At 40.1% G+C, this 72,089-nt stretch overlaps 3 protein-coding genes and 1 long non-coding RNA gene across 4 annotated transcripts; 1 reads left to right on the forward strand and 3 right to left on the reverse strand.

The window, feature by feature from the left end:
- Positions 1-10,193: 10,193 nt before the first annotated feature.
- Positions 10,194-12,725, reverse strand: LOC144986736 (uncharacterized). The gene is made up of 5 exons (XR_013650592.1): positions 12,548-12,725; positions 11,926-11,983; positions 11,722-11,783; positions 10,829-10,924; positions 10,194-10,335 (listed from the first exon to the last, which is right to left on the reverse strand). It is a non-coding gene; the product is annotated as an uncharacterized LOC144986736 (long non-coding RNA).
- A 9,950-nt stretch (positions 12,726-22,675) lies between these two features.
- LOC144986792 (uncharacterized) lies at positions 22,676-28,692 on the forward strand. Its single transcript, XM_078934926.1, has 4 exons — positions 22,676-22,785; positions 22,864-23,168; positions 27,080-27,248; positions 28,171-28,692. Exons 1-4 carry the CDS (start codon positions 22,731-22,733, stop codon positions 28,638-28,640), a joined length of 999 nt encoding a protein of 332 aa, XP_078791052.1. The 5' UTR covers positions 22,676-22,730; the 3' UTR covers positions 28,641-28,692.
- Positions 28,693-38,574: 9,882 nt separating this feature from the next.
- LOC101172022 (uncharacterized) lies at positions 38,575-46,924 on the reverse strand. Its single transcript, XM_011486318.4, has 4 exons — positions 46,532-46,924; positions 43,897-44,235; positions 43,469-43,795; positions 38,575-42,058 (listed from the first exon to the last, which is right to left on the reverse strand). Exons 1-4 carry the CDS (start codon positions 46,554-46,556, stop codon positions 40,542-40,544), a joined length of 2,208 nt encoding a protein of 735 aa, XP_011484620.1. The 5' UTR covers positions 46,557-46,924; the 3' UTR covers positions 38,575-40,541.
- Positions 46,925-49,666: 2,742 nt separating this feature from the next.
- LOC105356165 (uncharacterized) lies at positions 49,667-56,516 on the reverse strand. The gene is made up of 3 exons (XM_011486317.3): positions 56,244-56,516; positions 55,452-55,643; positions 49,667-51,042 (listed from the first exon to the last, which is right to left on the reverse strand). Exons 1-3 carry the CDS (start codon positions 56,476-56,478, stop codon positions 50,273-50,275), a joined length of 1,197 nt encoding a protein of 398 aa, XP_011484619.1. The 5' UTR covers positions 56,479-56,516; the 3' UTR covers positions 49,667-50,272.
- Positions 56,517-72,089: the final 15,573 nt, after the last annotated feature.

The following is a 72,089-nucleotide window of genomic DNA, read 5'->3' on the forward strand; positions in this document are numbered from 1 at the left end:
CGCAATGCTAGCACTTTTGGCCAAATCAGCATAGCTAGCATAGTTAGCATAATTAGCAAAAGCCGTTTTGACTAGCCTTTATCAAAAGTGGGCAGTGAGGGAGGCGGTGGTGCGTAGAGTTGGGCGTGGAAGGCGGGTTGCGTCTGCGGGCCATACAACGCCGCTTGCGGCTTTAATTATTATTCTTCTTGCACACTAACGGCGTCTTTGAGCTTAATTTTGACCCCCGCCACATACCCGAAAACTCACCAAAATTGGCACACATCTGGGATAAATTGAAAATGAATTTTCGACAAAGAGAACGTCACCCCCCCGAAGTCGATGACATCACAGCGAGCGTTCCCGTAAAAAAAATGAATGGGCCGAAAATCGCTTATGGGGCCAAAAAAAAATATTTTGAAATACAGTTACGAAACCAAAACACGCGTGTTGGATATATCCCAGAGAAGTTATGAAATCATTATGGGATGGCCACACGACCTACGGCTTGGCGGCCATTTTGTGGCGAACACAGAGAAATGGCGATTTTCGTGTTTTTTGACAATATGGGAAAACGACACTTTTGTTTAAGCGATTTTCACAAAATTGCACACACATGCCAAGACCATGATTCTACAATAACCAAAGAAGTTTTGTTGACCTTTGACCTTGGGAAGGGGCGGCCATCTTGAATTTTCATAAAAAAGCACCTTTAGTAACGGATACAAACGAAAACTCGTCCTAGGGATTTTTATCGATCTTTTTGAAACTTCTCGGGCATCAATGGCAAGCTACTGTGGACAAAATGTTGGAATTAGAAGTTGTAGAATTTGAAACGCGTGCGCGTGGCGAATTCGCAACCGTCGCCATTTTAGCTAGCTCGCACATATTTTATCGGAATAGCCTGAAACTGAAATATGCGATACCCTGGCCCACACTGAACAAAACGATGTCACATACGACAAAATCGATAAAGGAATGTGGCCGTGGTAAACAAAAAACCGTCGCAAAAAAAAGTGCTGACTCGGCAAAAAAATTTTTTTTCGGATTTTATTTTTAAGAATCGGCTATCGAAACCCAGATAACTTTGTCGGGTATATCCAAAGAAAGTTTTGAAATCATTACGTGATGGCGACACGACCTACGGTTTGGCGGCCATTTTGTGCCAAAATCTGCCATTTTGCGTTTTTCGCGTTTTTACACGATATGGAAAAATGAACTTTTTTTCGAGCGATTTTCACGAAATTTTACTCGCATGTCCCTAGCATAAGTCTTCAATCACCTCTGGAGTTTCGTCGACCTTTGACCTCGGGAAAAGGCGGCCATCTTGAATTTTCTATAAAAAACACCTTAACCACCTGATTCAAACGTAAACTTGTCGTTGGAATTTTCTTCGATCGTCTCAAAACTTTTTGGGCATCAATGGCAAGCTACTGTGTAAAAAATGTTGGAATTAGAAGTTGTAGATTTTGAACGGCGTGCGCGTGGCAAGCTAGCAAAGTGGCGCACTGTTATAACTCCCATGCATTTCAATACAATACAGTGAAAATTGAATGCATGCATTAATGCCTGAAACTGAATACATTGAAAAACACTGGATATGGACATATAAGGAATGTGGGCGTGGTTAGCATAAACCACTGTTGCTAAGGACAACAAAAAGTTTACTTTTACCGATTTGTCCGAAACTGACGTCAATCTGTTCGTCATCCCGAGGGGACCAAAACATAAAATGGTTGCTATGGAGATAAAATCAACAGAAAAGCCGCCATTTTGGAAAAAGTGGGTTTTTTATCAACTTATGACACATAGCTCTCACCAATGGAGGAATGTGTTTTTCTGAGTCAATTGATGATGCTGATCACAATGCTAGCACTTTCAGCCACATTAGCATAGCTAGCATAGTTAGCATAATTAGCATTTTAGATAATGTGTTTTTCTCAGTCAGTTGATGATGCTGATTGCTATGGTAGCACTTTTAGCCACATTAGCATAGCTAGCATAGTTAGCATAATTAGCATTTTAGGTAATGTGTTTTTCTGAGTCAGTTGATGATGCTCATCGCAATGCTAGCACTTTTAGCCACTTTAGCATAGTTAGCATTGTTAGCATAATTAGCAAATCCAGCTTTGCCTAGCTTTTAATTTGCGGGCTGTAAGGGCAGCGGTGGTGCGTAGAGTTGGGCGTGGAAGGCGGGTTGCGTCTGCGGGCCATACAACGCCGCTTGCGGCTTTAATTATTATTATTCCGCTTTCTTATCGCGCCTTTGAGCTCAAATTTGACCCCCGCCACATACCCGAAAACTCACCAAAATTGGAACACACCTGGGAAAAATTGAAAATGAATTTTCGGCAAAGAGAACGTCACCCCCCCCACGACGATGACATCACGGCGAGCGTTCCCGTAAAAAAAATGAATGGGCCGAAAATCGCTTATGGGGCCAAAAAAAAATATTTTGAAATACAGTTACAAAACCAAAACACGCGTGTTGGAGATATCCCAAAGAAGTTATAAAATCATTATGGGATGGCCACACGACCTACGGCTTGGCGGCCATTTTGTGGCGAACTCAGAGAAATGGCGATTTTCGTGTTTTTTCACAACATGGGAAAACGACACTTTTGTTCAAGCGATTTTCACGAAATCGGACACACATGCCACGACCTTGATTCTACAATAACCAAAGAAGTTTCGTTGACCTTTGACCGTGGGAAGGGGCGGCCATCTTGAATTTTCATAAAAAAGCACATTTAGTAACGGATACAAACGAAAACTCGTCCTAGGGATTTTTATCGATCTTTTTGAAACTTCTCGGGCATCAATGGCAAGCTACTGTGGACAAAATGTTGGAATTAGAAGTTGTAGAATTTGAAACGCGTGCGCGTGGCTAATTCGCAACCGTCGCCATTTTAGCTAGCTCGCACATATTTTATCGGAATAGCCTGAAACTGAAATATGCGATACCCTGGCCCACACTGAACAAAACGATGTCACATAAGACAAAATCGATAAAGGAATGTGGCCGTGGTAAACAAAAAACGATCGCAAAAAAAAGTGCTGACTCGGCAAAAACAAAAAAATTCGGATTTTATTTTTAAGAATCGGCTAACGAAACCCAGATAACTTTGTCGGGTATATCCAAAGAAAGTTTTGAAATAATTACGTGATGGCGACACGATCTACGGTTTGGCGGCCATTTTGTGCCAAAATCGGCCATTTTGCGTTTTTCGCGATTTTACACAATATGGAAAAATGAACTTTTTTTCGAGCGATTTTCACAAAATTTGACGCGCATGTCCGTAGCATAAGTCTACAATTACCTCTGGAGTTTCGTCGACCTTTGACCTCGGGAAAAAGCGGCCATCTTGAATTTTCTATAAAAAACACCTTTGCCACTGGATTCAAACGTAAACTTGTCTATGGAATTTTTATCGATCGTCTCGAAACTTTTTGGGCATCAATGGCAAGCTACTGTGGAAAAAATGTTGGAATTAGAAGTTGTAGATTTTGAACGGCGTGCGCGTGGCAAGCTAGCAAAGTGGCGCACTGTTATAACTCCCATGCATTTCAATACAATACAGTGAAAATTGAATGCATGCATTCATGCCTGAAACTGAATACATTGAAAAACACTGGTTCTGGACATATAAGGAATGTGGGCGTGGTTAGCATAAAACCACTGTTGCTAAGGACGACAAAAAGTTTACTTTTACCGATTTGTCCGAAACTGACGTCAATCTGTTCGTCTTCTCAAGGGGAACATAACATAAAATGGTTGCTATGGAGATAAAATAAACAAAAAAGCCGCCATTTTGGAAAAAGTGGGTTTTTTTATCAACTTATGGCATATAGCTCTTACCAATGGAGGAATGTGTTTTTCTGAGTCAGTTGATGATGCCGATCGCTATGCTAGCACTTTTAGCCACATTAGCATAGCTAGCATAGTTAGCATAATTAGCATTTTAGGCAATGTGTTTTTCTGAGTCAGTTGATGATGCTGATCGCAATGCTAGCACTTTTAGCCACATTAGCATAGCTAGCATAGTTAGCATAATTAGCATTTTTAGTAATGTGTTTTTCTGAGTCAGTTGATGATGCTGATCGCAATGCTAGCACTTTTAGCAACATTAGCATAGCTAGCATAGTTAGCATAATTAGCATTTTAGATAATGTGTTTTTCTGAGTCAGTTAATGATGCTGATCACAATGCTAGCACTTTTAGCCACATTAGCATAGCTAGCATAGTTACCATAATTAGCATTTTAGGTAATGTGTTTTTCTGAGTCAGTTGATGATGCTGATCGCTATGCTAGCACTTTTAGCCACATTAGCATAGCTAGCATAGTTAGCATAATTAGCATATGCAGTTTTGACTAGCCTTCATCAAAAGTGGGGGCTGAGGGCGGTGAGGGCGGTGAGGGCGGTGGTGCGTAGAGTTGGGCGTGGAAGTCGGGTTGCGTCTGCGGGCCATACAACGCCGCTTGCGGCTTTAATTATTCTTCTTCTTTCTTTCTTCCACTTTGAGCCAAAATTTGACCCCCACCACATACCCGAAAACTCACCAAAATTGGCACACACCTAGGATAAATTGAAAATGAATTTTCGGCAAAGAAAACGTCACCCCCCCCACGATGATGACATCACGGCGAGCAATCCCGTCAAAAAAATGAATGGGCCGAAAATCGCTTATGGGGCCAAAAAAAAATATTTCAAAATACAGTTACGAAACCAAAACAGGCGTGTTGGAGATATCCCAAAGAAGTTATGAAATTATTATGGGATGGCCACACGACCTGCGGCTTGGCGGCCATTTTGTGGCGAACTCAGAGAAATGGCGATTTTCGTGTTTTTTGACAATATGGGAAAATGACACTTTTGTTTAAGCGATTGTCACGAAATTGCACACACATGCCAAGACCCTGATTCTACAACTACCAAAGAAGTTTCGTTGACCTTTGACCTTGGGAAGGGGCAGCCATGTTGAATTTTCTTAAAAAAGCACCTTTAGTAACGTATACAAACGAAAACTCGTCCTAGGGATTTTTATCGATCTTTTTGAAACTTCTCGGGCATCAATGGCAAGCTACTGTGGACAAAATGTTGGAATTAGAAGTTGTAGAATTTGAAACGCGTGCGCGTGGCGAATTCGCAACCGTCGCCATTTTAGCTAGCTCGCACATATTTTATCGGAATAGCCTGAAACTGAAATATGCGATACCCTGGCCCACACTGAACAAAACAATGTCACATACGACAAAATCGATAAAGGAATGTGGCCGTGGTAAACAAAAAACCGTCGCAAAAAAAAGTGCTGACTCGGCAAAAAAAAATTTTTTCTGATTTTATTTTTAAGAATCGGCTAACGAAACCCAGATAACTTTGTCGGGTATATCCAAAGAAAGTTTTGGAATCATTACATGATGGCGACACGACCTACGGTTTGGCGGCCATTTTGTGCCAAAATCTGCCAATTTGCGTTTTTCGCGTTTTTACACGATATGGAAAAATGAACTTTTTTTCGAGCGATTTTCACGAAATTTGACGCGCATGTCCCTAGCGTAAGTCTACAATCACCTCTGGAGTTTCGTCGACCTTTGACCTCGGGAAAAGGCGGCCATCTTGAATTTTCTATAAAAAACACCTTAACCACCAGATTCAAACGTAAACTTGCCGTTGGAATTTTCTTCGATCGTCTCAAAACTTTTTGGGCATCAATGGCAAGCTACTGTGTAAAAAATGTTGGAATTAGAAGTTGTAGATTTTGAACGGCGTGCGCGTGGCAAGCTAGCAAAGTGGCGCACTGTTATAACTCCCATGCATTTCAATACAATACAGTGAAAATTGAATGCATGCATTAATGCCTGAAACTGAATACATTGAAAAACACTGGATATGGACATATAAGGAATGTGGGCGTGGTTAGCATAAAACCACTGTTGCTAAGGACAACAAAAAGTTTACTTTTACCGATTTGTCCGAAACTGACGTCAATCTGTTCGTCATCCCGAGGGGACCAAAACATAAAATGGTTGCTATGGAGATAAAATCAACAGAAAAGCCGCCATTTTGGAAAAAGTGGGTTTTTTATCAACTTATGACACATAGCTCTCACCAATGGAGGAATGTGTTTTTCTGAGTCAGTTGATGATGCAGATCGCTATGCTAGCACTTTTAGCTATGTTAGCATAACTAGCATAGTTAGCATAATTAGCATTTTAGCTAATGTGTTTTTCTGAGTCAATTGATGATAATGATTGCTATGCTAGCACTTTTAGCCACATTAGCATAGCTAGCATAGTTAGCATAATTAGCATTTTAGGTAATGTATTTTCTGAGTCAATTGATGATGCTGATCACAATGCTAGCACTTTCAGCCACATTAGCATAGCTAGCATAGTTAGCATAATTAGCATTTTAGATAATGTGTTTTTCTCAGTCAGTTGATGATGCTGATTGCTATGCTAGCACTTTTAGCCACATTAGCATAGCTAGCATAGTTAGCATAATTAGCATTTTAGGTAATGTGTTTTTCTGAGTCAGTTGATGATGCTGATCGCAATGCTAGCACTTTTAGCCACTTTAGCATAGTTAGCATTGTTAGCATAATTAGCAAATCCAGCCTTGACTAGCTTTTAATTTGCGGGCTGTGAGGGCAGCGGTGGTGCGTAGAGTTGGGCGTGGAAGGCGGGTTGCGTCTGCGGGCCATACAACGCCGCTTGCGGCTTTAATTTTTTTTGTGTCTTGTTTTTCCTCCTACAGAAGCCGTATTAAAACAAAAAATACATTTCTCTCCCCCATCTTTTTACATTTTCAAACATTTTTGAAACTGCTCCAGGGAGCCACTAGGGCAGCGCTAAAGAGCTGCATGCGGCTCCTGAGCCCCGGGTTGCCGACCCCCGGTTTAGCCCATTTAACGTCAATCTAAAGCTGGCTTCAGCAGTGTGTCTGCGTTTTGCCCATATAAATAAACAACTGAACTTTCGCAAAGTCGGCTGTACACGTTGTGGAACCTTACACTCTTGTCTGATCTGGAATTTGTAGTGCAGGTGGTACTACAGTGACCCCAAAGACGTCTGAAGGAAGTTACTGTATGTAATGTATGATCATAGCAGGATATTGCGCAGAAGTTGATTTATACCAGACAACACATAGAGTAGTTGTGGTTATTGTGTTGTAACAGAGCAAAAAAATGCCCCTTCCACACAGTAATACACTTGACAAAATAATACAAAAGCATTTATACGCAAGGTGAAAATAAAGCATTAGCTAGTGCAATATGTGTTTATACTGCATAAGTTTGCATAATAAGATTTACTCACGGGTCTGGCCTCTTCATCACTTTTGATTGTAGAAATTGTAGAAATTTAGAGAGAAAGTGCTTTTATTTTTTGTGAGAAATTAACATTATACTACATTTAAAAGCTCAAAAAAGTTTCTTTGCATTACATAGGCCTTTAAACCTCTTATCACTGAAACTTATATAAAACACAAATTTAAAACCACCAGACTTTATTGTGCTAAAGAAGCCACAAAAGAGGGATGAAAGAGTCACAGGACGCCAATCCATTCTGGAATCTTGCCTACTGGTAAATACAGCTTCTATATTCCACCAGAGGGAGACATAGTGAAGTGGGCGCGGCTCTTCTTCTATGAGGGGCCGTATAAGACATTATTTATTCTGAACCATTCACATTCATACATTCTTGCTCTCACAGTCATATATACTCTCTTTCGCATACATATATTCTCTTACGCATCCATATATTCTCTCTCTCACATTCATACATTCTTGCTCTCACAGTCATATATACTCTCTTTCGCATACATATATTCTCTTACGCATCCATATATTCTCTCTCTCACATTCATACATTCTTGGTCTCACAGTCATATATACTCTCTTTCGCATGCATATATTCTCACTTGCACATCCATATATTCTCTCTCTCGCATGCATATATATTACTTTACACATACATACATTCTCACTCTCATTGTCACTCTTAAAAAAGAATGTATGTATGTGAAAGACAAGTATATATGAACGTGTGAGGAAGAGTTTATATGTGAGTGTGAGAGAGGAGTATGCATGAAACGGAAGTGACTTTGCATGAAAAGGAAGGCAGATGATTTCTCGTGCTCTGATTGGACGAGAGGCCGCCACCTCCCATTTTGAACAGACGCTAACACGAACCAATAAGAAGGCCATCGGAACCTTAAGAAATATTTTATCTTCACCTCAAGTGGTCACAAATCTGTCTGCATCTCTAGAGACACAAAGGAATGTCTCAAATACCAATAATGGTAATAGAAGTGCCACCGAAACAGAAAATCCGTATCCACCTTATTCCTAGCCCCCATGAGCCTTTGCGTGAATTATGGGCGACACTTCCTGTAGACGCTGGAACACGCATTTACATTAAAACAAATTCCTCTTGTTTTCGATCCATAACTACATATAAATGTGGGAAAACCAGCTGTCATTTCTTAAAAAAGGCAACGGTGAGGTGGAGATGAAATATTTGTTAAGGTTCCGATGGCTGCAGGACCCCCGTGGCTACTTCTTGCCGGTTCGTTTTTTTTTAAAAATAAACTTTATTAACAATATCTTGCACATACAAAATACCAAACACAAAACTCCACTGTGTGCAAAATACAATCTTCACGTTCGCCATGAGAATGAACAAAAAAACATAATGATAACCATGTAAAACAGGTTATGCAAAAAGAAAACAAAAATAATAAGGCAAAGGAATCTGTTAAAGTTTCAGGAGAGACCATGTTTCAACTGTTCTGACAGCTTTTTTGTTAGTGGAAGATTTAATACTGTTCACATACAAAACCATTTCTTTCTGAAAAACATAAAACACGGTTTTTTTGTTGGCATATTTACACTTGTGTATAAAGTATTTAGCCATAATTATAAGTAAATTAACTACATATATTTTTTCTGCATTAAGTCTTTCTTGTGTAAAATATCCAAAAATAATATGCTCGTAAAATAATCTATAATCTTCACATAGATGAGTTCTTATAAAATGTATCACATCTTTCCAAAATAGTTGAGTGAAAGAGCAAAACCAAAAAAGATGAGGCACAGTTTCTGGTGAGGAATGACAGAATGAACAGTTTATGTCCAGATCTTTTTTAAACTTAGTAAAGAAATGTTTCACTGGATAAAATTTGTGAAGAATTTTGAAAGAAATTTCTCTGATTTTATTGGTGATGAAATACTTTTGTGGCAGGGTCCAAACCTTTTCCCACTGAATTCTACATCCAAAGCTGTTCCAGTATGAGATAACATACGGTTTTGTGGCAATCTCATTTTGAAACAGAGAACGGATACTTTGATTATTCCTGCTAGCTGAAAAACATACCTTTCCACACCACAAGTCTGTTAATTTGGGATTTCTTGCTTGTTCATGTTAGCGTCTGCACTGTAATCCCTAGCGAGTTGACTGAATTTAAAAATTATTTTGTAACAGATTACGCAACAGTTAAGTTATATTATTAAAACTTTTAAGTTAACATTTATTAAAATTCATATTGTCAGTTGGCTTACATTTGTATTATTTCATATAAAAAATATTAAGATTCCTCAACTTATGAAAGAGAGATTATTTACTTAAAGTTTTTAATATTTTCCAACTAAAAAACGCTTTAACTAACTATATTTTTATATTACTCAACTCATAAAATATGTAAAATTCACTCAAATGCTTTATAAATTCTTTAACTCATTAAATGTGTAGCATTGAAAATATTTAAAATTCTTCAGCTTAAAATGTATTCTAAACAGAGATATTGATACTGCCCCACTACATTTTAAAGGCTAACATTGATAAAAACCAACAAACGTGAAGGCCACACAACAATGATTGCTTAATACACTTTTTTTAATTGCTCTTTCAAAAAAAAGCACAAATATCAAGAGGATGAAGAAACAATAAGTGCAATAAAACTGCATTATAAGAGTGCCACACAACATATTGACAAAAAGAGTTGGTTTTGTATTTTACGGCAGAAAAAGCAAATGATCACAACAAAACACATTAGTTACATAACACTTAAACCAACAAATAGTCCATTCTGGAAGACTCACTCAACGAAACATTCTTCAGCGTCAATAAATGTCCTTTCAGTGGTTTGCTGTCCTCAAGGCTCAAGACAGCATTCTGAATAAATATGAAGGCAACTTCAAGTTTTTTGGGGTGCTGTAGGTCCAGAGCATAGATGTCCCCGAAGAGTTAGAAGAGATTAGTCAGCCAGATGTGTGGGACCACTGACGGCAGCATCAGGAGCATCACCACGACAACTGAGAAGATACCCACAGAAGTGTCTGTGAGGTCTGGTATTCTGGAAAATACAAAACAAAAAACACAGATGAGTTCAGACCCTCAAAGATATTCATCACACTAATGTCCAAAACTGACATTCCTGCCACCTGTCAATAGGAATCTTTTCATGCTAACATTCTGTTAGCTTTTAATCAACTGGCTATGATGTTTTAAGGACCAACTCCAATTAAAATTGTGTTTTTAAAAAGTTCTTTAGCATTTTTCTGAAGGAGGACATTTATAAAATAATTTAAGACTAAACCTTCATTTTTCTTTATTCAAATAATGATGGATCAGGAGCAGAAAAGGTAAACGAAAAGGTTCCCACTCCTTCCAATCAGGAGTCCCTGATGTTCGCCTTTCATCTTCCGTCTCATTTTTAAAACCATTTAAAAATATCACTCAGTTTACAAACTACAAACTATTGCCCTATTTATTATGTCACTCAATAAAATCTCAATCAATATTAAAGGATTAGTGAAAACCATTGACAGGGAGTCGTTTGCACTTACTGTACAGGTCTTGAAGAAGTTGGAGGCATCTTCATGCAGATAAACAGGAAGTGCAAGGAGGACCATGGCCCGTCTCATGTTCACGTCACGCTGGTCCTAAAAGAATAAAAAGAAATATCCATTACCATTGAAGCAAATGCAGAGCAAACACTTCCAATATTTACTTAAGGAACTTTAAGAAATAATAAAATGATACCTTTTCTAGATGTCTATTTCTAGTAAGAGGACAATACAGTGTTTATGTCATGATCCACTTCAGGTCAAAGACCCAAAGTCATTTTTAAGGCAAGTTACACCTTGGCTTCTTACAGCTGTTATCCGTTTTTGAATTATGCACATTAGAAATTCACCTGGAGGTCATAAATCTTAACCAAGCTGGCCAGTTCCTGTCTGTTTTGGTGGACTTAGTCTCAGAAAAGGGCAGCTTTAAGTTACACAAACATGTAAAAACTGCACAATTTCCTCTGACTGCATCTACTCTACATAAATCCGTTTAAGATCTTGACAGATGAGTTTTCATGGTTTCAAATGATGGAATGGTGCTAATGCAACATCATTTTATTATTGTAATATACTGTCATAAAGACATGACAATATTCCAAAGTGTCTCCACATACATGGCAGTGGAAACACTTTGGAATATTGGCTATGTAGTACTGCAGTATTATATGTAGTACTGCATAGTGCCAAAGTAACAGAACACAACTTGCACCTCCATTCCATTGTGCCACCTTCAGCCTGCAATCTAAATATGTTTAGTTAAATTGTAAATAATTTCAGCTCTATTTAGACCTTTGGCTAGTTAAAATGTGCATAAATGTTTCCATGCTGCCGTATAAATCTAATAATGGTAATAGTTCAGGATGAATATATTAAATAAGTATAAAACTCACCCACTGACACCTCTTTTCTGGTGAAATGGTGACTTTCTGGTGAACTTTCTGAAGTTCAGTATCTGAAAAAGTCCAAAAGAGATTTTTCAATGTTAAAAAATGTTTCAATTATATTCTGATCAAAAAACATTTATTGCACTACACAACCTATTGCATTTTTTGTTTTTTTAAAATAGCTCTAGACAAATAACTGGGACAAGTTACCTGGCTGGCCTTGGCGTCTACCTGGAGGTGAAACACTGAACACTCTGTAGTTCGGTACCTGAACACAACACGAGCACGTTGATTAATTTATTTTTACAAAAACTTTTTTTATAACGGAGATCAGTGATTTATAAAAGCTTAAAGCTGCATTCAAAACCAAATGCTTCCATGTAGCAACCAGGCTTAAAACTGTTGGCGGTAGCTCCTCCCACACAACCGTTAGAGGCTTTGAGTGACATTTTTGGACAAATGTCCAGCAGCAAACTTTAGCCACAGACAGAGGCCTCCAACGCGAATTTCACACGCGGATCATGTTTAGTGTGATTGCAGCATAACAGATCATTTCTACCTCTGAAAAAAAAAAAACCTCATCACTGTCGTAACTTACGGGCAGAAATGCATTTTGGTAGAGACGTTACTAAAATTTTAAAGTTAACTGGATCTACCTTTGGGTTTGGCTCGCCATACGTCTGCTATGACAAACTAATCATGTATACATTTCCACATTAATCTCTAAAACAATCATAACACACATATGTTTAAACAACAGTAAACCACATTTACGGTAGTATAAGAGCATTTTTAAAGCATTCATTCAAAATAAACCATGAACGATACTTACCAAATTAAATCAGGGCTGAAGACAAGACGGCACCATCAGCGATGAGGCGGATGAAAAAAAAACCGAGGTTGGGGCGTCTTGAAGCGGGACGAAATCGCAACGCTTTGCAGAATAATAAAATGCTCGACTTTCAATTTCAAACGTCGCATACTCGCATTCGGCAAATCCAACATGGCCACCTGAGCTAACGTAGAGAAAACGAAAGACCCTCCCACCAGTACGTGATGACGTCATGACGCTACTTCAGGGATCTCAAAATTTTTGAGTGCTAGATACAAATAAGCTTTAAATTATTTAGCACTGTTAAGTTAAATTTGAAAAAATCTTGATAGAGCTTAATACTTTATAGTTGAATCAACTACAAAATGACATTTAAGTTGTGTAACCTTAATAGTTATGAGTCAGTACAAGTGATAGGGTTTAGAGTGTGTTCAAAATGGGAGGTGGCGGCCTCTCGTCCAATCAGAGCACGAGAAATCATCTGCCTTCCGTTTCATTCAAAGTGCCTTCCTTTTCATTCAAAGTGCCTTCCTTTTCATGCAAAGTCACTTCCGTTTCATGCATACTCCTCTCTCACACACACATATAAACTCTTCCTCACACGTTCATATATACTTGTCTTTCACATACATACATTCTTTTTTAAGAGTGACAATGAGAGTGAGAATGTATGTATGTGTAAAGTAATATATATGCATGCGAGAGAGAGAATATATGGATGTGCAAGTGAGAATATATGAATGCGTAAGAGAATATATATGCATGCGAGAGAGAGAATATATGGATGTGCAAGTGAGAATATATGTATGCGAAAGAGAGTATATATGACTGTGAGAGCAAGAATGTATGAATGTGAGAGAGAGAATATATGGATGCGTAAGAGAATATATGTATGCGAAAGAGAGTATATATGACTGTGAGAGCAAGAATGTATGAATGTGAATGGTTCAGAATAAATAATGTCTTATACGGCCCCTCATATTCTTCAGCTCTGTGTTTAACATTCAGTCACATTAAGTTAGCACATTTTTTGTAGTACTGATGTGCTTCTTTCAGCTGTTTTTGTAATCCTCATCTCCGTCCTTGGACTTTAAGAGTTAGTTAAGAGGCAACATAAAAGAAAATCTATACCCAACTAAACCAGGTTAGTCAAATTATGACTAAAGAACAACAACTTTGATTGGTTTCCCGTTGTCAATTTAATCCCTCCAAAGGATAAAGCTTAAACCTGAAAAAAATTTGTTCAAAATAGTACAGTCATATGATCTCTATTTATAATAAAACACCTCAAGTTTATTTAATAATTCTGAGAACAAAGTAGACACAAACATAAAATGCCTCAGTGATTCACAGACGTACAGCACAGATGGGAACCGTGGCTACGACAGGGACAAGTGTGGCTCTCAGCAGCTCGCACAACGATCTTCAAGTGACTTAAAAGTTGATCTTTACCAAAAAAAAAAGAGAGCTGACCATGGCCCGCAATGAAAAACCAAGCAACAGGTGACTACGATAACCTTGAAAAACTACTCAATGACATCCACGTTGGATCCTTTCATTGAGCTTGTGAAAGAGTTCAGAAGACTCCGAGCTCAAAACAAGCAACATCATAATCGGGTCGACATTCTGGAGAAAAGACAGATCAATCTGATTGGAAAAATCAATTCATCGATCAATCCTTACACCCCTAATATCAAGGTGTCCCAAGAAGTCCACATACTTCTCCTTCTTGACAATAATCTGTGATTTTGCCTCTTTATCTTCTTTTAGTTTCAGGAATTTTAAAACTTTTTTAAAATGTTAAAGCTTAAAGGAAGCCTTTTAGTCCTTAATTATTTATGACTTCACATTTTGATTGAAAGTTAAATTCAGAGGATTATTTGAAATTAGATTTTACATCCCTAATTTTTGAAATCAATCAAAACAAAACATAAAATAATTTACTCTAATTGAACTTTATTAGCAACCACTAAAGAACCTAAGTGAGCTCACATTCACCATTACTACAGATCTGCTGCCTTCCTCACCTTCTGTCTCAGTGCTTCAGTGCTTTATGTCAAATCTCAACACTAAAAAAACGTGGAATAGATTACATAGTGTAGCATCCTCGTGTTCTGTTCCTTTGTTCATGTTCTTTTAGATGCTAAATTGCTCTGTTGGTTACGGAGAACAGTGAGCGTGGCGGGAGAAAGGAAAAGCCGCAAGACTAGAGGGAAGCTCTCGTTTTTTTGTGTGATTGGGGGAGGCTGACCCTGGTGTCACCCTGGTTACAGCCGACAGTAACAGAGCTGTTCGAAATAAATGAGGAGTTTATGGTGAAACCAGCGTTTGCATTCTTTGAAACGCCACATTGGTGTCAGAAGTAAAAACAATCAAAGAAAAACGGAGAAACTTGGAGTTCTGACTCACCTCGCCGATAGTCTGGTAGTGTTTGCCGTGCATTGAAACTTATGCATTGCAACATGCCTGCTGCTGCCCCCTGCAGAAAGGGGGGATTATAAAGCTCTGGTCAGTGCTCTACAGCGGTGGTTTGGACAGTGTTGCAGACCCAGTGTTCTTCGTTTGGAATTGGTGAACAGACTAAAACATAACGTTCCGTTTATTGGCCAATGACATTGAAACCCTAACAAGGAGAGCATATGTCTACATGCCTGCTAATGTGCAAAGTGAACTGGCCAGAGATCAGTTAATCAGAGCCATAAGCCCCAGAGAGCTGCGGATTCAGACACAACTGGCACATCCCTCTAGCCTGCAGGAGGCTCTGGAGCTAGCCCTGGAACGAGAGATGGTAGGAGCAGCAGCAACAGAGAACAATTTCGCTGGCAGCGGTCCAGTTGTAAAGACTGCGGTGCACGCAGACGCAAGCCAAGAAATGCCAGCATGGGCTGATTAATTAACTAAACTGATCCGAGCTGTGTCCATACAACCACCACGCACTGGTGCTCGCTCTTGCCGGGACCCGCCCGTTTGCTGGGTGTGCGGCCAACCTGGCCATATCAGCGTGCGGTGCCCAAAACGGGCTGGTGTTCAGGGAAACGACTCCGGGCCTGTGTAGATGGAACAAAGACAGGGCCCAACCTCTGTGTCCCCCACTGCCTCACTCCCCCAGGTTGAAACCCAACCGAACAGCTTGAGCGGGGCTTCACCGTGGCCAAAGACAGATGATGACACAAAGTCATTGAGGGTGGTGGGCTGGATCCATAAAGGAGATTTTTGTCACATACCTGCCGCTCTGGCCGAGACCCCTTGTATAGCTCTGATTGACAGTGGCTCCACAGCTACACTTTTGAGACCTGACCTGGTTCCTGCGGGAACACAGCTGAAACCTATAATCGTGAAACTGCGGACAGTAACTGGTGAGCTCGCCCCTATGCTGGGGAAAGGGACAGTAGCCATACGGATCGGGGAATTTTCTGTGGACTTTAAGGTGTGGGTTGCAGCAGTCAAGGACCCCTGCATATTGGGACTGGACTTTCTGCGGGCTGCTAGCTGCGTGCTGGATCTGGGAAATAACACGATGGCCTTTCCCGGGGGGCCCACGGTTTCAATGGTGCATTCTATACAGGTACCCAGACTGCAACTCCCTGCTGCTAGGGTGAGAGGGGCACACTATCGATTAGACCCCCCCCACTTCAAACCTTTCCGCTTTTTCACCATCCCCAGCCCCCGACGGTTGCACAGCCTCCTGCCTCAACCAGACAGCCTTCTGTTGACAAGTTGGACAGGTTGACTGAAATAAGAAAGTTGTAGGAACGCAGCTGTGATAACTTAGACCCTGGGCAGCAGGAGGAGCTGTGGCAGGTGTTGTTCGAATTCAAGCACATTTTTGCACTGTCAGAAGAGGAAGTTGGCTTGACACACCTGGTCCAAAATGAAATCAATACTTGTGATGCACAGCCCATCAGGACACGCCCCCGCTGCCTCTCATTGGCACACCAAGTAGCTGCTGATGATGCAATTGATGAGATGCTGAGGGCTGGCACAATTGAGCCTTCTGACAGTCCCTGGGCCTCGGGAGTCGTGATGGTTAACAAAAAGAAGAGCTCAAAAATGAGGTTCTGTGTGGACTACAGACCACTGAACAGCGTGACTTGAAAGGACTCATATCCATTGCCTCGCATTGATGAGTCTTTGGACTTGGTGTCCGGTTCTTCCTGGTTGTCCTCCTTGGACTTACGGAGTGCATACTGGGCAGGTGCCCCTCAGCCCTGAAGCCAGTCCAAAGACTGCTTTTTGCACAGGCACGGGGCTTTGGCAGTTTCGAGTTCTGCCGTTTGGCCTGTGCAACGCTCCGGCCACCTTTGAACGTTTAATGATGAAGGGGCTGGCCGACACCCCTCGGCAGGAATGTTTAATCTATCTGGATGACATTCTGGTCCACAGGAGCTCCTTTGAGACAGCGTTGGGGTCTCTGCGGCGGGTTCTACGGAAATTAGCAGCAGCTGGTCTGAAGCTCCACCCTGACAAATGTTGCTTTATGAAGAGAGAGGTTGAATTTCTGGGGCACAGGATTGTTGGAGAGGACATCAGCACACTGAAGGAGAAAGTGTAAGCAGTGAGAGACTGGCCAACCCCCACCAATCTAAGAGAACTGAAGAGTTTCATTGGCCTGGCTTCCTACTACAAGCGATTTGTGCGTGGCTTCTCTTGTATAGCTGCACCTTTTTTCGGCCTACAGAGAAAAGACAGGGATTTTACGGGGACACCAGAGTGCGAGCAGACCTTTGGCTCTTCAAAGAAAGCCTTGACAGAGTCTCCTGTACTTAATCCCCCGGACCCCAACCTCCCATTCATTCTAGACACAGATGCCAGCGAGGTAGGGATGGGGGCAGTTGGACCAGAAGGGAAGAGAGTGGTGGCGTACTTCAGTCGTACTTTCAACAAAGCAAAGAGGCGCTACTGCGCGACACGCTGAGAACTCCTTACCATTGTGACAGCAGTTAGCCACTTAAAATATTACCTGTGTGGACTACCGTTCACTGATCATACTGACCACTCAGCACTTCAATGGTTGATGTCCTTCAAGGAGCAAGAAAGACAGATTGCACGTTGGCTGGAGGAGTTAACACCTTCAAAGTGGAGTACAGAGCAGGAGCTCACCATGCCAACGCTGATGCCATGTCCCGGCGGCCCTGTGGCCCTCATGGGTGCAGATACTGTGAAAAAAGGGAGGCCCGGGAAACAGAGCTCTGCGTTGAGGAGCTGGGCCCCGTGGACGACCGTGATGACCTGATCTGCAGAGCAACACAACTTGTCAGCCCTCTTGAATGGAGAGCACAACAGGAACAGGACGTTGACCCGAAACCTGTGCTGCAGTGGGTGGAGGCTGGGCAAAAACCAAACCAAAGGACTGTTCGAAAAGTTCGGGGCTATACGGATAAAGGATGAGGTGCTTCAGAGCAAAGGATTGGTTGAACGGTTCAACAAAACTTTGGCAAAACAACCTGCCATCCTCACATTCTTTGAAACGCCACACTATAATATGGAAAGTGAGGAAATATTTAAAAAAATGTATACGTGGTAAGAACATTTCTAAATAATGTATCACATTATGAGCATACGCAGGGTAAGCTGAAGGCACACAATCAACTCGATTTACAAAGGATTCTGTCATGACGAGCGTAACGAATAGACCCAGACGCTGGAACCCGGAAGAAACACAGGTGAGTATGTGGTGGAATGAAAGAAGGTTTTAATATTGATTCTTGGTTTGTGGATTGTTCTTGGTGGAGTTGACATCCTTGGAGGAACCCGCGGCGAGGATGGTTCGGTCCGGTGGCCCGTGGCGTCACTGGTGGGTCGGCAGAGGCTCGTGGTGTCTCTAGAGTTACGGCAGAGGCTCTAGGCGTGACAGGAGGGAATGCTGTGGCTTGGATCCGTGGATGAAGAAGACTCAGATGACCACTCGTGTTTATGGACTCCTGGGAACAAGGTAGAGAGCGAGACTTAGACCAAGGCTTCATAACGAGAGCTATGAACATGACAACAATACTATGCACCATCAGGGGCAACGGACTGGCGATGAATACTGGTCCAGGGGCTCCTTAAGAAGACAGGCAGGTGATGAGGTAAGTGGTCGCAGCTGAGTCGCATCAGGAACCAGGCAGAGAGGGGAGGAGTCTGACAGAGGCACCATGACAGATTCAAGCATGAGGTAGAGTTTGTTACTGCCTTACATCGTAGTATATTTTTATTGTAAAGGAAATACTCAAAATACAGCACCACTTATTAGAAAATGATTGAACCAACTTTTTGAATCAACAGAAAATGCCTTCATAGCACAGCTCCAACATAAAGCCTCATGTTCTGCTGTGAACCTCCTCCACCTCCTGCTGTGGTTTGTTCTTCAGTTTGCAGTAAAAACAAAGAATTTTTCCAACTCTTGCAAAAGTTCAGTAAAGTTGATAAGTGGATGATCTGTCATCTGAAGAGGAGGAGCTTCACAGCAGAACATGAAGCTTCATGTTGGAGCTGAAGAGCTGCTGTGTTCTCTCTGTTCTTCATTCCAGTACCAGTGAAAAGAATGTTGCTGCTTCTCATCTGGATGATGATGGTCTCCTTTCAAACTGGTAAGTCATCAAAAGATGCAGATGGAAAAAGAGATGATGGACAGGAGAAACATCTGGAGATGTTTGAACTGATTTACTTTGAGATGATAAAAGTCAGATTAAAGATTAGAATCCAAATGTCATGATAAAATCTATCTTTGTTGTTTCCAGGATCCTCTGAGGATTTACTGAAACCATTGAAAGATGAACTGATGGCTTTGGAAGGAGACACTGTCACTCTCTCCTGCAAATATTCTGGTTCTGTCTATAATGTTCAGTGGTACCAGCAGAAGCTCAGTTCAACTCCACAGTTCATCATGGCGGACTTTTCAGAAAAAACAGAGAAGTTCTCAGTGAAACACGACAAACAAAAACAGGAGTTTCATGTACAAATCTCCTCTGCTGCAGTGACAGACTCTGCTGTGTACTACTGTGCTGTGAGGCCCACAGTGACAGGAAACAACAAAACTCTGTACAAAAACCTGCAACAACACAATACTCCACAACATCCACTAGAGGGCAAAATACACTGTGAAAGCTCTGATTGTTGAATCATTGAACTGATGACAAACAGAGAAACAACACAGTAAAGCTCGGTTACAGATCTGTTGTGGAAGCACTAAACTCTTTGATTGGTTGAACTGTAAAAGAGCTCATTGGCCCCGCCCACCTAGCTTCCCCTATCCAGTGACATTATTTTTTCCTCATTGTGCTCTGAATCACTGCTTACTGTTGTCGTCTGGTTCCAACATGTTGAAAAATTTGGTGACTAAACTGTCGTCATTTCATTGGAATCAGAAGCAAGTCATTTTCTAATTTTGATATCACCCTCACTCTGTCCAGTTGTCATCTACAGTTAATGTTTGGGAATGTCAAAAGTGATAGAAAAGAAACTTTGAGTCTGAAAGACGGTTTTCTCTCTTCTTCTTCGATGTCTAGTAAATATTGGACACACTTCCAGACAAAAGTGATACTGTAAAATCAGTTCATCTAAGAACAAATAATAACTCTATAAAACCTCATCACCAAACTTTGTCAAAATCAGCATCTTAAGTATCAGTTTGATCTGTGCTTCAAGTTTGAACTTTGGTTCTTGTGATATTATGATCTCTGTGTCAGAATCATGTTTAAATTGTTGTGTCTGTCTGCCATGAACCCAAAGTTCATGGTGAAAGTTTTAAAACCTTTAAAATCACCGCTTTTGCTTTTCTCCCTTTTGATTTCAAATGAGCTTCAATCTGGAAGTCAAACAGGGATCCACTTCCTCTTCATTGATCTTCTAACCCGTTTGTTCTTTTTTGGGGTCACGGGGCTGCTGGAGCCTATCGCGGCCACTTGCAGGCAAAGGCAGGTCGTCAGTCTGTCGCAGGGCCACAATCACAAACCCATTCTCTCTCACATTCACACCTGGGGACAATTTGGAGTGAACACTTTACCTAAGAATCATGTTTTTGGACGGTGGGAGGAAGTCGGAGACCCAGGAGAAAAACCCACGCATACAAGAACAGAACTCCACACAGAGGTCCACCATTGATGTTCTGGTTCAGGTCCCACAGCCGGGACTTGAAATGTTTATAACCAGAGAGTTTAGGAAGATTCCTGAGCAGATTTCCTCTGACAGATGTTTCACATATCAGCTTTTTGTTTCTGGCTTTGCTCCACAGAAAAAAACCACAGGAGGAGGAGGAGGAGCTTCACAGCAGAACATGAAGCTTCATGTTGGAGCTGAAGAGCTGCTGTGTTCTCTCTGTTCTTCATTCCAGTACCAGTGAAAAGAATGTTGCTGCTTCTCATCTGGATGATGATGGTCTCCTTTCAAACTGGTAAGTCATCAAAAGATGCAGATGGAAAAAGAGATGATGGACAGGAGAAACATCTGGAGATGTTTGAACTGATTTACTTTGAGATGATAAAAGTCAGATTAAAGATTAGAATCCAAATGTCATGATGAAATCTATCTTTGTTGTTTCCAGGATCCTCTGAAGATTTACTGAAACCATTGAAAGATGAACTGATGGCTTTGGAAGGAGACACTGTCACTCTCTCCTGCAAATATTCTGGTTCTATTCAGTATTTCTACTGGTACCAACAGAACTCCAGTTCATCTCCACAGTTTCTGATTAACCCTTGTGCTATCCTAGGCACTTTAACATTGGGAATTGGGTCATCTGGACCCCACAAGACAAGAACTTTTTTTCTTGAATGATTTGTGAACCTCACTGGTGTCCATGGAGTACATGAAATCTTTCCACCTTTATCCACCTTTGTCATGGTAGGGAGAACACGTCAATGTAAGGGTGGGGTCATCTAAGGTCATCACAACGGTTAAATAAAATTCAATATTAATAATTCAAATAAAACTGAGGTTTTCAGTGAAACACGACAAACAGGAATTTTATGCGAAGATTACCTCAGCTGCAGAAAAAGACTGCTGTGTACTGCTGTGCTGTGAACCAAACTCTGTAAAAAAACCTGCAACAACAATAAAAGACTCCTTAGTATTCACCAGAGGGCGTCACACATGAAGAAACCAGCACAGTTTTCACATTACACCACTTCCATATCTGGAGGAAGTCTAAGCTCCATTTTTATTGGTTTTAAAATCTTTATTTGGTTTAGCACCTGTCTGAGCTGCAGCTTTATGTTCCTTCATGTTCTCTTAGGTGGACTGATCAACTGCTTCCAAAAGAACCCAGATGAAGCATAAACTCAGAGAGAACCAGCTCCAATATTGTGTAACCACCGAGGTTATAACTAATATAACTTGTATATTTGATTTTAATATTATCTCTTCAGTGGATGTTTTCTATACTTTTTACCAGTCAGTGTCTAGATTTAATTTTGGTAAATAAATAAATACTCACTCATACTGGACTTCCATTTAAAGATTTTTTTTCTGTCTTCCATGATACTTTATTTATCCCACAACGGGGTAATTCTTCTACGCATTTTGGACCATCCCCTGGGGGGGGCGGTGGGCTGCATGCTGGCCGCACACTGGGGGCAACAGCTGGCTGAGGAGAGTGGGAATCAATCCGCCAATTCTTCGGATGCTGGACGACCTGCTCTACCACCTGAGCTACACTACACTAAAGACAATCTAATTTTCTAGAAATAATCTGAATGAACTGGATCACAGAAACCATCAAATATAGTTTGTTTTGGGGTTTTTCACTTTATTTGAAACTTCAGTTATGTAATGAAATGATTTAGAAATGTACTTAATAAAGAGAATTGAAACAAAACTCTAACCTTATAGTGGCAACTGTTTATGAAATAACTCACTTTATTACAAGAAGTTAACTTTAGAGTTCACTGAATGTAAAAGATAATTAATGAAAAAAGTCTCTGCTAATTGTAAATTTACTTATTTCTTGGTTCATGTAGAACAGATTCTAAGGTCAGTTTGATGTGCAGAATTTATTCTATTTTGTTTAAGAGGACATCTAAAGTCTTTGAGTTAAGAAACCTGTTAACCAGGAGGAAGAGGAGCTAAGAAAAGAGGAAGAACAGAAGACAGAGCAGATGGAGAGATTGAGGGAGGAGCTGAGCTGTTAGTGAACTATAGAAGAGACACAAACTTCCACTTTCAACACAGTTCAACACACAAAAGCCAAACATCAGCTTCATCCAACATGCTGTCTGTGCAGACATCTGTGTTCACTCTGCTGCTTCTAGTCATTGGAACAGGTTGATGGGATTCTTTCAAAGATCCATTTCAGCATTTGATGTTTGTCCATCACTGATCTGACTTCTCTCTTCCTTTAGATGTCAGCTGTGAAGAACTCACTGCAGTCAAGAAGGAAGAGTCCACTTTGGAAGGAACCTCTGTCGCTCTGTCCTACAAATATAAAAATTCTGCAACAGGAAATGATTATTTCTTCTGGTATCGACAATTTCCAGGAAAACCTCCAGAGTTCTTGATCTCTCATTCTGGAACAGGAACACCAATTTCCCAGCCAGTTCCTGGATTTTCCTTCAAAGTTAGTGACGACCAAAGACAAATGGATCTGCAGATCTCCTCTGCTGCAGTGACAGACTCTGCTGTGTACTACTGTGCCGTGTGGTCCACAGTGACAGGAAACAACAAAACTCTGTACAAAAACCTGGAGACACAATATCTACTAGTATCTATAGTAATAATAATAATAATAAACTTTATTTATATAGCACTTTTTGAAATCCATATTACAAAGTGCTGTACAATTAATATGAGACAAAAGTAGTATAGTAGTATCTACTATAAGTTAATGTTCTACAAAATATCAGTAGGCATTTAACTTTCAGTTAGTTTTCTAAAGGCTGTTTTACTACGTTTAGTAGATTGAATTTTAAAAATATAGCTCATGGTTTTTGTGTGCCACCCCAAAATTTAATGTGCCCCTCTACCGGCCACCCCCTTGAAAAGTTTCTGGATGCGCCACTGCTGGTCTGTCATGTGTGAAGATAAACTCCAACAGTTTCTGAAGAATAGGCTCTTCTTTGGAAAGGCTGAAAAAACTCATAAATCTCTCGCAGCCTAAAATACAATTTTACCACTTAGAAGACATTTTCTCACACAAACATTTCACAATACCAAAAACAAACAGGTACAAACACTTTCTGTTTTCCACCAGAAGGCGACATTGTGAAGTGGGCGGGGCTCTCCCCCAGCTCTGTGTTCAACATTCAGTCAATAAGAAGTGGTGCTGTGAAGAGAACAATTGTCAGAGTGAATGTTGAACATCAGCTAGTTTCTCCTGTTGATTGAAACCTTGTTGTACAGATGGAACATTGGCTGTGGATTCTTCTTGCTGCTCTTTTCTTTGGTAAGACACAAAGATCAACATGTTTCCTCTTTAAACACTTCAACACATTACTGAGCTGTACATTAAGAGCTGTTAAAGCTGCTGATTGTTGTCCTTTAATCAATCATCTTTATTGATTCATCTCTTCCTCTGCATGTTCTGTTCTTCCTCAGAGTGTAAAGGAGAAGACAAAGTGATCCAACCAGGAGGAGAAGTCATTGCTGCTGAAGGAGACTCTCTCACACTCAACTGTACCTTTGAGACCAGTAGCACACAATTACCAACATTGTTCTGGTACAAACAAGAAGTGAACAGTTACCCAAAGTACATGTTGAAACGTTACTCAAAAACAAAAGAAAATTCTCCAGAGTTCAAGGAAGACAGATTTGATGCTGAACTCAAAGACAAATCAGTTCCTCTGAAGATCCAGAAGCTTCATGTGTTAGACTCTGCTGTGTACTACTGTGCTCTGCAGCCCACAGTGACAGGAAACAGCAAAACTCTGTACAAAAACCTTTAGACAACTCAGTATCCTTAACAACCACCAGATGGCGCTATAATCTAATAAAAAGGTGCATGCCAACAATCTGCAGTAATTTGTTCTTTCAAAACTATCCAGATGACACTCAGATCTACATTTTAGTCATAGCAGGTGATTATGGACCAGTTGGCTGTTTATGTCTCCAACAGATCAATGAGTGAATCCAGATCAACTTTCTGCAGATAAACACAGACAGATTTGATTTGAGTTCAAATCATGTGTGTTAGATGAATCTTGGCTAGATATAGAACAAAATCTCTCTGATAACCTAGATATTTCTAATTTACCTTTCTTTATTTCTAAAATTAAACAACACAAATGCTTCAGAAGTTTAAACATCAGCTCATCTCTAACAGCCTGGTGGGATTTTCTTAAAAAAAAAACAACCTCACATTATTTCCATGTAAACTCACAATTTACTGCCTGACCCAAATAGACCTAGACCTTCCCCTTACAGTAACACGTTTCATGGACCTTAAAAATCCCAAGCTCACCTCCAAAATTTATAATTTGATATCTAACATAGATGAAACAATTTATTTACCCATGACAAAATGGGAGTCTGAGCTATCAATGAATTCTAGTGATCAATTTTGGCTACAGTTCTGTTTGAATGCCTTTAATATGACCAAAAGTCCTAATCTGCAACTTACTCAGTACAATATTCTCCAAACAATTCACTACACCGGACAGAGGTTATTTGAAATGGGTCTCAATCAGTCTGCTGTATGCAGACAGTGCACAGGTAACAACATAGACGACTATTTGCTTTCTCTGTGTGTCCGGCCGCTGACAGACACAGACACACCAGGAACAGAGGAGCTTTCTGTTAGCGGCAGATAAGACGGCTTTGAGTTGGTTGTGAACTTCTGATGAGTTTCCACAGTTTCTCAGGACTACATAGCAGCATGTCCGCCTTCTGCGGTCCTCCTCCTGACGCACCGCGGACAAGCTTTTGTTCTTCGGACCGCCAGCTGCCTTCGCATAGCGGAGCGCGAAGCTCCCGATCATGATCGCCGAAGGTGGAAATGCTGCTGCGATCTGAGAAACCATCATATGAATTTGTGTTTCCAGTGGTGTCCAGAACAAAAATAAAGACTGATGTCATTCCCACATATTTACACATTTATTTGCAGCTTCGCGCTGAATTTGCTGTTTGATGACATCTGGAGCCCCATCAACAGATAGCAGATTTCACCGCGGTAAACGTTTGCTGGTTGGACAAAAAACACTCACTCAGCGCGAAGCTGCAGGAGACTATCTTCATAATGTGCTTTAATTACAGTTATGATTATATTTAAGGGCCTGCTCTGCTCGATCATATGTTTTAAAATCCGTGCGGTCAGACGACGCTGAAGTTGGGTTGCGATTCACAGCTTCTGATTTGCGAGGGCACTAAAGGAACATTCTGCTGCATTTTTCACATTAAGATCACCTAAAACCGGGTCCTGTTCACAAACCGCTGGACCTGGACTGCTCAAACCTGGATTCCTGGATCTTAATGCGACAAATGCAGTGGAATGTTCCTTTAGTGCCCTCGCGAATCAGAAGCTGTGAATTGTAAGCCAACTTCAACGGTCTGACACACAGAGAAAGCAGTGATGTCATCACCCCGCCTCCCCTCTGCTAATGCTCACTGAGAAAGAATTTTGCTACAAAGTTCGCAGGGTGGATGTGAAAATGCAAATGCAATCCCCTTTTTGCATTTGCATTTTAATTGTGACACAGAAAAAGCGGTTTTTAAGTATAAAATGAAAAAGCATTTTGAAATATTGCTTTTTCATTTAAATTTTGAGTCATTTGATGCAGCTTCATTTTGAAAATTAAAAAGCATTTCTGTTAATCCATTTTAATTGTCAAATTAGACATTTCCAAATGAATTTTGCTACACATTTATTAGGGACGTTTTTGAAAAAGAAATGTCAAAAACCATTTTCATTAGCATTTTAATTAAGTGACAGAATAAGCTGTGTTGAGGAAGGAAATGAAAAAGAATTTTGGTGGATTGCTTTTTCATTTTATTTTTGAGTCAAAAAATGCAGCTTCATTTTGAAAATGAAAAAGCATTTCTGGTTTTGAATTTGCTTTTTATTTATGCTACAGAATCGCTTCCATAAATAACATCAACATAGAATCTAAAAAGGAATCTAACAGATCTCATTTATATTACAACAACAGCTGTGTTTTTTTTGATGCTGCTGATCAGTTAGAGGGCCCACAAATTACATTTCGCTTAGGGCCCCCAGAAGTCCAGGGCCGGCCCTGCCTGTGGGTCTGTCCACCTGTCCAATCATTCTGGCGTAAGGTCTGTGAGGATTTATCAATCTGGTTTAATCATAAGATTCCTGCTTGCCCCAAATTCTGCTTATTAGGTGACCTGAATAACATCAACATGGAATCTAACAAGGCTTATATGGTTGTCACCGCTGTATGTATCGCAAAGAAAACTATCCTCCTAAACTGGAAATCTAAAAATAATCTTAGCATCAACCACTACAGAAACCTCATGTCAGAGCATATTAGTTTAGAGATAATGTCCTCCACAAAAAACCTGTCGGCTTCAGCCTCTCCCTGGCTCCAGCTTATTAGTCACATCACCTAGTAGGGGTGGGATGGTGATGGGTTGAGCCGGGTCCTGGCTGGTTGGGTGGGCCAGGGTGGGTTTGGGGTGGTGGGCTCTGCCGAGCCTGCCGTTCTCCCGGCTCGGGGCTCTGGTTGCTCGGGTGGGGGTGGCGCGCACTCTGCCGGCAACTTGGCAGGGGTTCTCGGGCTGGTGCCTTCTGGGCGCAGGGTAGGCAGTGCGGCTGACCGGGAATGGCAGCCGGGTGCAGTGCTTGGTGGCTGGTTGCCATGGGGGGCTTGGGGTTCTGGGGTCGTCTGCCCGTTTTGCCCGTGGCCAGTAGTTGGCGCATGGCCTGGCCTCCCAGGGGTCGAAGTTGCATTCACAGCAAGGGTTAAGGGGTTCACTTGGGTGGGTTAATTTTATTATTATTATTTAATTTTTTTATGTATTTATTATTATTATTATTATTTTTTCAGCTCCTCTGGGACTGTGAGCGACCGTGTGAGACTAGTAGCGGGAGTGAAGCGAGAGGCCATGCCCTCCCTTGCATCTACCAATCAACAATAGCAGCTACTTAGAATGAGAGCCAGAGAGTGCTCTTTTTTTCTATATATATAAACAATCTTTTTTCAAATTTGGACAGTTTGCATTTTGTCATGTTGGGAGGCAGTCCTGGCATTGCCCCGCTTGGCCATGCCTAGGCCCAATTATTGGGCAAGTCAAAAAAGATGTACAACACACCTACATCTCACCTACGTCCGCCTAACTTAGACTTGTGTGTTGTATATGTGTTCGCCTTCCTGTAGTAAAAAACGTGCAAGAACATTTTTGACCATTTTCGCCTGCATACAGTCAAAATCCACCTGTAGGGGGAAATGTGACTGAGGCTTAATCCAGAGGAAAAGGAGCTAAGAAAAGAAGAAGAACAGATGAAAGAGCAGATGGAGAGATTGAGGGAGGAGCTGAGCTGTTAGTGAACTATAGAAGAGACACAAACTTCCACTTTCAACACAGTTCAAGACACAAAAGCCAAACATCAGCTTCATCCAACATGCTGTCTGTGCAGACATCTGTGTTCACTCTGCTGCTTCTAGTCATTGGAACAGGTTGATGGGATTCTTTCAAAGATCCATTTCAGCATTTGATGTTTGTCCATCGCTGATCTGACTTCTCTCTTCCTTTAGATGTCAGCTGTGAAGAACTCACTGCAGTCAAGAAGGAAGAGTCTACTTTGGAAGGAACTTTTGTCTCTTTGTCCTACAAATATAAAAATGCTGCAAAAGGAAGTGATCAGTTTTACTGGTATCGACAGTTTCCAGGAAAACCTACAAAGTTCTTGATCTCTCATTCTGGAACAGGAACACCAATTTCCCAGCCAGTTCCTGGATTTTCCTTCAAAGTGAGTGATGAAAAAAGACAAATGGATCTGCAGATCTCCTCTGCTGCAGTGACAGACTCTGCTGTGTACTACTGTGCTGTGAGGCCCACAGTGACAGGAAACAACAAAACTCTGTACAAAAACCTGCAACAACACAATACTACAAAGTATCCACTAGAGGGCGTCACAGACTGTGAAAGCACTGATTCATTAGACCGACGGCAGAGACAACAGAGAAACGAAGCACTAAATATCACAGACAGAGATGGGGAGTAGAGAGAGAGATGAAGCAGCATGATGTGTCCATTTGAAGATGATTTAGTGGATGAAGAAGCTCATATCATACTTTTTCCTCCATGAGAGGGTGATAAGACCACATATGGATGTTGGAAAGATAAACTTTTTTACATTGTTGATCTAACTTAATTATTTGCTTCAGTTAAGATAAATCATTTTTTTGTTTAGTCAGTTTAAAAATAACATGTAGTTTTCAGACAGTTATTTTACTTTCATTCAAATTAATTCAATTAAGTAGGTGTAACTTTGGTGCTGCCATTAGATCGGCACCGCAAGGGATTGTGGGATACCATTCCCTTTGCCTGTCTGGACGGATTTTGGTTTAAGTGTGGGTTTTTGACCAAATGTGTTTAGTTGTTTTAATGTGTTTCACCGTGTTTTGTTGAGTTATTTTGTCCTACTAAGCTTATGTCTTTGCACCATAAGTGAGAGTACGGTGGCCGAGATGGGAGGAAGGAAGAGGAGGATGTTTTTATAGTACCCCTACCTCACAATTCTGTAATGACAAGGATGGAGTTCTTAAAATATTTGTATGCACCACATATCTAGTGTTTCATGTTTTTATTTTCATAAAAATGAGAATATCTGCAGGCTCAAACTTAGACATATGAGAGTTCAAGAATTATAATAAGTTAAGATGGAAAAACTTTAATTGAATTGGAGTAATATGACATTTAGTTAAATAAATATGTAAATTTGAGTTGTATAAACAATTATTGAGTTTTATAGATGTAAGAAATTAGGTTGAATGAGTTTAACTCCATTACTTGTTACCAACAGAATTAATTCATTTACGGTAAGTTGGCAAAATTGGATAAGATATATATATATATATATATATGCGTCACGAGGAAAATGGAAATAAGATCAGAAACTCGTCCGTTTCCTTTGTCTGTTCTTCTACTACAAGCAGAAAGTCTTTCTTTTGCTGATTCAGCCGTATTACTTTTTTGATGGACGTATAATCTTCATACGCCGTCATTAAAAGCTCAGACTCTGTCTCACTGAAGTGTAGCGCTTTCTTTTTTTCTCCACGCGTTTCCATGGTGACTCCGTAAATCTGCGATCCATTCAGAATGTCTTTATGTACATGCCGCGCACGTGCATTAACCCAGGGTTACCAAGTCGAGCGTAATTACGCCAACTCATATCCGGTCTTTTGGAACCGTCATACCCAGAGTAAGCAAGTTCAGGCGGATTTCAGCCAGAGTTCAGGCTTAAAGTCAGGCTAGTTTAAACATGCTTCCTGGAAAACCCCCCTGTTGTGGAAGCACTAAACATTTTGATTGGTTGAGATGAACTGAAAAAGAGCTCATTGGCCCCGCCCACTGAATTTCACATCATCCAGGGACATTATTTCTTCCTCATAGTGCTGCAGTGGAAGAACAGAGTTCATCTGCTGTCTGTGTGGCTTCAAGAACTCCAAAGACATGTTGCTTTACCTCTTTTTGCTTCTATCTCACATTTTAGGTGAGTTTAAGAACAGAGATTCAAGTTTGCTTGAAGCTGCTGCATCAACTCATCATCTCATTCATCTAATGGCTTCATTTTCTCCACTTTTTCCAGGACTCACAGATGGAGTCACAATCTCTCCTGATCAGGATCAACTTACAGGAACTGAAGGAAAATCTGTTACAATGAAATGTAACTATCAGACAGATTACAGAGACCTTTGGCTTTACTGGTACAAACATGATTTTGACCTTCAGGCTCCTCAGTTTATTCTCTGGAAAGGAGGAAAAGATCAAACAGGTGAACATATTCCAGATAAACGATATGAATCCAGAACAACAGACACATCAACTGAACTAATCATCAGAGAGTTAACCCTGGCAGACACAGCTCTCTACTACTGTGCTGTAGACACACAGTGATCCAAAGTGTAGAAGAGGCTGTACAAAAACCTGAAGACAGATATGGGACTACTCTTCAAAGAGGAGGGAAGTGGTTTTCAAAGCACAGTAGCTTCATATCAGATGGATTCTGTTCATTCCTGTTTGATCAGAGTCTCTGTGGTTACAGCTGCTAATGAAACACTGTGGGAGGATTCACATGAGCAGATGATCCACATCAACCAATAAACATCTACATGAAGGTTCAAACACTCACAATTCATTAATACAGAGGTTTGTGGGAACTTAGTTTCTGTTCTCAGGAAGAAAAAAGCTGTTAAAAATTTAAATGACCTTGAAGCGCCTGTCTTTCAGAATAAACTATATGCATGTAAATATAAAAATATACTACACTAAAGAATACATTCTATTATAAAATATGAGTTATTTTTATGAGCTAATTTTCTCACCAGAGAGTAAAACACCTCGATCTCTGAGGCACCGACTTTTGTTTCTTGTCTAGCCCATTTAACGTCAACCTAAAGCCGACTTCAGCACTGTGTCTGCGTTCTGCCCTTAAAAACAAACATCTAGACTCTTGCAAAGTTGGATGTGCATGTTGTGGAACCTTACACTCTTTTCTGATCTGGAATTTGAAGTGGACGAGGTTCCACAGTGGCCCCGAAGACGTCTGCAGGACGTTTCTGTATGTAATGTATGATTATAACAAGAAATTGCGCAGAAGTTGATTTATACCAGCCAACACACAGAGTATTTGTCGTTATTGTGTTGAAACACAGCAAAAAATGCCCCTTCATGTGGCATCCGTCATAAACATTTGTGATGTAGTTATGCATCCACACAGTAATACAGTTGACAAAATAATACAAAAGCATTTATACACGAGGCACAACGTGTGAAAATAAAGCATTAGCTACTGCACTATATGTTTATAATGCATATTTAATTCTAGTTGTAAGATTTACTCACGGGTCTGGCGTCTTCATCACTTTTGATTGTAGAATTTGTAGAAATATAGAGAGAAAGTGCATTTATTTTTTGTGAGAAATTAACATTATAATACATTTAAAAGCTCAAAAAGGGTTTTCTTTGCATTACATAGGCCCTTTAAACCTCTTATCACTGAAACTTATATAAAACACAAATTTAAAACCACCAGACTTTATTGTGCTAAAGAAGCCACAAAAGAGGGATGAAAGAGCCACAGGACGCCAATCCATTCTGGAATCTTGTCCACTGGTAAATTCAGCTTCTATTTTCCACCAGAGGGCGACATTGTGAAGTGACAATACGGATGAAGGATGAGGTGCTTTAGAGAGCCTGAAAGGAACCAGCAACAGGGGAGGAGAGGTGGCAGATTGTGGTCCCCAGTTCCCTGAAACAATTTGTTCTAAAATCCTGTCACGGAACTACAGGAGCTGGCCATTTCAAAGTTTCAAAAACTCTTCAACGACTCCGACAAGGGTTTTATTGGGGCCGGTTAAGGAGGGATGTCGAAGACTTTTGCCGTCGCTGCGATCTCTGTACAGCATACAAGAACCCGCCAGATCAGTCACATGCCCAGGTCCAGCAGCTGGCTGTGGGCGCCCCAATGAAGAGGGTAGCTGTGGGCATTGTGGGCCCCTTTCCCCGCACAGACCACGGCAATCACTACGTTCTGGTAGACTATTTTACAAAATGGCCCGAGGCATACGCCATACCAGACCAGGAAGCAGAGACTTTAGCAGATGATTTAGTAGCTGAGATGTTTGCCAGATTTGGAACACCGGAGGTCATCCACAGCGATCAAGGCAGAAATTTTGAGTCTGCAGTATTTGGTGCTATGTGTAAGCAGCTGGGCATACAAAAGACGTGGAGCACAACTTTGCATCCCCAGAGCAATGGATTGGTTGAACGGTTCAACAAAACTTTGGCAAAACAACCTGCCATCCTCACATTCTTTGAAATGCCACAATATTATATGGAAAGTGAGGAAATATAAAAAAAATGTATACGTGGTAAGAACATTTATAAGTAATGTATCACATTATGAGCATACGCAGGGTAAGCTGAAGGCACACAATCAACTCGATTTACAAAGGATTCAAGCATGAGGCAGAGTTTGTTACTGCCTCACATCGCAGTATATTGTTATTGTAAAGGAAATACTCAAAATACCGCAGCGCTTATTAGAAAATGATTGAACCAACTTTTTGAATCAACAGAAAATGCCTTCATAGCACAGCTCCAACATAAAGCCTCATGTTCTGCTGTGAAGCTCCTCCACCTCCTGCTGTGGTTTGTTCTTCAGTTTGCAGTAAAAACAAAGAATTTTTCCAACTCTTGCAAAAGTTCAGTAAAGTTGATAAGTGGATGATCTGTCATCTGAAGAGGAGGAGCTTCACAGCAGAACATGAAGCTTCCTGTTGGAGCTGAAGAGCTGCTGTGTTCTCTCTGTTCTTCATTCAGTACCAGTGAAAAGAATGTTGCTGCTTCTCATCTGGATGATGATGGTCTCCTTTAAAACTGGTAAGTCATCAAAAGATGCAGATGGAAAAAGAGATGATGGACAGGAGAAACATCTGGAGATGTTTGAACTGATTTACTTTGAGATGATAAAAGTCACATTAAAGATTAGAATCCAAATGTCATGATGAAATCTATCTTTGTTGTTTCCAGGATCCTCTGAGGATTTACTGAAACCATTGAAAGATGAACTGATGGCTTTGGAAGGAGACACTGTCACTCTGTCTTGCAAATATTCTGGTTCTATACGAGAATTCTTCTGGTACCAACAGAAGTCCAGTTCATCTCCACAGTTTCTGATTAAAGAATATTCAGATGAAACTGAGAAGTTCTCAGTGAATCACAACAAACAGCAACAGGAGTTTCATCTGCAGATCTCCTCTGCTGCAGTGACAGACTCTGCTGTGTACTACTGTGCTGTGGAGCCCACAGTGACAGGAAACAACAAAACTCTGTACAAAAACCTGCAGAGAAAACACAATACTACACAACATCCACTAGAGGGCATGAAAGCACTGATTGTTGAGTCAATGGACTGAAGAAAAATTCCACAGATAAAGGAAGCAGTAATAAAGAGAGACTGAGCTGCTTTGGAAGAACCTAACCAGGGGTTTCCAAAGTTTTTCATTCAAATATAAAAAAATAAACAAAGGTACAAAGGTTGTTGTGCAACACTATAAGTTGCACAACAACACATGAAAATTGTGTGTTCCTAACTCACCTATAATATGAAGAACTTTGACCTTAGCGGGAGCAGTGATGCTGTGCTTTGGACTGGAGGATGGCTGATATGTCAGGAGAAAGTTTGGTTGTTGAGACTCGAAGAACTTCACAGAGATGGCTACCAGTCATTCTGGTTCTCAGTCGGTTTTTGTTCAGATTTAACAGAGAAAAGGTTTGTTCACGAATGTATGTTGAGCTGAAAAGGCTCAACATTCTTTTTGTGTTATCTCACCAAAGGGAACTTGGTCTTATCCAAACACTGATGGAAGTCAGGGAGGGAGAGAAGCTGATGTTGACTCTTCAGAGAATCATCACACTGCATTTCAATAAGTTCTAACTGCAGACCCTCTTCCACTTCTTCTGCATCCACTGAGAAGAGAGTTGAGAACAGCTTGATTTCTCTCTCAATGACAATGCCGGGTGAATTCTGTCAGAAGAGATGCAATCACAGACACATATTTCTCCTTACCTTTGGAAAAGTAGACTTGGTTTCAGACAGTGAAGGGAAGTGTGCAGCATTAAAGTTTTATAGTTGAGTCTCAAACAGGCGGAGCTTTACACAGAAGGCTTTCATGTGGGCATATAGGTGTGGAACCAGCTGCTATTTGCCTTGCAGGCTCTTGTTCAGTGTATTCAAATGAATAGTAAGATCCACTAAAAATGCCAGGTCTGCCAACCATAAAGGGTCACTCAACTCACAAAGAGGCCAGCCCTTCTCCTTCAGAAAGCTGTGATCTCAGTACATAAAACCACTGCAGCACAGAGCCATGCTTGAGCCAGTGCATATCAGAGTGGTAAAGCACATCGCCGTATTCAGCATCCACAATAGACAGGAAAGCTCGGAATTCCCTGTGGTACAGTCCTCTGGCTCAAATTATGTTGATAGTTTTCACCACCGTGCTCATCACATCATCCAGCTGGACAGTCTTAGCACACAGCACTTTTTGGTGGATTATGCAGTGCATCCGAACAGCCTCAACTCCGCTCTCTTTTACTTTGGCGCACACCATCGATGCCATTCCTTTGCGCTCGCCTGTCACAGCCGGGACTCCATCCGTTGTTACTCCACATAGCTTCTCTCATTGTAGCCCCATCTTGTCAATCCCATCTGACATCGCTTCAAAAATGTCTTTGTCCGTCACCGTGCCTTTCAGGCTAATCATATCAAGCAGCTTTTCCGTACAACAAAAATCATCATCAACTCCCCGCAAAAAAAATTAACAGCGGTGCGGTGTCTGTGGCATCAGTGCCTCTCATCGTCGCAATCGAGGAAAATTCTAAAGAACAAGTCATGACAAGTTAGCAGACAAGTCCTCGATTCCCCGCACCACAGTATTTCTGGACAAACTCACGTTGTTTAAATCCTGCACTTTATCTGGGCACATTATTTCTGTGACTTTCATGAGACACTGCTTTATGAAATTCCTATCTGAGAGAGGTTTGCCGTGCTGCGCTATAAGTTTAGCAAATTCATAGCTTGCTTCAGTTGCTTCACTTTCCGTGTTCGTTTGGCACCGGTGTCAGACGTGTAGCTCCGATGTTTGGTATCATAATGCCGCTGGATATTATACTCTTTCATCACAGCAAAAGCTTGCCTACAAATCAAACTGACACACTTTCCTTTAATTTCTTTAAAGAAATACTCTTTTTTTCCCCCACCGTGTCTGATGTCGTTGGCACTAGCTTGCTATTTTGCGTTTCATTTGTGCTGCTATTTCTGGTGACTCGCTGTATTTACAGCCAATGCTTGTGGTAACGGTTCTTCTTTGCTTCATTTGTTTAGCTAAAGCACTGTTAACTCCACCTAGAGGTAAAACGGAATACAAAAAAAAGTGGCACTCAAGCTGGAGGCGCAGGTAACATTCGATTGCAATTTATAATTTGCTGCAGCGGGCTAATAAAAACTGGGCGGGCCGTAGTTTGGACACCCCTGAACGTAACTCTTTGTTCAAATAAAGCTGAAAAAGAGCTCATTGGCCCCGCCCACTGAACTTCACATCATCCAGTCACATTATTTCTTCCTCATTGTGCTGCAGTGGAAGAACAGAGTTCATCTGCTGTCTGTGTGGCTTCAAGAACTCCAAAGACATGTTGCTTTACCTCTTTTTGCTTCTATCTCACATTCTAGGTGAGTTTAAGAACAGAGATTCAAGTTTGCTTGAAGCTGCTGCATCAACTCATCATCTCATTCATCTAATGGCTTCATTTTCTCCACTTTTTCCAGGACTCACAGCTGGAGACTCAATATCTCCTGATCAAGATCAACTTACAGGAACTGAAGGAAAATCTGTTACAATGAAATGTAACTATCAGACAGCTGACAGCACTCCTTATCTTTACTGGTATAAACATGATTCTGACCTTCAGGCTCCTCAGTTTATTCTCTGGAAAGGAGCAAAAAGTTCCACGAGAGAATTTATTCCAGATAAACGATATGAATCCAGAACAACAGACACATCAACTGAACTGATCATCAGAAAGTTAACCCTGGCAGACACAGCTCTCTATTACTGTGCTGTAGACACACAGTGATCCAAAGTGTAGAAGAGGCTGTACAAAAACCTGAAGACAGATATGGGACTACTCTTCAAAGAGGAGGGAAGTGGTTTTCAAAGCACAGCTTCATATCAGATGGATTCTGTTCATTCCTGTTTGATCAGAGTCTCTGTGGTTACAGCTGCTAATGAAACACTGATGGAGGATTCACATGAGCTTATGATCCACATCAACCAATAAACATCTACATGAAGCTGTTCTACACATCTACTATGAAACACATAAACCACATATTCTTGTAAAATGAAAACAAATGCAATTTTTAAGTGGTCTTTTTTTCAGCAAATCAGATGTTTCTTCTCTGAATTTAGGAAAATGAAATTACACACCTTTTTCTTGAAGGTGGAAGCTACTTCTTGTTTAATGGAAGTTGCATAATGTTATGCAGTTAAATATAATTTCTTCTGATAAATAGCAAGTAAATTGATTTTGTTTTCATGTACAGTAAATTTAGAAAATTAAGAAAAGACCATATCGTTTGATTCTGTAAATAAAGTCATTTGCACATTTTTAAATTATATGATAATTTATTTTCACATAGGGTAAAATGACAGACAGGGTCACACAGTGGAGGCTGCAAAGGTTTTTCTGGACAAATATAAAACAGTGAATATGAGTATAGTTTGAAGATGCAGATTGTCCTGCAGAATTGGTGAATACTACAAGATCGCCTTCCCAGTGTACTTAATCCTTGTGCTATCCTAGATGTCATGGTTTGGGTTTCTTTGTATTGGTTTTTGCTTTCCGTTTTGGTCACTGTCATGTTTGAGTTTTGTTTCCTGTTTTATTTTGAAATATTTTTTTTAATATTTTTTACTTCCTCTGTCCCAATCAGCCCTGATCATGTTCACCTGTGTCTTGTCATTCTTGTTTGTATTTAAGTCTTGTCTCTGCCTTCCTCTTGTGCTGGTCCATTAACGTCTTTTCCCTGACTCCTTTCTGCCATGTTCATGTTTTGCTCTCAGTAAGTTTTGTTTTGTGATCCTGCTCTGCAGCGCTTTTTGTTTTGTTAATAAACCCTCTAGTCCTGAACCCGTTGGCCTCCCGTCTCTGCATCTGGGTCCTACCGGCTCTCGAGTCCCCCTTCCCGTGACACTAGACACGTTAACATTGGGGGTGGGGTCATCTAGACCCACAAGACAGTGTGCTACACCTTTTTATTTCAATGTTTTGTGATCTTTACTGGTGCCCATGGATTACATAAAATCCTCTTCATCTTTATCCACCTGTGTCATGGTACGGATAACACGTCAATGTAAGGATCGGGTCATCTGGACCCCATAAGATAGCACAAGAGTTAAATTAAAAAGTAAGGACCTGGGAAAAAAATTGAGTTAGTTTTGGATCATCACATTAAACTATTTTCCTCAGGACTACTCTTACCAGGTAATTTGTACCCGAGTATCCTAGGTTGGCTCGCTGCACTGATCACTCCTTCACACACACACAATGACATCACATTCTGCTAAAACTGCTCAGTCCTACTCTCACTGATGGTTTCATGGACACAGTGGATTTGCTTTTATGGAATCCATCCCAGTTGTCAGGGGGAATCTCACTAAGACCACCCGATCAGACGTTTTCTCATATCAAATGCACCTGTACAGGTCAATGCACGCTTGGATGCTGGGGATTGTTGGGTTCTCTGGTGATCTTGCAGTTCCCATGATGTAGTCATTGACTACATGACTGTATGTTGCATGGTGCGACTACACCACATTTCAGTTGATAGTCACAAGCGCCCTTATGGCAAGACACGGGCTGTCAGCGAGCAAAAAATGGGTAAGCCTTTGCAGACTGTCTATACCTTGTGCAGTCCACAGGATTGGGGGAGGGGTTCAGAAACTGAAAAGTCTGTACAACACGCTTGTGCCTTACCTGCTTCACCCTTACTTTACTCTTGCACATTGTAGTGTTGGCTAGACCAGTTGATTACAGGATGGCTATGGAAAAAAAATGTGTAATATTTTTTTTAATCAAATGGCTCAGCAAGCATTGTACGACCTTGCTCTTTTGTGCAGGCCACCTGCATGCCCTATTCAGGTTTACCTATTTTTTTGCCCGCATCCAGCCATAGGGGCAGTTGTAACTAATCCATAAGGAGGACCAATTGTTGAAACAACAATGGGAATACAGATTGTTGGATGAAATCCATCCATTAAGGCTTGGAACCCACTTTTGACACTAGTGTAGGACTTTGTGGTCCACTGAATCTACACAATTTGCAGTGCTTTGTGAGATTTCCACTCACACACAGAAACGTTAACAAACACAAATTGTTGTCTTCTGCCAAAAAAAAATTATTAGGAGAATACAAAGAGTTCACAAAGAAATTATTTAATGAACTTTGTTCACAAAACATATATCAAAACGTGGAGTGCTTCCCAGCTTTTGATTACAAGCTGAACCCATTGTACTATGAAGTCCCAAACTGATCATAATTAAATAAATAAATATGACCTCATGCAAATACACAATCAACCAATAAATCTCTCATAAATATATAAAAAGATCATGACATTGTGAAAAACCTGCACACGGATTTTAAATTAGCCATTATATTATTAAACATGTTTATTTTTGCTTAAAAAACCTGTCCATTATTTTAAAACAGCATTTTTAACAGCAACATGAAATAAAAAGGAAACCTACTTTGGAAAACATTGATTTTTAAATCCCATGTTCGGAAAAAAGCCATAGAATTTTAATAATATTTAACATGATTAAAATTAAACTTTTAAAATGCTGTTTAAAATAATGGACAGGTTCTTAAAGCACACCTGAAAAATATTTGATAATATAAAGGCTTATTTAAAATCTGTACAGGTTTTTCCACAATTTCATGATCTTTTTATATATTTATGAGAGATCTATTGGTTGATTGTGTATTCGCACAAGGTCAAATTTATTTATTTAATTATGATCAGTTTGGGACTCCATATAATACATTCAGTATATTCATTAATAACAAAAATTGATACAAGCAAGATAAAACGCATGTGTCAAGATTTTATTCTAAGCAACAATGAAACAGTTAATGAATAAAGACTAATAAAATAATAAATTATGCATTTACCTAAGATGCTTATGAAACGTTCAGACCAGCCTCGACAACCCGTGTTTAAGTGACCAGTTCCAGTAAAAAGTCTAATTAAACACGCGTAACGTAAATGCACGTTTTGGGTTTCTGCGTTAAAAACTTTCTTGTTCACATGTCGCTACACAAGTTTTTAAGTCTGTCTGCGCTCTATGTAAAAATGTGCGACCATTAAAAGCGCTTTGAAAGTTAAACCAGTAGAACTTTGGTTTAACTTTGGGGATTTGCATTTGGTAGTGGCGCATGGATGGTATCATTTTTATTTCCCAGAAGTACCAACTATTTAAAAATTGATCATGGAGGAGAAATTAAAAATTGAAGTTTTTGCCCAGCTTGAATTATACAACACCAAGTCTTTCATATATTACAATAGAGCTGTGAAAGAAAAAGCCTGGAGAGATTTGCGAGATTTGCACCACTTTCACATTTCGCACAAAGACTCTTCCAATTCTGGGTAGATGCGTTAGTAGTATTGGGTAGTGACAGCCCAGTGGGAACACCATATCCTAAAAGGCATTCAAGAACCCACGGCCAGCGCATTTTTGAACGAGCAACACATGCCCAGTGTGGATGTAGCATCACACAAATAAATATTAACTGTACACTGGACAGACAATCTCTAATGCAATCTCTTAGTAGATTATGCAAAGCAAAAGTGAAGGTGTAAAAGGGACATGTTTGACTGGGATGTACTAAACCCAACAACATTGGCCAAGAATGGCCAATTGGGCAAATAAAGTAAAATGGAAGCTTGTTGGATTTATCCATGGATCCAGACACTAAACAAATAAAAAGACACACCTCTAAAAGTACTAACATTTTATCCCTTATAAAATCAAGATGACTTATTTAAAAAAATAAAAACATCCAACTCCAAGACTTAGAAATAAACCAATAAACATAAAAGAAAAGCTTTTTCATATTTATTTAACTTTGATGTAAAATCAAAGTTAAAGTTAAAAGGGTCATAAAATGACCCTTTTCAGCAACCTGCCTCCACTGATCTTATGACAAACTGCCACACATGGTAGATCTGGTTTGCATCAAAGTAAATAAAGAGAGGGCTTGCTTGCACACCATAAAAAGATTCTCTTGTCTTGCAGAGAAGTGAGATGGAACCACCAATGGGTTCAAAACACTGACTTCTCAAAGATGTCTTTTCAGGTGATACTTCAAGTTACCCCTTTGGCTGAAGCTTTGCCCACAACTTTTACAAGAAAAGGGCTTCTCACCTGTGTGAACTCTCAGGTGTTGAGACAAATTTCCACTCCGGCTAAAACGTCTGCCACATATTTTACATAAATATGGCTGCTCGCCTGTGTGAATCCTTGTGTGGCAGGTTAAAACACTAATTTGTCTGAACCTTTTTCCACAGGTTTTACAAAGGAAAGGCCTTTGATCTGTATGAATTCTCATGTGACTGGACAAACATCTTTTTCGACTGAACCTTTTTCCACATGTTTCGCAGGAAAAAGGCCTTTCACCTGTGTGGATTTTAAGGTGTTCGGTTAAGTTATCTTGTCGGCTAAAGGTTTTTCCACATGTCCCGCAGGAATACGGCTTTTCGCCTGCGTGCGTCTTCATATGGACTCCCAGGCTGCCACTTTGTTTAAATTTTTTTCCACATAATTTACAGCTATATCGCCTCTCACCTGTGTGAGTTCTAATGTGGCGCAAAAGAAGAGTACTGTTACCAAATGTCTTCCCGCATGTTTTACATAAATATGGCTTCTCCCCTGTGTGAGTCCTCACATGGCCCAACATGTGACTTTTTTGTCTGAATCTTTTTCCGCATAATTTACAAGCAAAGAGCTTCTCACCTGTGTGTATTTTTGTGTGCAATAATAATGAACATTTGCGAGTGAATTGTTTTCCACAAGTTTTGCATGAAAACGCCTTGTGACCTGTGTGACCTTTCATGTGTGTAGCCAAAGTATTACGGAGGGAAAATCTTTTTCCACAAGTTTTGCAAGCAAATGGCCTTTCGTCTGAGTGACTGCTCATGTGAGCTGATAAAACCTCACTTCGGGCAAAACCTTTTCCACATGTTTTACAAGTAAAGGGCCTCTCCCCTGTGTGAGTCCTGTTGTGACGCAGCAAACTTTCATTTCGGCTATATTTCTTTCCACATGTGTCACAGGAGTACGGTTTCTCAGCTGTATGAACTGCGGTATGGAGCAACATATTACCGCGTTGTGTAAACCGTTTTCCACACGTTTCACAAGCAAATGGCTTCTCGCCATTGTGAATTCTTCGGTGAGCTATCAAACTATGTCGAGCAAAATGTTTCCCACACACCGTACATAAATATTTGTTTTTAGATGTTTTTTTGAAAGTATTGTCACCTCCTTGCCTACTTCTCAGTGAGGTTGATTGGGATTTCTGGCGCCTGCCATGTCCCCTCAATGAAGACTTCTTACCTGTACCAGTTTTACAGTGAGTCTTTGCAGGGGAAGGGCTGTCAACATCCATATTGTGATAACTTTTCTTGTTCTGTTGCTTCCTGAGCTTCAGCTTCACAGATGGAGATGATCTCAAATGTTCAAAGTTCCTTTTTTGATCTTGATTCAGAGCTTCAGACCTGTTGTTGGTAAGCAGCTGTTCTGTACTCGACTGTGGTTCACGAAGGTCGACTTTCTTGTTCGTTCTAAGTAGACACACATCTAAGTAGACACACAAACAGCAGAGAAATAGAGATCTTATCAATAGTAACTATTAAAACAAGATTGACTGCATTTCCTGCATAAAGTAATTAAAGTAATTTACCAATTATATTATAAAATTCTGAAACGGTAGCAAACCCAAAGCACAACATTTGCAAAAACATTTTTAAATAGAAAAACACATTTAAAGTCTCACTCAATCATCTTTTTATCCATTTTAAAAGTGTTCCCAGTTGTCTTTTATCACAATTATGCAGTTTTTAGCCAAAATAAAAAAATCTGTGTCATTTTCTTTAATATAAGTTCTGTAGAGCAGCAGCAGTTTATTAGAAATTCACCTCTGAATTGTGCGTAGAGCAACCGCCAACCTCACTCCATTTTTTACCCATACCAGTGCAACAAAATTGCGAGCAACACTGGAGCTATCCAGGCGTACACCTTGGAGCCAGATGCCAGCTCAGAAGAGGAAAACAAAGACATGCATGGATGTATTTGCCTGCAAGTGGACACATCAGAATGGAGCCGAGTAGGGCATTTGTGGTCTGCAATCTTCTGTGACGGAAGATTGTAGCTTCTGTCACAGCTGCAAACTTTTTAAGCAGCGTATTTTCATCACACTAAATTATATAGGGCATTAAGCAATCCACACAGTCAAGTCTTCGTCACAACTGCCCTTACAGGTGCATCTGTAGACATAAAATGAGCAAACCTGTACGGGCAACATGTATGTACCGTTCAGGAATGAACAAAGTCGTAGATCACTTGGTGATCCCGAAGAGCGGTTCATGCGCACTTTTTCCTACAGTCATGCTCTGGGTAACAGGTCATAGTGAACATTTAAACAACACCTCAGGGTTATTTAGGGTGAAGACGCAGGCCTGTTGTACGGATTGTACGCATTTTTTTCGCCCTCCTTCCTACCCTGTAAATCCTGCCCATGTGGTGTACCATGGCTGCCATGACAATCACACCATTCCAAATTATTAATTAAATTGTTTTCTAGTGTAAAAAAGACTACATTCTTTGTTTTTCACTTCAACTCATGGATGATAATGTGTCTCCGGGCTCTTTGGATCACTGACATCTCAGACACCTGTGATAACGAGTTTGCCAGGACAAACTACTAAAGCAGGACATTCCACATTATTAAGCAGATCAACATTTTCAAGCCATAAGGGGATAGAAAGGATCTCTGCTGCTGAAAGGTGTGAAATAGTTAAATACCTCGGCCAGGAATGAAAACCTTGGATATTTCTGGCTTAAGTGGAGAAGCTTGTGTATGTTGAAATCATGTTTATGAATGACAGAAGGATAGAGCATAAGATTGACAGACAGATATGTATCCATCTGTTGATTATGAAGCCTTCACTAGAAGTTATCATTCATCCACACATCATGCCGTTTACATACCTATTCTGTGTAGCTTTATAACCGGCTTCAACGTGAGATCCAGCCGATGGGGTTCAGAAATAATTATTCCTTTGCGTTTGTTCACATCCAGCTCCTCTGTAATGTGTAAAGATTCTAAACATTTGCCTTGAAGCTGTGGGGGATCTGATTCCTCCTCTTTAATGTGTGATGGTTCGGGTTCCTCCTCCTTAATTTGTCTGGGTTCTGGTTCTTCTTCTTTAATTTCTCGGGGTTCTGTTTCTTCTTGGTCTTTGCTGTAGTTCATCTCTGGGTTTAAAATCTGACTATTTGTAACAAAGTCATCTTTCAAGAAATGCTGCTGATGGTCTGAAGGGTTCAAAAGAGCACAAGAAGTCATTATTAAAGTAAATAAAATAAAAAAACAATCATCCATTTTCCTGTTGTCCCTTGAATACAGTGGTACCTACCGATTCTGTGCAATTGTATTTGTATTTCCTGGGTGATGCCCTGCAGGGCACGCTGATGATTCATCTCGTCATCATTCTGGATGAATTCATTTTCATTAACTTCAGATTGTTCTTTCGACCAGGGTTCAAACTGCAGCACCAGAAAAATGCCATTCTCCTGTTTTGCTTCCAACTCCTCTGCCTCTTGATTCACACTGAGCTCCAGCTGCTCCTCTTTAATCTGTAGAGGTTCTGCTTCTGCCGGACCTGGGTTTGGTTGGCTCGGTTGGTTTGGCTCCTGGTTTAATAGCAGCTGGACAGCAGACACTTCCACTTTGTGAAGGACTTGCTGCTGAATTTCTGAAGATATCATTTAAAAAATACAATTATCAGATGTTTTGAAGTTTATCAGAATTTTTTAAATATCTAGAAAAGTTTTGAGGCAATGACTTGATTCTTTGACTGATTGATTTTATTGAAAATAAAAACTTGTTTTGTTTTAAGACAAGTTTAATTTGTGAACTTGTTTTAAAAGGGTTTGCTGCAATCCACCACTCAGACTCGTCAGTCTGATTGTTTTTACCATAATAATCTGTCCAGGGTCACTAACACTTTCTGAAGGTAGAAAACAGACTTCTGTTCTCCAATCTACTGCTTCCTGGGACAATGTACAGACATCATTTTGCGTACCAGAATGCAAGATTCTGTTAGGTATCAAAGTGTTACTATTTTTAGGGTGTATTAAGACAGGAAAAGTTCGTTGGTCTGGACCAAGTCTGCTTAATTCGATCCGGATCGAGTCCTGAATCTGGTATTTGGTCTGTATTCAGACTGATGTCTACCAGACATTTCTGATTTGAATCAAAGCTTGTAAACAAAATCATATCTCTAAATGTCTTTCAGTTATTAGCCAGGAATTACAAGGGCAATTTTGAACGTCTGTATTAAGTTCAGATACAACTATTTTTACTTGCTAACCTGGTCCGGCGGAGGCTGCTGCATGGCTGTTACTAAGGAGAAGTCACCTAAGAAGGTACACTGATAAGTGTTTAAGACATATAGATTGAGAAGCTATTTGTATCACATTAAAAATTGCTTTAATGAGCCTATATTCATCTGACCACATTTTAATTAGTTTTTTATTTATTTTATTGAACCTTTATTTAACCAGGATACATTTTTCTTTTTCTTTTATTCATTGATTTCAAAAGCAAAAATAAAACTAAAGAAAACAAACAACAGAAAAATATATTTCTTTATAGAGATGAATCAAAATTAGGATAATTAGTCATGAATTGATGGAAAAAATTATATACATCCACACATTTAAATATTTCAATTATAAATAGAACTACCATTCCTTATACACAGTTCATGACCCACTGAAAGCATTAAAGATGATTAAATGTTTAAAGAAAATCTGCCAATAGGGTAAACATTTTTGACTTATTTATAAGGGGTCTGTTTTGGCAGATATCCACCACTATCCAATTGCCAAACAAACTTAGAGAAACTGTGTGCAACACAATATCCATAAAGTGGGATAAAGGCACCAGAAAGATAAAGGAACAAAATTTGTGTCAACACTAAAAGGCACAGATATCCTTTAACATGCACTCTCCCAAGTCCCTGATGTCACAGACCTCCTTCCTGCAGGTCATATCTTAACAGTAGGGAGTCAAACACCTGATTTTCCATGTGAGTGCAAAAATCAAAATAAAAAGATTTTCCTAAACTTTTTTAAGCGGAAATCCAGACGTTTACCAGTGGATCCAGGCCGAATATTGGTAGGAGTATGAATAAATTCATTTGGCAGATTTAGTGGAACAATTGTCCAGAACCTGTGAGTTCAGAAGAGCACACTTCAAAAAGACCTTCAGTCTGTTGTGGTAACGGCTGATGGAGAAATTCCTCCACGCTCTGCCAGGCACCAAGACGATCCGGCTGCAGACAACAAGATGGCAGCTAGACTAAAACCCCAACAGGTTTTTCCACTTGTTGTTTTTTTTCCAGCTTTAAGCTTTAATCATTTTGTCACAATTCTGAACCCTTTTTTAAATGTAATTTTTAAAAGAAATAAAGCAATGACATAATTTTGCTCCATTTTAATTGTACCTTGCTCCATGATACTTTTATTTCGTACTGGTGACCAAAACTTTTACCATTCTTTCATATTTTTAAGCTTTAATAAAATGTGGTAATATTATGAAAACTTTTTAAATGTCTATTTTTGAAAGGGTTAAAGTTATTTATACATATATACATATAGAGAGAGAGAGAGAGAGAGAGAGAGAGAGAGAGAGAGAGAGAGATATCTATATATATTTATATAGATATATCTATATATAGATGTATCTATATATATAGATATACAGTATATAGACAATCATCAACAAAAGTGAGAAATAGAATAACACTCAAAGTGAAACATCTTCGTTTTAGACGATCTTCCAGTGGGCGATTTAATTCACTCTGAAAAACAGGCACCAAAACCTCTACGAGCACGCTTTACAGGCTGCTGTTACTGCAAGGGGGCGATGTTTGCCTATGAGGAAAAAATTGTTTGTTAATTTGTTTGATTGTTGCTTTTTGTAGTTTTATTCGGCCCCTCATCTGCAGCCTTTAGCCGATTCACAGAAATCACAGCAGCTCGTACCTGCAGAAGGCGATCCAGCAGACATGCTGTTTTCCTGCTCCACAAAAACCAAAATCCAAGCAGCTGGCGTTCTAGTAGGATCCCAACGGCCACCCAAATCCACAAACGTGGTTTGCACGCTTGGAAGAGAACCAGAAAACAAAGGAAAAGCGGGTCTGCAGTTACGGAAACTGACGAGGCTCAAAAGAGCTCGCCACGTTCTGAACCAGTATAAATGGATGTGGATGGGAAAGGGGTTAATAAACAAATGTTTTCCTAAACAAATCTGTCAAATCAAACGTGGCTTTTGAAAAAGCGAATCTGATGAGCGAACTAACAAACTGACTGATCGACTTCTTTAATGACTCCCTGAAGATTGTGATCTCCTCCGCCCATCTCCATGACTCAGCATTGTAGGATTTGAACCACCAACCGCATATTTGATCTGTGCCCCACAAATACTATTTAGTCACAAATTTTTATTTTAATTGTTGTATAATATCCCATCTGTTTGTAGATTATAAAATATTCTATGTACATATTTTTGGGGGAATAATTTATTCATGGGAAATCAAACACATGGACTATTTATGTTCTGAATTTACTCAGAATTATGGGTAAATTTTGCAAACATACATGTAAATATGCTAACAACATTTTTATATGTTTTTTCACAAAGAGAGGATTTTTGTTCATAAAAAAGTAGGCTATTGAGTCCTGCACTAACACAAAAGCTCTTAGAAAGGAGGTTTATTATGAGGTTAATTCAGTCTCAATAATCAGAAATGCACACAACCTGTTTCACAAATACACACGATCTGATTCACAACTGTAGTTTTACTCAAACGTGCAATATAAATTTGGAAATGCACCCGTTGTGTTTCACAAATGCACACCCTGTGTTTCACAAACACACACGTGTTTCTCACATTTCCAAATTTATATTGCACACCTGCGTAAAATTATAGTTGTGAATCAGAGCGTGTGTAATTATGAAACAGGTTGTGTGCATTTCTGATTATTGACACTGAATTACCTCCATAGTTTATTTACTAATTTTTTAAGTAGGCTATCATTTTTTTCAACCTCCTGGCAAGTTCAATAACCCGTTTTTATCCTGTAGAGCTCTATGTGGAGTGTCCTGTATTGATTACTTGTATGTGCAATCTTTGTCAATAACGTTTATGGGGCTTATTTAGGGACGTGGACTTAAAACAATTTGGAAGGAAGAGGAGCTGAGAGAAGAGGAAGATCAGATGAAAGAGCAGATGGAGAGATTGAGGGAGGAGCTGAGCTGTTAGTGAACTATAGAAGAGACACAAACTTCCACTTTCAACACAGTTCAACACACAAAAGCCAAACATCAGCTTCCTCCAACATGCTGTCTGTGCAGACATCTGTGTTCACTCTGCTGCTTCTAGTCATTGGAACAGCTTGATGGGATTCTTTCAAAGATCCATTTCAGCATTTGATGTTTGTCCATCACTGATCTGACTTCTCTCTTCCTTTAGATGTCAGCTGTGAAGAACTCACTGCAGTCAAGAAGGAAGAGTCCACTTTGGAAGGAACTTCTGTCACTCTGTCCTACGAATACTCTAAAACTCCAACTGGAAGCGATGAGTTTTACTGGTATCGACAGTTTCCAGGAAAACCTCCAGAGTTCTTGATCTCTCACTTGGGATCAAAAGCAACATTACAGAGTTTGGATCCTAGATTTTCTCACGAAGTGAAAGCTGCTGAGAAACAGATAGATCTGCAGATCTCCTCTGCTGCAGTGACAGACTCTGCTGTGTACTACTGTGCTGTGAGGCCCACAGTGACAGGAAACAACAAAACTCTGTACAAAAACCTGCAACAACGCAATACTACACAACATCCACTAGAGGGCGTGACACACTGTGAAAGCTCTGATTGTTGAGTAGCTGGATTAAAGATTAAGTCAGCAGAGAAATGAAGCAGTAAATATCAGAGACAGAGCTACTTTGGAAGAACTAAACTCTTTGATTGGTTGAGATGAACTGAAAAAGAGCTCATTGGCCCCGCCCACTGAACTTCACATCATCCAGTGACATTATTTCTACCTCATAGTGCTGCAGTGGAAGAACAGAGTTCATCTGCTGTCTGTGTGGCTTCAAGAACTCCAAAGACATGTTGCTTTACCTCTTTTTGCTTCTATCTCACATTCTAGGTGAGTTTAAGAACAGAGATTCAAGTTTGCTTGAAGCTGCTGCATCAACTCATCATCTCATTCATCTAATGGCTTAATTTTCTCCACTTTTTCCAGGACTCACAGATGGAGACTCAATCTCTCCTGATCAAGATCAACTTACAGGAACTGAAGGAAAATCTGTTACAATGAAATGTAACTATCAGACAAGTAGCAGCTATCCTTATCTTTACTGGTACAAACATGATTCTGACCTTCAGGCTCCTCAGTTTATTCTCTGGAAAGGAGCAAAAAGCTACAGCAAACATGAAAATATTCCAGATAAACGATATGAATCCAGAACAACAGACACATCAACTGAACTGATCATCAGAGAGTTAACCCTGGCAGACACAGCTCTCTACTACTGTGCTCTACGGAGAGCACAGTGATCCAAAGTGTAGAAGAGGCTGTACAAAAACCTGAAGACAGATATGGGACTACTCTTCAAAGAGGAGGGAAGTGGTTTTCAAAGCACAGCTTCATATCAGATGGATTCTGTTCATTCCTGTTTGATCAGAGTCTCTGTGGTTACAGCTGCTAATGAAACACTGTGGGAGGATTCACATGAGCAGTTCAGTTAAACGTTGTTTCTGTTGTGATGATGGAGGTGGGCTTCTTACTGTGTCGTAGAAGTTAGCACTCTCACCTCACAGCAAGAGGCCCTGGTTCAAATCCCAGCTGGGTAGTTTTGAATGAAGTTTGTATGTTTTCCTCATGCGTGTGTCAATGTTCTCCGGGCACTCCAGTTTCGTCCCAGCCAAAACATGCTTTATAGGTTAACTAATGATTCTAAATCGTGCCTAGGTGTGAGAGTGTGGTCCTGTGACTGACTGACAGCCTGCACAGAGCGTACCACATTAGCTGGGACAGGCTCCAGCAACCATGCGACTCCAAAAGACATTCAGCAGGTTCTGAAAATGGATGGAGAGAAAAAAAGCAAGTGATACTTTTAATGACCTGAAAATGCATTTATTTGTTTTTTTTACTGAAACCAATACAAAAGTCACAAAAAACAAATCCAACACATGAATTCACTACAGCATTAAATACAACTACGCACATCAACCACAATCTGAATGACAACATGTCCGATTTTCCTACTTTTGTGTTAATAAGCCACCAGACAGATGAAACCTTTACAGTCACTTCTGGACGTTCCTCAAAGCCCTTCCTTAATCTACCAGAGTCTGAACTGAATGAGGTTCATTCTCAAAACGAGGTTCATTTCTAGTTCCAGTGTCAATGCGTCTGTGTCGCATACGAGTAACCATTAAACCTGGAGTCGGGGCTGTAACATGAAGGGGCACACGACCCAGCTACGTTTGAACCTTAAACAACACATGCTAAAAAAGGTTTGGCTGAAAGTTCTACTAGTTTTAGATCTTAGATGGTCTTATGGTCATGGATGGCCAATAGATCCCAAGCATTTGCATTTCAGCGTAGAATCTCTTAAAACAGAAAATGGTGAGACTGAAACGTTTGGTCCTTTACACTGGACTAGACAGAAGGATCTTGTGATCTCTCAGAACCCCCCCAGTCCAGGCGTCTGAGCTTCAGAGTGGGGACTGCTCTAAGCAGTGGGCCTTCATATGGGTCTTCAGGTTATTTCTTCGGTTGAATTTTCTCCCACAGGTTGGGCACGTGAAGGGCTTCTCCCCTGTGTGCGTCCTCAGGTGACACAGCAGATTACAGCTCTGACTGAAGCTCTTTCCGCAGATCTGGCAGGAGAAGGGCTTCTCGCCCGTGTGGGTTCGCATGTGGCTGGACAGGTCTCCACTCCGAGTGAATCTTCGTCCACAGTGGCTGCAGGAGAAGGGCTTCTCGCCCGTGTGAGTCCTCATGTGGACTTTCAGACTGCCGCGCTGATTGAAGCATTTCCCGCACTCGTGGCAGAAGTAGGCACTCTCGGCCGGTTCATAGGGCCTTGTCTGTCTTCTCAGCGTGGACGTATGAGACGAGAAGGTCCTGCTGGGACTCCTCCTGTCAGACGTCTCACTGGTGTCTGTCAGACGTTGGGTCTCTGAGAGAGGACAGGTACCTGCACCCATGCTGTTCTTCGTCCTTAGCTTTGCAGCTGTGGTTGATCTGGAGGGCTCAGTGTTGCTTCTTTGCTGATCCTGATTCTCCTCTCCGGAACAATTGTCGGGCGGAAGCTGATGACTGGGGAATTCTGCGTCACAGAGGTGTCCTTCCTCAAAGGCATCAGTCTTCAGCGCCACCTGATCTTCCTCCTCCTCCTCCTCCTCTTTGATCTGTGGAAGCTCCATTTCCTCCTGCTTCAGACTGGACTCCTCCTCTTTGAGTTTAGGAGGCTGGTGGAGATCTGTGGGGAACAAAGGGGGGGACGGTTAAACTTTACTTCTGACAACATCTGATGGATGAGCTGGAACATGTTTACCACAACAATCAGCCCAACGTTAAGACTAAACAGCTGGAAATAAACAAAACACAAGGAGGAATGATTGTCATTTTTGGCTGAAGGTGAGATTATCCAGAACAGATCTATTGCTCATAAGTTCAGCTTTTGTTTTTTTTGAGGTTTTATTTTCATTTTAGAGTTCAAGTCATTGATTTTTAAGCATCCGCCCCAAACTGTCACCCCTTTCAGACCACTTTCAATGACATCCAGAACTTTAAAGTCTGTTCATCAGAACCCTACCACCTTCATCACCATCATCATGACCTCAACTATCATTGATATCTTCACTCCCATCCTCTTACATCGGTGTTTTTAACCAGCATGCCGCGGTTTACTACCGTGTCGTGGAAAGTTATTTACTTTCACTTAACTGGTCTAAACCATTAACCATCACCAGTATATCAGCTCTGTGTTCCTTCAAACAGGCTCAGGTTTCACACAGAGTAGTGAATATGACAGATCATAAAATACATTAGTCTTTGTGTTTGATTTCTATTTAAGACACTTTGATAAAAAAAAATAACTGCATCACAACGTTGGCAAATTTCTCTTATTCTGGAAAAAATTCGACCTCTTAAACTTTCTCCGCCAATCATTCTTGGAGGCTTCATCCTGTACGTCATCAATTGAACCAATCGGACGTCCTCACTTCCTTGTTCTGACGTGGCTCATAAAGTTTCTCAGTTATAACAGAAATAACAGCTAAAGTTCAAGTTTAGCGGAACAGCTTCCCACCAGAGCCGGGGTCAGACCGTATTAGGCCTGCACAATATACCGCAAATTTATCGTTATCGCAATATCCAGCTCTGCAATATGCATATCGCACAAGACGGCAAATATCGCAATAAATCGCAAACCCAAAATGTGTTAAAACAATCTTCTAGCACGGGCATCGTCAAATGGCAGACCGCGGTCCGAGTCCGGACCGAGTGACGAGTCTGCCCGGACCGGATTTGATATTAAAAAAAATATTTGTTCATGCGCAGCTAATCTAGTAATTGTGACAGGAGCGTCATCAATAGCCAAGCCAATCAAATCGATTGTTTACCTTTCAGCAACAGCGAGTTTGAGAGAGAGATAGAGAGATGAGAGAAAATGGTTTGCTCAAAAATGAGAAAAGTAGATGCTAAAAACCGAACTTTTACAGATGAATGGACGGACAAATACATGTTTATTCTGCCTGCAGCCAGTTCTAAACCTTTGTGTCTCATATGCTGTGAAAATGTGGCGTTAATCAAAAGTGGCAACGTTAAGCGTCTATGAGACCAAACACGGGTCGTTTGAGGAAATGTACCTGCAGAAGTCCGCAGTGAGGGCAAGTAAAATCATCAAATTGAAAGCACAGTATTACAGGTCTACTCGTGACATCACGCATGCATTTACCGGGCAGCAACGTGTAAATGAGTGTTCGTTAAAGATCGCGTGGATTTTGGCGCAACACAAGAAAGCATTCAGCGATGTGACAGTTGTAAAGGAGTGCTTAAATGAGGCTGCAGAAAGTGCTGGCAGGACAGTTACATGCCCATTTCTCTCACTAGGAAAGAAAGATTGAAAGGGAGTAAGGAAAGTTTGAAAAGAGAGATGCAAAAGGAAGCTGCTCAAAGTTCTGCACTTTCTTATTCAGTAAATTCTGCCCTGTTCTATTTTACTTGAAACGTTTCCTGTGTTATTTTATTTAAAATGTAGTTCATGTTTTAAAAAGGTGGGAGCTCAAATGTCTTTTTAAATTTTTTTCTTGAAGATTAAAAGCACTTTTATTTTATTCAAAAGATTCTGAATGTTTTACATTACTTGAAATAGGCCCTAAGTTCAGGCTGCTCAAAGCTGTGTTTGCACTTTTTATTTATTTTATTCAGAATAATTTCAGTGTTGTTTTCCATTCAGTATTATTTTCCATTCAAGTGCCATACAAGTTCAGACTCTTCGGTATGTTAAAATCATATTACTTTGAAAACAGTTGAAATGTAACAATAAATTATATAGAAATGTATGTGCGTTATTGATTTTATTAACATGAGGGTACATTATGTTAAGTGACAACATAAGATCCGGACCTTTGCTGGGAGAAAATTTTAGGAACTGGACCTTTTTGAATTTTAATTGAATACCCCTGTTCTAGCAGTTTGAAGCATGTAACGAATCAAATAAATCCCTTTATGCTTTGACCAATCAGATAGACGCCTTCCCATTGTTGACCAATCAGATGGAGGCCTATTATGTTAGATGTTTGTCACCTATGTCGACGAGGGTCATTTGGAGTATAATTTTTAAACTGTTGCAATGAAATGGGAATGATGTTTTTCTTTATTTTTCTATTTGTTTATTTACTGCAAATTTATCGTTATCGCAATATTGATCACTAATATCGCAAGTTTTCCTCATATCGTGCAGCCCTAGTTCATACTAGGTCACGTTTAAGTTGTGGGCCTCTATCTTTTTTCTTCATTGTTCATTTATGTTTTGGCCACAGCTATAGGTCTTAACTTTTTCTCCTTTTTGAAAAAGACTTGGATTTTAAGTTATGTTGACTTATTTAATAACACTTGCAGTCAAATGGAAATGTAGGAGACACCAACCTATTTTATTCCTGGGCATCTATATAAACTTTTTGTAATCATTCATCATAGTTTTGGCAAGTTCTATGGTAAATATATTTTCTTCTTTTTGAATAAAACTTGCACGTTAATTTAAGTTGTGTTGAATTATTTGAATAAAACTCACACTGAAACCAAAATGTATTGGTATTTTTGCTTTTCTATTTTTCCATTTATCGCAAGTCATACCGTCATCGCAGTTTCAAACACTGATATCGCATATCGCAGATTTTTCTAATATCGTGCAGGCCTAGACCGTATAAAAAGTGCATAAAATAATGACGATGGGAGTCTGTCCACCATCAGCACATCTGTTTGTTCACTTCATTTCCCATGGTGCATTTGGTTAATGTGACAGCATCTCTTACTGCACTACTGCTGACCTTTATGCAGCACAAAAAACGCAAAAAAAACAGTCTGTTCCAACAGTTTGCTAATCTTGATGAAAGCAGGAGAAGAGTTTAGTTCTCCTCCAAGGTTTGTGTTGAAGCACAAAGGAATTCTTAACAGGCAGAGATTCTAGTGTTTGCTCCAAGTTATCTTTCTAACTCAAACAACTGCTTTCTAATCATTTTTGGACTGAAAGACAAATTCTTTTTCAGGCTTCAAGCACTTTTGAAAAAAATTAGGCTGGAGGGACAAACAACTGCTTTAACATTTGTAAATCCCCCTAACAGCCTTTTGCTGAAAATAATGATTGAAACTTTTGCAACTTTCATGAAAAACAGATTCAACTTTGAGCTTTTTGTGCCTCAACCATTTAAAGAAATGCTTGTAAGGTCCTAGAGAGACTGGTGTCAAATGACAGACAACAGAGTTTTTCCTTTTAAATCGGTTTCTGGTGTGCTTTGAGATTTTTGTCAAGAAAAGAAGTGTACTATGGCTCAAAAATACTGGAAAGAAAATACTATAAAATATTGCCCTAGATCCTAAAAATTATCATGACTGTCCTCACCTTCATCACTTTCATGATCATCAAAGCCTCTATCACCATAACCCCTGTCACCACTATAATTTTAAAAATCCAAACCTCTATTGACAGCATAACCTCCTTCACCATTAAAAACTTTGCTCTGATACCCAACATCACTATCATTCACTCTTTCCCCATCAAGATGACTATAACCCTCAAAATCATCATCATAACATCCATTATTATTTTCCCTACTTCCTCAATGCAGCGTCTTTCAGCATAACTGATCATTATAACTTCCTTCATGAACAAAACTTCAGTCATTATTAGAGATTGTATCACCCTCAATTCATAATGACAGTCTGTCAGTTCTGTTTTTAGTTTGCCTCTGGGTCATCCTGATACATAAATGCCATGAGCACCATCATCAAAACTTCAATCTTTATAATCTTTACACCCAAACACACACACAAAATTACAGATATAAATTAAATGCTTTCCAACTAATCAAAGAGAGAGTTTACAGCACATCATGCTCTCAACAGTTTTTCACAAAAAAAACTTCTCTGAGACAGTCCAATCTTGACATCATCATTAATGAGCATGCCACGCCCCTTTGTCACAGACATGGTGGGACACTTGTCAATTCTCATCAAATCTACAATTTTCTGGATCAGATCCACCTGACAACAGGCCTGTGACATTCTGATTGGATGGTCATCAAATCTCCAAATCAAATTGAATGAAGGAAACTATCATTCTATTTTAAGGAATACTTACTAAAACTGCATCCGACCTTTACAGACCTGCTCTGTGAAGCTCCAGTTCTGGTTCCCAGATGTTCTCCAGCAGACAGCTCATCTCCTCTTCCTCCTGCTGTTCTGGGACCTGTGGAGGTTCTGCTTCCTTCTGGTTCTGGCTGCAGCTCCTCTCCTGGTTAAAGAGCTGCTGGTCAGCGACAGTCTGTTTCTGCTTCCACGTGTGTTTCTGTTGGAGGTCTGCAGCAGAAATAAAACATTCAGCTTCAAAGGAGAAGAAATAATCCACATTCTGATGTGTGGACAGAAAGATTCATCAACGTCTACACAGAATGGATGTTTTTGTTGTTTTTTAAAGAATCCACAAAAGCAAACATGGAAGGCAGTTTAGTCTGTGTCATTACAGAGAAGCTTCGTCTGGACAGAGCATGCTGTGCAGTCTGCAAAATGTTTATCTGTTTCCATGGAGACACACTCAAATGATGAGTGGATGTTTTTCAGGATCCACGGCTGATTCTGTTCCTGCATCACTGCAGCTCATCAAAGGCTTATTTCAGAAACAGAAGAATAGAAATTTTTGTTCTCTTTCACAGATAGGGTCAAAGGCAGGAGTCATACTCCACCACAAAAACAAAATATTGATGGTCAATGAGTGGTAATCGGTTAGGGTGGACCGTCTTCTTCATAAACGATCTATGTTCTTCATGCAGAGCTCTGCTTGGCTTTTTTCATGAAGTCCAAAAACAAGACGAAAAATTAAATGAATGCAAAACCACGGAGGTGCGGACCTTTAGAATGGAAGCAGGCTGATTCAATGCCTCCATTCATCGTTCATAGTACCTGCTGTGTTTGTGTTTCTTTTCCAGCTGCTACTATCCAGCAGTCTGCGCTGACGATCCATCTCTTCCTCATACTGGATGATGGTTTTCTCAAACTGTCTGAAGATTTCTTCAGCAGCAGCAGTGAGTCGCTCGCTGATAAACTCTCTCAGAGACTGAACTGAAGACATCGCTGCTGCAGCTGCAACTCTATTCAGCGGAGAATCCACAACACAGCAGCCTGCAGGCTCATACATGCTAAGCTAAGAAAACTTCCGGGTGACACAAAATCTCGAGTTGTGAATGTTGAGATGAAGATCTCGCGAGATTTCGGAGTGCTGCCTGTGCTGCCTCTGGGCTTGGTATGGAGGGCTCAAAATGTCTAAATGTTCTGTATCCCTTGTGCTATCCTAGGCACTGAAACGTTGGGAGTTGGGTCATCTAGACCCAATAGACAGTGTGTTGAACCTTTTTTCTTCAATGATTTGTGATCTTCACTGGTGTCCATGGATTACATGAAATCTTTCCACCTTTATCCACCTTTGTCATGGTAGGGAGAACACGTCAATGTAAGGGTGGGGTTTATGGAGTCCTATACTGTTCATAATTAAATAAATAAATATTTAATTCAATAAATAAATATGGCCTCATGCAAATACACAATCAACCAATAAATCTCTCATAAATATATAAAAAATCATGAAATTGTGAAAAACCTGGACACAGATTTTAAATTAGCCATTATATCATTCAATATATTTCATTTTGCTTTAAAAACCGGTTCATTATTTTAAAACAGTATTTTAAAATATTCATTTTTAATCATGTGGAATATTATTATAATTGTGTCTTTTTTCAGAAGCTCGTATTTCAAAATCAATATTTTCCTAAGTAGCTTTGTTTTTGTTTCATGTTGCTGTTTTTCACAATGGCATATTTATTTCATGAAGAGCTTTTTCAGGAGAATGAGTCTATCTGTCAATCAGTGAAAATGGGCGGGATCTAAACGCTCATTGGCTCATTCATGGAAATCGACTCATATTCCTCGATACCTGCTTAGCGGTGTGCCAGTCAGAGAGATGACATATTTCAGCGATATCTGCGCGGCTTTGCTGACATTACAGATCAAATAGAGACAAACTATCTGTCTGCTGCAGAAGATGCAAACATGGACGACTCTGTTTTTGTAGTTTGAGGGTTTGTGTGGACCAAACCACAGAGGAGCTTCGGTGGTCCAAATCTTGGTGTCCCCCGTTGAAACACCCCTCATTCTTACGCCATTCACTCAGAGCTCACATCGTGCCTCACACTGTGTTGGCTCACAGGAGGCGAGCTGGCGGACCGACAGACTCAGACCAGGCAGCTGCGCAAAATCGAACAAGCCTGCTGAGGCCTCCTAAACCTTATGATATTATTTTATTTTCAATGAGACAATGATTATAATCAGGTCCTCTGATTTTATTTTTTCCCTCCCGGGAATATGTTGAACCTGCGATGACGTTTCTGACCGTGTTTGGAAAACGCAGCGGAGATCCGGGATTGATTGAGCAATTCTGCAGCCAGGGCTTACTCCAAGAATCAAGCTCTGTACTTTGGAGGAAACCTTTTTTTACTATTACTTTTCCGGGGAACACGGCAAACAGACCCTTAACTTGCGCTCACACACACACACACACACACACACACACTCTTGCGCTGCCTGGGCTCTCTGATGCACGTGATTTAAGACGTAGTTTGACTGCAGGACCTGAAGCAGAGACTCTCTGGGATGATCTCATGAACTCAAACATGGAAACATTGTTATCATGTGGAACTATTCAAAATAAATAAACCTGATCTTTTAACACTCCATGTACATTGTGCATCCATGCATTGTTACTGAGATAAGCACAGGCAACCGCTCCATGTGGCTATAAGGCTAAAAACATTAGCTGGTTGCCCCTCACATACGCGGCATGTTGCATTCATGGAACTCCAGTTCATAAAAGTTTTGTGGAACTCCAATAACCACCCAGCCTAACTTAGGCCACTACTTTATGTTCATGAGAAGATGAAAATTGCCGAACCGACCATAAAATCGCCTGAATTATGCACACTCGCCCAAAGCCACTTTTATCCGCAAATTTAGAACAAAAACTGCCCAATTTCTGGTAACACTGTGGATGTGTTGAAGTGCATACTCCCCCTAGTGTTGAGGAGTCGGCATTGCGCCGTCAAGTTCGCTGAAGCATCTTCGATCGATGTAGTCAGGGTGCTGCTGCTCATGTCTGAGTAAAGGAGTAACCAATCACAAAAGTGTCTCCGCCTTGTCTAGTTTGACTGACAGACAGATCCATTCTCCTGAAAAAGCTCTTCATGAAATAAATACGCCATTGTGAAAAACAGCAACATGAAATAAAAACAAAGCTACTTTGGAAAATATTGATTTTGAAATCCAAGGTTCTGAAAAAAGACGAAGAATTTTAATAATATTCCACATGATTAAAAATGAATATTTTAAAATGCTGTTTTAAAATAATGAACCGGTTTTTAAAGCAAAATGAAATATAATGGCTAATTTAAAATCTGTGTCCAGGTTTTTCACAATTTCATGATCTTTTTATATATTTATGAGATATTTATTGGTTGATTGTGTATTTGCATGAGGTCATATTTATTTATTGAATTAAATATTTATTTATTTAATTATGAACAGTATAGGACTCCATAGGGGTTATCTAAGATAGCACAAGGGTTAAACAATTAGTGAAATAAATAATAATAATAATATTATTTTATATACTCATGTAGACCTACTTTACAAATTATGGTACTTTTATTAGGAAAAAAATTAAGCATTTCATTTCATCACATATCAGAAAATGCCACAAGATCCACCAATGAAATAAATAAACTAATATATTTTGTAAAATTAAAGAGCCAACGAGATTCATAAAGACTCCACAATGTCAACCATGGACTTTAAAACAATCTTTTGTGTTCATGAAATTACTAATTTGTTCTTACAAATTGTGTCATTGGTCAAACATAGTTGTAAAATGCTCAAATAAATAATTGAATTGGGGATAAAATGCAGCTTAACTCCACAGACCACAGAGTTCTTGTGCAAGAGTGCAGCAAGCACTCAACAGACAAATTATTTTCTTCAATCTTTGTTTATTTACTTTATTTGTAATTGTCAAATTAAAACATCAATAAAGTAGCCATTAAAATCTTCACGGAAATAATTTGTTGTGATAAATGATAACCTTAATTAAAGCCGCAAGCGGCGTTGTATGGCCCGCAGACGCAACCCACCTTCCACGCCCAATTCTACGCAACACCGCGGCCCTCTCCGCCCTCACCGCCCACAAATTAAAAGCTAGTCAAGGCTGGATTTGCTAATAATGCTAACTATGCTAACTATGCTAATGTGACTAAAAGTCCTAGCATAGCGATTAGCATAATCAACTCTCTCAGAAAAACACATTACCTAAAATGCTAACTATGCTAACTATGCTAGCTATGCTAATGTGGCTAAAAGTGCTAGCATTGCGATCAGCATCTTCAACTTACCCAGAAAAAAACATTACCTAAAATGCTAATTATGCTAACTATGCTAGTTATGCTAACATAGCTAAAAGTGCTAGCATAGCGATCAGCATCATCAACTGACTCAGAAAAACACATTACCTAAAATGCTAATTATGCTAACTATGCTAGCTATGCTAACATAGCTAAAATTGCTAGCATAGCGATCAGCATCATCAACTGACTCAGAAAAACACATTTCCTAAAATGCTAATTATGCTAACTATGCTAGCCATGCTAATGTGGCTAAAAGTGCTAGCATAGCGATCAGCATCATCAACTGACTCAGAAAAACACATTACCTAAAATGCTAATTATGCTAACTATGCTAGTTATGCTAACATAGCTAAAAGTGCTAGCATAGCGATCAGCATCATCAACTGACTCAGAAAAACACATTCCTCCATTGGTGAGAGTTATATGTCATAAGTTGCTAAAAAGCCCACTTTTTCCAAAATGGCGGCTTTTCTGTTGATTTTATCTCCATAGCAACCATTTTATGTTTTGGTCCCCTCGGGAGGACGAACAGATTGACGTCAGTTTCGGACAAATCGGTAAAAGTAAACTTTTTGTCGTCCTTAGCAACAGTGGTTTTATGCTAACCACGCCCACATTCCTTATATGTCCATATCCAGTTTTTTTCAATGTATTCAGTTTCAGGCATTAATGCATGCATTCAATTTTCACTGTATTGTATTGAAATGCATGGGAGTTATAACAGTGCGCCACTTTGCTAGCTTGCCACGCGCACGCCGTTCAAAATCTACAACTTCTAATTCCAACATTTTTTACACAGTAGCTTGCCATTGATGCCCAAAAAGTTTTGAGATGATCGAAGAAAATTCCAACGACAAGTTTACGTTTGAATCTGGTGGTTAAGGTGTTTTTTATAGAAAATTCAAGATGGCCGCCTTTTCCCGAGGTCAAAGGTCGACGAAACTCCAAAGGTGATTGTAGACTTACGCTAGGGACATGCGAGTCAAATTTCGTGAAAATCGCTCGAAAAAAAGTTCATTTTTCCATATCGTGTAAAAACGCGAAAAACTCAAAATGGCAGATTTTGTCACAAAATGGCCGCCAAACCGTAGGTCGTGTGGCCATCACGTAATGATTTCAAAACTTTCTTTGGATATACCCGACAAAGTTATCTGGGTTTCGTTAGCCGATTCTTAAAAATAAAATCCGAAAAAATTTTTTTTTGCCGAGTCAGCACTTTTTTTTGCGACGGTTTTTTGTTTACCACGGCCACATTCCTTTATCGATTTTGTCGTATGTGACATCGTTTTGTTCAGTGTGGGCCAGGGTATCGCATATTTCAGTTTCAGGCTATTCCGATAAAATATGTGCGAGCTAGCTAAAATGGCGACGGTTGCGAATTCGCCACGCGCACGCGTTTCAAATTCTACAACTTCTAATTCCAACATTTTGTCCACAGTAGCTTGCCATTGATGCCCGAGAAGTTTCAAAAAGATTGATAAAAATCCCTAGGACGAGTTTTCTTTTGTATCCGTTACTAAAGTTGCTTTTTTATGAAAATTCAAGATGGCCGCCCCTTGCCAAGGTCAAAGGTCAACAAAACTTCTTTGGTAGTTGTAGAATCGTGTTTGTGGCATGTGTGTGCAATTTCGTGAAAATCGCTTGAACAAAAGTGTCGTTTTCCCATATTGTGAAAAAACACGAAAATCGCCATTTCTCTGAGTTCGCCACAAAATGGCCCCCAAGCCGTAGGTCGTGTGGCCATCCCATAATGATTTCAGAACTTCTTTGGGATATCTCCAACACACGTGTTTTGGTTTCGTTGCTCTAATTTGAAATATTTTTTTTTGGCCCCATAAGCGATTTTCGGCCCATTCATTTTTTTTACGGGAACGCTCGCTGTGATGTCATCGACTTCGGGGGGGTGACGTTCTCTTTGCCGAAAATTCATTTTCAATTTATCCCAGATGTGTGCCAATTTTGGTGAGTTTTCGGGTATGTGGCGGGGGTCAAAATTAAGCTCAAAGACGCCGTTAGTGTGCAAGAAGAATAATAATTAAATTTTCACTGTATTGTATTGAAATGCATGGGAGTTATAACAGTGCGCCACTTTGCTAGCTTGCCACGTGCACGCCGTTCAAAATCTACAACTTCTAATTCCAACATTTTTTCCACAGTAGCTTGCCATTGATGCCCAAAAAGTTTTGAGACGATCGAAGAAAATTCCAACGACAAGTTTACGTTTGAATCTGGTGGTTAAGGTGTTTTTTATAGAAAATTCAAGATGGCCGCCTTTTCCCGAGGTCAAAGGTCGACGAAACTCCAAAGGTGATTGTAGACTTACGCTAGGGACATGCGAGTCAAATTTCGTCAATATCGCTCGAAAAAAAGTTCATTTTTCCATATTGTGTAAAATCGCGAAAAACTCAAAATGGCAGATTTTGGCACAAAATGGCCGCCAAACCGTAGGTCGTGTGGCCATCACGTAATGATTTCAAAACTTTCTTTGGATATACCCGACAAAGTTATCTGGGTTTCGTTAGCCGATTCTTAAAAATAAAATCCGATTTTTTTTTTTTGCCAAGTCAGCACTTTTTTTTGCGATCGTTTTTTGTTTACCACGGCCACATTCCTTTATCGATTTTGTCGTATGTGATATCGTTTTGTTCAGTGTGGGCCAGGGAATCGCATATTTCAGTTTCAGGCTATTCCGATAAAATATGTGCGAGCTAGCTAAAACGGCGACGGTTGCGAATTCGCCACGCGGACGCGTTTCAAATTCTACAACTTCTAATTCCAACATTTTGTCCACAATTGATTGCCATTGATGCCCGAGAAGTTTGAAAAAGATCGAAAAAAATCCCTAGGACGAGTTTTCGTTTGTATCCGTTACTAAAGGTGCTTTTTTATGAAAATTCAAGATGGCCGCCCCTTGCCAAGGTCAAAGGTCAACAAAACTTCTTTGGCAGTTGTAGAATCGTGCTAGTGGCATGTGTGTGCAATTTCGTGAAAATCGCTCAAACAAAAGTATCGTTTTCCCATATTGTCAAAAAACACGAAAATCGCCATTTCTCTGTGTTTGCCACAAAATGGCCGCCAAGCCGTAGGTCGTGTGGCCATCCCATAATGATTTCATAACTTCTTTGGGATATCTCCAACACACGTGTTTTGGTTTCGTAACTGTATTTCGAAATATTTTTTTTTGGCCCCATAAGCGATTTTAGGCCCATTCATTTTTTTGACGGGAACGCTCGCCGTGATGTCATCATCGTGGGGGGGGGTGATGTTCTCTTTGCCGAAAATTCATTTTCAATTTATCCTAGGTGTGTGCCAATTTTGGTGAGTTTTCGGGTATGTGGCGGGGGTCAAATTTGCGATCTACGGATCCGTTAGAAACGGGAATAATAATAAAGCCGCAAGCGGCGTTGTATGGCCCGCAGACGCAACCCGCCTTCCACGCCCAACTCTACGCACTACCGCGGCCCTCTCCGCCCTCACCGCCCACAAATTAAAAGCTAATCAAGGCTGGATTTGCTCATAATGCTAACTATGCTAACTATTCAAATGTGACTAAAAGTCCTAGCATAGCGATCAGCATAATCAACTCTCTCAGAAAAACACATTTCCTAAAATGCTAATTATGCTAACTATGCTAGCTATGCTAATGTGGCTAAAAGTGCTAGCATAGCGATCAGCATCATCAACTGACTCAGAAAAACACATTACCTAAAATGCTAATTATGCTAACTATGCTAGCTATGCTAATGTGGCTAAAAGTGCTAGCATAGCAATCAGCATCTTCAACTGACTCAGAAAAACACATTACCTAAAATGCTAATTATGCTAACTATGCTAGTTATGCTAACATAGCTAAAAGTGCTAGCATAGCGATCAGCATCATCATCTGACTCAGAAAAACACATTACCTAAAATGCTAATTATGCTAACTATGCTAGCTATGTTAATGTGGCTAAAAGTGCTAGCATAGCGATCGGCATCATCAACTGACTCAGAAAAACACATTCCTCCATTGGTGAGAGCTATATGTCATAAGTTGATAAAAAAACCCACTTTTTCCAAAATGGCGGCTTTTCTGTTGATTTTATCTCCATAGCAACCATTTTATGTTTTGGTCCCCATGGGAGGACGAACAGATTGACGTCAGTTTCGGACAAATCGGTAAAAGTAAACTTTTTGTTGTCCTTAGCAACAGTGGTTTTATGCTAACCACGCCCACATTCCTTATATGTCCATATCCAGTGTTTTTCAATGTATTCTGATTCAGGCATTAATGCATGCATTCAATTTTCACTGTATTGTATTGAAATGCATGGGAGTTATAACAGTGCGCCATTTTGCTAGCTTGCCACGCACACGCCGTTCAAAATCTACAACTTCTAATTCCAACATTTTTTCCACAGTAGCTTGCCATTGATGCCCAAAAGGTTTCGTGACGATCGATGAAAATTCCAACGACAAGTTTACGTTTGAATCCGGTGGTAAAGGTGTTTTTTATAGAAAATTCAAGATGGCCGCCTTTTCCCGAGGTCAAAGGTCGACGAAACTCCAGAGGTGAATGTAAACTTACGCTAGGGACATGCGAGTCAAATTTCGTGAAAATCGCTCGAAAAAAAGTTCATTTTTCCATATTGTGTAAAAACGCGAAAAACTCAAAATGGCAGATTTTGGCACAAAATGGCCGCCAAACCGTAGGTCGTGTCGCCATCACGTAATGATTTCAAAACTTTCTTTGGATATACCCGACAAAGTTATCTGGGTTTCGTTAGCCGATTCTTAAAAATAAAATCCGAAATTTTTTTTTTTTGCCGAGTCAGCACTTTTTTTTGCGATCGTTTTTTGTTTACCACGGCCACATTCCTTTATCGATTTTGTCGTATGTGACATCGTTTTGTTCAGTGTGGGCCAGGGTATCGCATATTTCAGTTTCAGGCTATTCCGATAAAATATGTGCGAGCTAGCTAAAATGGCGACGGTTGCGAATTCGCCACGCGCACGTGTTTCAAATTCTACAACTTCTAATTCCAACATTTTGTCCACAGTAGCTTGCCATTGATGCCCGAGAAGTTTCAAAAAGATCGATAAAAATCCCTAGGACGAGTTTTCGTTTGTATCCGTTACTAAAGGTGCTTTTTTGCGAAAATTCAAGATGGCCGCCCCTTGCCAAGGTCAAAGGTCAACGAAACTTCTTTAGTTATTGTAGAATCAGGGTCTTGGCATATGTGTGCAATTTCGTGAAAATCGCTTAAACAAAAGGGTCGTTTTCCCATTTTGTCAAAAAACATGAAAATCGCCATTTCTCTGTGTTCGCCACAAAATGGCCGCCAAGCCGTAGGTCGTGTGGCCATCCCATAATGATTTCATAACTTCTCTGGGATATATCCAACACGCGTGTTTTGGTTTCGTAACTGTATTTCAAAATATTTTTTTTTGGCCCCATAAGCGATTTTCGGCCCATTCATTTTTTTTACGGGAACGCTCGCTGTGATGTCATCGACTTCGGGGGGGTGACGTTCTCTTTGTCGAAAATTCATTTTCAATTTATCCCAGATGTGTGCCAATTTTGGTGAGTTTTCGGGTATGTGGCGGGGGTCAAAATTAAGCTCAAAGACGCCGTTAGTGTGCAAGAAGAATAATAATTAAAGCCGCAAGCGGCGTTGTATGGCCCGCAGACGCAACCCGGTTTCCACGCCCAACTCTACGCACCACCGTCAACCCTTTCCGCCCTCACCGCCCACAAATTAAAAGCTAGTCAAGGCTGGATTTGCTAATAATGCTAACTATGCTAACTATGCTAATGTGACTAAAAGTCCTAGCATAGCGATTAGCCTCATCAATTGACTCAGAAAAACACATTACCTAAAATGCTAATTATGCTAACTATGTTAGCTATGCTAACATAGCTAAAAGTGCTACCATAGCGATCAGGATCCTCAACTGACTCAAAAAAAACCATTTCCTAAAATGCTGATTATGCTAACTATGCTAACTATGCTAATGTGGCTAAAAGTGCTAGCATAGCGATCAGCATCATCAACTGACTCAGAAAAACACATTTCCTGAAATGCTAATTATGCTAACTATGCTAGTTATGCTAACATAGCTAAAAGTGCTAGCATAGCGATTAGCGTCATCAACTGACTCAGAAAAACACATTCCTCCATTGGCGAGAGCTACATGTCATAAGTTGATAAAAAACCCACTTTTTCCAAAATGGCGGCTTTTCTGTTGATTTTATCTCCATAGCAACCATTTTATGTTTTGGTCCCCTCTGGAGGACGAACAGATTGACGTCAGTTTCGGACAAATGGGTAAAAGTAAACTTTTTGTTGTCCTTAGCAACAGTGGTTTTATGCTAACCACGCCCACATTCCTTATATGTCCATATCCAGTGTTTTTCAATGTATTCTGTTTCAGGCATTAATGCATGCATTCAATTTTCACTGTATTGTATTGAAATGCATGGGAGTTATAACAGTGCGCCACTTTGCTAGCTCGCCACGCGCACGCCGTTCAAAATCTACAACTTCTAATTCCAACATTTTTTCCACAGTAGCTTGCCATTGATGCCCAAAAAGTTTCGACCCAATCGATGAAAATTCCAACGACAAGTTTACGTTTGAATCTGGTGGTAAAGGTGTTTTTTATAAAAAATTCAAGATGGCCGCCTTTTCCCGAGGTCAAAGGTCAACGATACTCCAGAGGTGATTGTAGACTTACGCTAGGGACATGCACGTCAAATTTCGTGAAAATCGCTCGAAAAAAAGTTCATTTTTTCATATTGTGTAAAATCGCGAAAAACTCAAAATGGCATATTTTGGCACAAAATGGCCGCCAAACCGTAGGTCGTGTCGCCATCACGTAATGATTTCAAAACTTTCTTTGGATATACCCGACAAAGTTATCTGGGTTTCGTTAGCCGATTCTTAAAAATAAAATCCGAAAAAAATTTTTTTTGCCGAGTCAGCACTTTTTTTTGCGATCGTTTTTTGTTTACCACGGCCACATTCCTTTATGGATTTTATCGTATGTGACATCATTTTATTCAGTGTGGGCCAGGGTATCGCATATTTCAGTTTCAGGCTATTCCGATAAAATATGTGCGAGCTAGCTAAAATGGCGACGGTTGCGAATTCGCCACGCGCACGCATTTCAAATTCTACAACTTCTAATTCCAACATTTTGTCCACAGTAGCTTGCCATTGATGCCCGAGAAGTTTCAAAAAGATTGATAAAAATCCCTAGGACGAGTTTTCGTTTGTATCCGTTACTAAAGGTGCTTTTTTATGAAAATTCAAGATGGCCGCCCCTTGCCAAGGTCAAAGGTCAACAAAAATTCTTTGGTAGTTGTAGAATCGTGTTTGTGGCATGTGTGTGCAATTTCGTGAAAATCGATTAAACAAAAGTGTCGTTTTCCCATATTGTGAAAAAACACGAAAATCGCCATTTCTCTGAGTTCGCCACAAAATGGCCGCCAAGCCGTAGGTCGTGTGGCCATCCCATAATGATTTCATAACTTCTTTGGGATATCTCCAACACGCGTGTTTTGGTTTCGTTGCTCTAATTTGAAATATTTTTTTTTGGCCCCATAAGCGATTTTCGGCCCATTCATTTTTTTTACGGGAACGCTCGCCGTGATGTCATCGTCATGGGGGGGGTGACGTTCTCTTTGCCGAAAATTCATTTTCAATTTATCCCAGATGTGTGCCAATTTTGGTGAGTTTTCGGGTATGTGGCGGGGGTCAAATTTGCGATTAACGGATCCGTAAGAAAGAAGAAACGTAATTAAAGCCGCAAGCGGCGTTGTATGGCCCGCAGACGCAACCCGGTTTCCACGCCCAACTCTACGCACCACCGTCAACCCTTTCCGCCCTCACCGCCCACAAATTAAAAGCTAGTCAAGGCTGGATTTGCTAATAATGCTAACTATGCTAACTATGCTAATGTGACTAAAAGTCCTAGCATAGCGATTAGCCTCATCAATTGACTCAGAAAAACACATTACCTAAAATGCTAATTATGCTAACTATGTTAGCTATGCTAACATAGCTAAAAGTGCTACCATAGCGATCAGGATCCTCAACTGACTCAAAAAAAACCATTTCCTAAAATGCTGATTATGCTAACTATGCTAACTATGCTAATGTGGCTAAAAGTGCTAGCATAGCGATCAGCATCATCAACTGACTCAGAAAAACACATTTCCTGAAATGCTAATTATGCTAACTATGCTAGTTATGCTAACATAGCTAAAAGTGCTAGCATAGCGATTAGCGTCATCAACTGACTCAGAAAAACACATTCCTCCATTGGCGAGAGCTACATGTCATAAGTTGATAAAAAACCCACTTTTTCCAAAATGGCGGCTTTTCTGTTGATTTTATCTCCATAGCAACCATTTTATGTTTTGGTCCCCTCTGGAGGACGAACAGATTGACGTCAGTTTCGGACAAATGGGTAAAAGTAAACTTTTTGTTGTCCTTAGCAACAGTGGTTTTATGCTAACCACGCCCACATTCCTTATATGTCCATATCCAGTGTTTTTCAATGTATTCTGTTTCAGGCATTAATGCATGCATTCAATTTTCACTGTATTGTATTGAAATGCATGGGAGTTATAACAGTGCGCCACTTTGCTAGCTCGCCACGCGCACGCCGTTCAAAATCTACAACTTCTAATTCCAACATTTTTTCCACAGTAGCTTGCCATTGATGCCCAAAAAGTTTCGACCCAATCGATGAAAATTCCAACGACAAGTTTACGTTTGAATCTGGTGGTAAAGGTGTTTTTTATAAAAAATTCAAGATGGCCGCCTTTTCCCGAGGTCAAAGGTCAACGATACTCCAGAGGTGATTGTAGACTTACGCTAGGGACATGCACGTCAAATTTCGTGAAAATCGCTCGAAAAAAAGTTCATTTTTTCATATTGTGTAAAATCGCGAAAAACTCAAAATGGCATATTTTGGCACAAAATGGCCGCCAAACCGTAGGTCGTGTCGCCATCACGTAATGATTTCAAAACTTTCTTTGGATATACCCGACAAAGTTATCTGGGTTTCGTTAGCCGATTCTTAAAAATAAAATCCGAAAAAAATTTTTTTTGCCGAGTCAGCACTTTTTTTTGCGATCGTTTTTTGTTTACCACGGCCACATTCCTTTATGGATTTTATCGTATGTGACATCATTTTATTCAGTGTGGGCCAGGGTATCGCATATTTCAGTTTCAGGCTATTCCGATAAAATATGTGCGAGCTAGCTAAAATGGCGACGGTTGCGAATTCGCCACGCGCACGCATTTCAAATTCTACAACTTCTAATTCCAACATTTTGTCCACAGTAGCTTGCCATTGATGCCCGAGAAGTTTCAAAAAGATTGATAAAAATCCCTAGGACGAGTTTTCGTTTGTATCCGTTACTAAAGGTGCTTTTTTATGAAAATTCAAGATGGCCGCCCCTTGCCAAGGTCAAAGGTCAACAAAAATTCTTTGGTAGTTGTAGAATCGTGTTTGTGGCATGTGTGTGCAATTTCGTGAAAATCGATTAAACAAAAGTGTCGTTTTCCCATATTGTGAAAAAACACGAAAATCGCCATTTCTCTGAGTTCGCCACAAAATGGCCGCCAAGCCGTAGGTCGTGTGGCCATCCCATAATGATTTCATAACTTCTTTGGGATATCTCCAACACGCGTGTTTTGGTTTCGTTGCTCTAATTTGAAATATTTTTTTTTGGCCCCATAAGCGATTTTCGGCCCATTCATTTTTTTTACGGGAACGCTCGCCGTGATGTCATCGTCATGGGGGGGGTGACGTTCTCTTTGCCGAAAATTCATTTTCAATTTATCCCAGATGTGTGCCAATTTTGGTGAGTTTTCGGGTATGTGGCGGGGGTCAAATTTGCGATTAACGGATCCGTAAGAAAGAAGAAACGTAATTAAAGCCGCAAGCGGCGTTGTATGGCCCGCAGACGCAACCCGCCTTCCACGCCCAACTCTACGCACCACCGCTGCCCTCACAGCCCGCAAATTAAAAGCTAGTCAAGGCTGGATTTGCTAATTATGCTAACAAAGCTAACTATGCTAAAGTGGCTAAAAGTGCTAGCATTGCGATCAGCATCATCAACTGACTCAGAAAAACACATTACCTAAAATGCTAATTATGCTAACTATGCTAGCTATGCTAATGTGGCTAAAAGTGCTACCATAGCAATCAGCATCATCAACTGACTGAGAAAAACACATTATCTAAAATGCTAATTATGCTAACTATGCTAGCTATGCTAATGTGGCTGAAAGTGCTAGCATTGTGATCAGCATCATCAATTGACTCAGAAAACACATTACCTAAAATGCTAATTATGCTAACTATGCTAGCTATGCTAATGTGGCTAAAAGTGCTAGCATTGCGATCAGCATCTTTAACTGACTCAGAAAAAAACATTATATAAAATGCTAATAATGCTAACTATGCTAGCTATGCTAATGTGGCTAAAAGTGCTAGCATAGCGATCAGCATCATCAACTGACTCAGAAAAACACATTACCTAAAATGCTAATTATGCTAACTATGCTAGCTATGCTAATGTGGCTAAAAGTGCTAGCATAGCGATCAGCATCTTTAACTGACTCAGAAAAAAACATTATATAAAATGCTAATAATGCTAACTATGCTAGCTATGCTAATGTGGCTAAAAGTGCTAGCATAGCGATCAGCATCATCAACTGACTCAGAAAAACACATTACCTAAAATGCTAATTATGTTAACTATGCTAGCTATGCTAATGTGGCTAAAAGTGCTAGCATAGCGATCAGCAACATTAACTGACTCAAAAAAACACATCACCTAAAATGCTAATTATGCTATCTGTGCTAGCTATGCTAATGTGGCTAAAAGTGCTAGCATAGCGATCAGCATCATTAACTGACTCAGAAAAACACATTATCTAAAATGCTAATTATGCTAACTATGCTAGCTATGCTAATGTGGCTGAAAGTGCTAACATTGTGATCAGCATCATCAATTGACTCAGAAAATACATTACCTAAAATGCTAATTATGCTAACTATGCTAGCTATGCTAATGTGGCTAAAAGTGCTAGCATAGCAATCATTATCATCAATTGACTCAGAAAAACACATTAGCTAAAATGCTAATTATGCTAACTATGTTAGTTATGCTAACATAGCTAAAAGTGCTAGCATAGCGATCATCATCATCAACTGACTCAGAAAAACACATTCCTCCATTGGTGAGAGCTATGTGTCATAAGTTGATAAAAAACCCACTTTTTCCAAAATGGCGGCTTTTCTGTTGATTTTATCTCCATAGCAACCATTTTATGTTTTGGTCCCCTCGGGAGGACGAACAGATTGACGTCAGTTTCGGACAAATCGGTAAAAGTAAACTTTTTGTTGTCCTTAGCAACAGTGGTTTTATGCTAACCACGCCCACATTCCTTATATGTCCATATCCAGTGTTTTTCAATGTATTCAGTTTCAGGCATTAATGCATGCATTCAATTTTCACTGTATTGTATTGAAATGCATGGGAGTTATAACAGTGCGCCACTTTGCTAGCTTGCCACGCGCACGCCGTTCAAAATCTACAACTTCTAATTCCAACATTTTTTACACAGTAGCTTGCCATTGATGCCCAAAAAGTTTTGAGACGATCGAAGAAAATTCCAACGACAAGTTTACGTTTGAATCTGGTGGTAAAGGTGTTTTTTATAGAAAATTCAAGATGGCCGCCTTTTCCCGAGGTCAAAGGTCGATGAAACTCCAGAGGTGATTGTAGACTTACGCTAAGGACATGTGCGTCAAATTTCGTGAAAATCGCTCGAAAAAAAGTTCATTTTTCCATATCGTGTAAAAACGCGAAAAACGCAAAATGGCATATTTTGGCACAAAATGGCCGCCAAACCGTAGGTCGTGTCGCCATCACGTAATGATTCCCAAACTTTCTTTGGATATACCCGACAAAGTTATCTGGGTTTCGTTAGCCGATTCTTAAAAATAAAATCCGAAAAATTTTTTTTTTGCCGAGTCAGCACTTTTTTTTGCGACGGTTTTTTGTTTACCACGGCCACATTCCTTTATCGATTTTGTCGTATGTGACATCGTTTTGTTCAGTGTGGGCCAGGGTATCGCATATTTCAGTTTCAGGCTATTCCGATAAAATATGTGCGAGCTAGCTAAAATGGCGACGGTTGCGAATTCGCCACGCGCACGCGTTTCAAATTCTACAACTTCTAATTCCAACATTTTGTCCACAGTAGCTTGCCATTGATGCCCGAGAAGTTTCAAA

Source organism: Oryzias latipes, chromosome 17 (assembly GCF_053564925.1).
Source record: "Oryzias latipes strain Hd-rR chromosome 17, Olatipes_Hd-rR_3.1".
Classification (NCBI taxonomy): Eukaryota; Metazoa; Chordata; class Actinopteri; order Beloniformes; family Adrianichthyidae; genus Oryzias; species Oryzias latipes.

Excerpts from the sequence above, each read along its gene's own strand:
- LOC101172022 (XM_011486318.4), bottom strand. The coding sequence starts at position 46,556 with ATGTCTGCTGGATCGCCTTCTGCAG. Across the intron at positions 43,796-43,896 it reads AATACAATTGCACAGAATCG|ACCATCAGCAGCATTTCTTG; the intron begins GTAGGTACCACT and ends TGAACCCTTCAG. Across the intron at positions 42,059-43,468 it reads TATAAAGCTACACAGAATAG|ATGTGTGTCTACTTAGAACG; the intron begins GTATGTAAACGG and ends GTGTCTACTTAG.
- LOC144986792 (XM_078934926.1), top strand. The coding sequence starts at position 22,731 with ATGCTGTCTGTGCAGACATCTGTGTTCACTCTGCTGCTTCTAGTCATT. Across the intron at positions 23,169-27,079 it reads ACTGTGCCGTGTGGTCCACA|GGTGGGTTTGGGGTGGTGGG; the intron begins GTGACAGGAAAC and ends TGGGTGGGCCAG. Across the intron at positions 27,249-28,170 it reads TGACCGGGAATGGCAGCCGG|ATGTCAGCTGTGAAGAACTC; the intron begins GTGCAGTGCTTG and ends CTCTTCCTTTAG.
- LOC105356165 (XM_011486317.3), bottom strand. The coding sequence starts at position 56,478 with ATGTATGAGCCTGCAGGCTGCTGTGTTGTGGATTCTCCGCTGAATAGA. Across the intron at positions 55,644-56,243 it reads AAGAAACACAAACACAGCAG|ACCTCCAACAGAAACACACG; the intron begins GTACTATGAACG and ends TTTCTGCTGCAG. Across the intron at positions 51,043-55,451 it reads ACTGGAGCTTCACAGAGCAG|ATCTCCACCAGCCTCCTAAA; the intron begins GTCTGTAAAGGT and ends TGTTCCCCACAG.